At 45.2% G+C, this 71,460-nt stretch overlaps 4 protein-coding genes across 4 annotated transcripts; 1 reads left to right on the top strand and 3 right to left on the bottom strand.

Moving 5' to 3' along the window:
- Window positions 1–35,287: 35,287 nt before the first annotated feature.
- LOC123062879 (lipase) lies at window positions 35,288–41,438 on the bottom strand. Its single transcript, XM_044486563.1, has 8 exons — window positions 40,978–41,438; window positions 40,801–40,895; window positions 40,617–40,720; window positions 40,402–40,502; window positions 37,807–37,910; window positions 36,018–36,452; window positions 35,767–35,898; window positions 35,288–35,554 (listed from the first exon to the last, which is right to left on the bottom strand). The coding sequence occupies exons 1-8, from the start codon at window positions 41,218–41,220 to the stop codon at window positions 35,395–35,397; spliced, it is 1,374 nt and encodes a 457-aa protein (XP_044342498.1). The 5' UTR covers window positions 41,221–41,438; the 3' UTR covers window positions 35,288–35,394.
- Window positions 41,439–46,429: 4,991 nt separating this feature from the next.
- LOC100682428 (calreticulin-3) lies at window positions 46,430–50,563 on the top strand. The gene is made up of 14 exons (XM_044486561.1): window positions 46,430–46,641; window positions 47,215–47,322; window positions 47,463–47,655; window positions 47,975–48,233; window positions 48,321–48,377; window positions 48,469–48,516; window positions 48,844–48,930; window positions 49,015–49,072; window positions 49,179–49,246; window positions 49,358–49,453; window positions 49,532–49,588; window positions 49,704–49,799; window positions 50,157–50,186; window positions 50,279–50,563. The coding sequence occupies exons 1-14, from the start codon at window positions 46,524–46,526 to the stop codon at window positions 50,288–50,290; spliced, it is 1,287 nt and encodes a 428-aa protein (XP_044342496.1). The 5' UTR covers window positions 46,430–46,523; the 3' UTR covers window positions 50,291–50,563.
- Window positions 50,564–51,441: 878 nt separating this feature from the next.
- LOC123062878 (RHOMBOID-like protein 13) lies at window positions 51,442–52,979 on the bottom strand. The gene is made up of 2 exons (XM_044486562.1): window positions 52,881–52,979; window positions 51,442–52,803 (listed from the first exon to the last, which is right to left on the bottom strand). Exon 2 carries the CDS (start codon window positions 52,617–52,619, stop codon window positions 51,804–51,806), a length of 816 nt encoding a protein of 271 aa, XP_044342497.1. The 5' UTR covers window positions 52,620–52,803; window positions 52,881–52,979; the 3' UTR covers window positions 51,442–51,803.
- A 4,405-nt stretch (window positions 52,980–57,384) lies between these two features.
- Window positions 57,385–60,927, bottom strand: LOC123062877 (uncharacterized). Its single transcript, XM_044486560.1, has 4 exons — window positions 60,793–60,927; window positions 59,050–60,067; window positions 58,105–58,962; window positions 57,385–57,734 (listed from the first exon to the last, which is right to left on the bottom strand). Exons 2-3 carry the CDS (start codon window positions 59,584–59,586, stop codon window positions 58,150–58,152), a joined length of 1,350 nt encoding a protein of 449 aa, XP_044342495.1. The 5' UTR covers window positions 59,587–60,067; window positions 60,793–60,927; the 3' UTR covers window positions 57,385–57,734; window positions 58,105–58,149.
- Between the last annotated feature and the right edge of the window lie 10,533 nt (window positions 60,928–71,460).

Below are 71,460 nucleotides of genomic sequence, written 5' to 3'. Positions count from 1 at the left end.
CTGAGTGTGCCCTGAGAACGAGATATGTGCAGCTCCTATCGGGATTTGTCGGCACATTCGGGCGGTGTTGCTGGTCTTGTTTTAACCTGTCGAAGTGTCTTGAATTACCGAGATACCAAGTCTGATCGGAGCGTCTTGGGAGGAGGTCTATTCCTTCGTTGACCGTGAGAGCTTGTCATGGGCTAAGTTGGGACTCCCCTGCAGGGAATTGAACTTTCGAAAGCCGTTCCCGCGGTTATGGGCAGATGGGAATTTGTTAATGTCCGGTTGTAGATAACTTGAACCTTAATTTAATTAAAATGAATCAACTGAGTGTGTTACCGTGATAGCCTCTTCTCGGCGGAGTCCGGGAAGTGGACACGGTGTTGGAGTAATGTTTGCGCAGGTCGCTCTCTAGTTTCTCGCTCGCGCTTTGCCTCCTCTTCTCGCACTCTTTTGCGAATAAGTTAGCCACCATACTTGCAAGTCGCTTGCTGCAGCTCCACTTATATTTACCTTGCCATACCTATAAGCTTAAATAGTCTTGATCGCGAGAGTGCGAGATTGCTGAGTCCCTGTGGCTCACAGATTACTATTGCACCAGATGCAGGGCCTGATGATTCCGCTCCAGGAGACGCGTTTGAGCTCAAGTGGGAGTTCGATGAAGACTCTCAACGTTACTACGTTTCCTTTCCCGATGATCAGTAGTGGTGCCCAGTTGGGGGTGAAAGGGACCGTTGTCGCATGTTGGGTTCTCTTTTATTTTGGCGCCGTAGTCGGGCCATGAGTGTTGGATGATGTAATGTTATTTATGTACTTGTTTGACATGGCGAGTGTAAGCCAACTATGTTATCTCCCCTTTGTTATTCATATTACATGGGATGTTGTGAAGATTGCCTAACTTGCGACATATGCCTTCAATGCGATTATGCCTCTAAGTCGTGCCTCGACACGTGGGAGATATAGTCGCATCGAGGGTGTTACACTAGGGTTACACAAGGTCGGTTACAAAGGAGGAGATATACATATTTGTATTTCTTAGCTTGCCTTCCACGCCAAGTAGAGTCCCATCCGGACACGGGACGAAGTCTTCAATCTTGTATCTTCATAGTCCAACAGTCCGGCCGAAGGATATAATCCGGTTGTCCGGATACCCCCTAATCTAGGACTCCCTCAGTAAGCATCACTGGAACTGATTTCAGTGATGAACTACTTTCTAATTCGGGAGAAGGTACAATTACCTTATCAAGTTCTACTTTCCTCCCACTCACTTCTTTCGAGAGAAACTCCTTCTCTAGAAAGGATCCATTTTTAGCAACGAATATCTTGCCTTCGGATCTGTGATAGAAGGTGTACCCAACTGTCTCCTTTGGGTGTCCTATGGATACACATTTTTCCGATTTGGGTTTGAGCTTATCAGGATGAAACTTTTTCACATAAGCATCGCAACCCCAAACTTTAAGAAATGACAACATTGGTTTCTTGCCAAACCACAGTTCATATGGTGTTGTCTCAACGGATTTAGATGGTGCCCTTTTTAACGTGCATGCATCTGTCTCTAATGCATAACCCCAAAACTATAGTGGTAAATTGGTAAGAAACATCATAGATTGCACTATATCCAATAAAGTACGATTATGATGTTCGGACACACCATTATGCTATGGTGTTCCAGGTGGCACGAATTTGTGAAACTATTCCACATTGTTTTAATTGAAGACCAAACTCGTAACTCAAATATTTGTCTCCGCGATCAGATCATAGAAACTTTTTTTGTCACGATGATTTTCTACTTCACTCTGAAATTCTTTGAACTTTTTAAAAATGTTTCAGACTTATGTTTCATCAAGTAGATATACCCATATCTTCTCAAATCATCTGTGAAGGTCAGAAAACAATGATACCCGCAGTGAGCCTCAACACTCATTGGACCGCATACATCGGTATGTATTATTTCCAACAAGTCAGTGGCTCGCTCCATTGTTCTGGAGAACGGAGTCTTAGTCATCTTGCCCATGAGGCATGGTTGGCAAGCATCAAGTGATTCCAAAAGCCCATCAACATGGAGTTTCTTCATGCGCTTTACACCAATATGACCTAAATGGCAGTGCCACATACTAGTTGCACTATCATTATTAACTTTGCATCTTTTGGCTTCAATATTATGAATATGTCTATCACTACGATCGAGATCCAACAAACAATTTTCATTGGGTGTATAACCATTGAAGGTTTTATTCATGTAAACAGAACAACAATTATTCTCTGACTTTAAATGAATAACCGTATTGCAATAAACATGATCAAATCATATTCATGCTCAACGCAAACACCAAATAACACTTATTTAGGTTCAACACTAATCTCGAAAGTATAGTGTGACGCCCCAAGACCGATGCTCGAGAAGACTTCCATAGGTTCCGGATTTCTCCATGTGTTTCATTTTTGCTTGCTCCTTTTATTTTTGCATTACATCATGTCATCATGCCATCATGTCATAAATCTTTTGCATCTCAACTAAATAAATTGTGTGGATCTTCGATCCATTTAAATCGAGGGAAGAGTGACTTCTCTTTATAACATATCCTCCTAATATTTAGGGAGCTATTATAAATATTCCATTAATTTGGAATCACCAAAACACACTTGCAAGTAATTCCCCAGGCCTTTGTTATCTCACATCTTGACCTCAAACTTTGCCCATATTTTTTGTTTCATCGCTTTCCCGATCTCCACAAAAATTCTGAACATTTTTGGACTCTCCAAAAATGTTTTGTTAATTCAATCTTATTTGAATCACATTCAAAAGTGTTTGAATGCAATCCTTCCAAGCGGTGCCAAATGCATTTTCTCAGAATGAACTCATTTTTATGAGTCCGGGAGATTTAACCGCATGCCCAAATGTTTTCTCTAACCCCTCTTTTTCCATTTTTCTCCTCTCTTTACTTTCTGTTAAAGGAAATTGAGGGAGGTTAAGAGAGGAGCCTGCCCAGCCGGCCTTTAGACCATCCGCAGCCAGGCCCTTTAGGCCCAGCCGATCTAACCCCTAAGGCCATCCAACGCATAGGCCATTTGCCTCCTATGCCCAAGGCCCATCCAGCCAGCAGCGCGAGGCCTAACCCTAGCACTCCCTCCCACGATCCCATCGCTCTCCCTCCGCCGCCAGGAGACCCTCGCTCGACCTCCTTCCTCTCTCGATCTCACTCTGGTGCCCGACCCCATCTCTCCCTCGTAGGCGTGACCCCCTTCTTCTCCCGAATCTTCCTCTCGGTCCCTCCCTCGCTCGAGCCCTCCAGGCTCCTCCCTCCGCCCGCGCCACGACCAAGCTGGGCCCCTGCTCTGACGCGGTTGCGCCTCAGCGCCACCGTCCTCCATGGCTGCTGCCGACGAGCCCCTGCTCTGCTTCACCTGCCTCGACCTCCTCTGCTAGGGCAAGCAGCGCCGCCCCGTCGACCCACCTCGTCCTCGTGTCTTCGGCCTCATCCCCGACCCCCAGCCGCCGGATCCGGCCGGATCGAGTCGGCCCGCGTCGAGCACCTCCACCACCTTGCTCCGTCGAGCTCTGTCCCGCTGCACCTCGCCTTGGGCCACCTGCACCACCTCGGGAACCCCTGCCCGACGCCATGGCCTCCCCTACTTCGTGCCAAGGCCGATGTCGGCCCCTTCATCCTTCATCGTCCTCCTTCCCGTGCCTTTCCTTTCGCCCCTGTTTTTGTTGTGCGAGAACGTGAGGCTGACGACAGGCGCCAAGTCCTGCTCGAGCACCCGCCTGCGTTGCTGTGTCGGTGCACCGTGTCGCTGCTCGTTGCCTGCCAAGACCGTCTCCGTGGAATTTCACCAAGTACACCACCTACAATACCACACGGATGCCGAACGAGTACCCAACAAAATGCCAAGACCTACGAGAACGACTTTGTGGACCGACGAGTACCACGACGACCGTTGTTCGCCAAGTACACCTTCGGATGGTCAAGTTCCTCTTCAAATGTACGACTACACGGTGTTGCACCAAGTACCCCGATGGCCGGAGCCCTCGGATCCGTCAAGTTCGTCTACGAACCGTGAACAACTACCGTCAACGTAAAACGTGTACCACTACCGCCGCCCGAACGTCTACAGAACATGTGCCATCGACCCTCGAAGAACCATGGACGTCGAGTTCCTTGTTCTGACCCCGAACACCTATGGAGTGTGAACATCTACGAAACAAGAACGTCTACTTCCACTACTTCCACTACGCCGACTCGAACCACTCCGATAATGCACGCTTCAGAGGTATAACGTCGAGACGACCGCCGTGGACAATTGCCCGTGTTGTTTGAGATGCACCCTTTGTCTGCACCGTGTCCGTAGTGTCTCCCGCTTCCATGCCATCGACTCGTGGGAACCCGGTTACCGGGATCACCCCACCCTCTTGCATGTCACGCTGACATCATTTTTTTCATTTTTCGTCGGTATCTACGTGAGCTACCGGAACCAATATGTTGCCGCGGCATCACTTTCGGATTCGTCGCCGTGGCATCCTTTCTTTCCACCACGGTGACAAATGCTTCATAATGCTCTTATCAACTTTTTCATAAAACCTTGCATAAACCTTGCACATGTCATCCGCATCATGATAATAACATTTAAAATGTTAAAATTGTTGTTTGCTTTAAATTACTAATGCATATGGGGATTTACTAGATTTGTTGTTTGCTATTCCGGCCCCATTTAAATTGTTTAGATAGATAATTCCTTTATGTTTCACCTCTTGACATGCTTAACAACATTTAGTATTGTTGGCTACATAAACGAGATCGAACTAAATAATTGATGTGGTGTTCTGTCAATATGCAACTCGTTGCATATTGAGATACACTTAACTTGTAGTTTTGCTTGTGCCCTTTGCCATGCCATGCTTCATTAAACCGGACATGCATTATACTTGATTGTGCATCATGCCATGTTTATGTGATGGTTGTTTACTATGTTGTTTGCTTCTTTCCGGTGTTGCTTCTTCGGGTTAGTTTTGATAACATCGCGTTGTGAGGATTCGTTCGACTACATCTGTTTGTCTTCTTCATGGACTCGTTCTTCTTCCTTGCGGGATCTTAGGCAAGATGATCATACCCTCGAAATCACTTCTATCTTTGCTTGCTAGTTGCTCGCTCTTTTGCTATGCCTATGCTGCGATACCTATCACTTGCTTATCATGCCTCCCATATTGTTAAGCCAAGCCTCTAACCCACCTTGTCCTAGCAAACCGTTGTTTGGCTATGTTACCGCTTTGCTCAGCCCTTCTTATAGCGTTGTTAGTTGCAGGTGAAGATTGGAGTTTGTTCCTTGTTGGAACATGGATATTTTGTTGGGATATCACAATATCTCTTATTTAATTAATGCATCTATATAGTTGGTAAAGGGTGGAAGGCTCGGCCTTATGCCTGGTGTTTTGTTCCACTCTTGCCGCCCTAGTTTCCATCATATCGGTGTTATGTTCCCGGATTTTGCGTTCCTTACATGGTTGGGTTATAATGGGAACCCCTTGACAGTTTGCTTTGAACAAAACTCCTCCATCAAGGCCCAACCTTGGTTTTACCATTCGCCACCTAGCCTCTTTTTCCCTTGGGTTAGGCCAGCCCAAGGGTCATCTTTATTTTAACCCCCCCGGGCTCGTGCTTGTCTAAGTGTTGGTCCGAAACAGAGCCACTTGCGGCGCCACCTCGGGGAAACTTGAGGGCTGGTTTTAGCTGTACGTAGTGTTCATCCGGTGTTGCCCTAAGAACGAGATATGTGCAGCTCCTATCAGGATGTCGACACATCGGACGGTCTTGCTGGACTTGTTTGATCATTGTCAAGGATGTCTTGTAACCGGGATGTCGAGTCTGATCGGATTGTCTTGGGAGAAGGAATATCCTTCGTTGACCGTGAGAGCTTGTGATGGGCTAAGTTGGGACACCCCTGCAGGGTTATGAACTTTCGAAAGCCGTGCCCGCAGTTATGGGCAGATGGGAATTTGTTAATGTCCGGTTGCAGAAAACCTGAAACTTACCTTAATTAAAATGCATCAACCGCGTGTGTAACCGTGATGGTCTCTTCTCGGTGGAGTCCGGGAAGTGAACACGGTGTTGGAGTTATGCTTGACGTAGGTTGTTCTAGGATCACTTCTTGATCATAGTTTCTCGACCGTGCCTTGCCTTCTCTTCTCGCTCTCTTTTGCGTATGTTAGCCACCATATATGCTAGTGCTTGCTGCAGCTCCACCTCACATACCTTTTACCCTTCCTATAAGCTTAAATAGTCTTGATCGCGAGGGTGTGAGATTGCTGAGTCCCCATGACTCATAGTTACTTCCAAAACCAGTTTGCAGGTGCCGATGATACCGTGCAGGTGACGCAACCGAGCTCAAGGAGGAGCTCGATGAAGTTCGTGTTCGTTATGTTGTTCCGTTTCAGTTGATCAGTAGTGGAGCCCAGTTGGGGCGGTCGGGGATCTGTGTAGCATTTGGGGTAGTCTTCTTTTATTTTGGGTCCCGTAGTCGGACCTTGATTGTATCTGGTGATGTAATGCTTTATTCATGTAATTGTGTGAAGTGGCGATTGTAAGCCAACTATGTATCTTTTTCCCCTATGTATTACATGGGTTGTGTGAAGATTACCTCACTTGCGACATTGCTTTCAATGCGTTTATGCCTCTAAGTCGTGCTTCGACACGTGGGAGATATAGCCGCATCGAGGGTGTTACAAGTTGGTATTCAGAGCCTGATGTCTACTACACAACCTTCTTCTTGTAGACGTTGTTGGGCCTCCAAGTGCAGAGGTTTGTAGGACAGTAGCAAATTTCCCTCAAGTGGATGACCTAAGGTTTATCAATCCGTAGGAGGCGTAGTATGAAGATGGTCTCTGTCAAGCAACCCTGCAACCAAATAACAAAGAGTCTCTTGTGTCCCCAACACACCCAATACAATGGTAAATTGTATAGGTGCACTAGTTCGGCGAAGAGATGGTGATACAAGTGCAATATGGATAGTAGATAATAGTTTTTGTAATCTGAAATAATAAAAACAGCAAGGTAACTAATGATAAAAGTGAGCGTAAACGGTATTGCAATGCGTTGAAACAAGGCCTAGGGTTCATACTTTCGCTAGTGTAAGTTCCCTCAACAATACTAACATAATTGGATCACACAACTATCCCTCAACATGCAACAAAGAGTCACTCCAAAGTCACTAATAGCGCAGAACGAACGAAGAGATTATGGAAGGGTACGAAACCACCTCAAAGTTATTCTTTCCAATCAATCCATTGGGCTATTCCTATAAGTGTCACAAACAGCCCTAGAGTTCGTACTATAATAACACCTTAAGATACAAATCAACCAAAACCCTAATGTCACCTAGATACTCCAATGTCACCTCAAGTATCCGTGGGTATGATTATACGATATGCATCACACAATCTCAGATTCATCTATTCAACCAACACAAAGGACCTCATAGAGTGCCCCAAAGTTCCTACCGAAGAATCACGACGAAAACGTGTGCCAACCCCTATGCATAGGTTCCTAATGTCACGAAACCCGCAAGTTGATCACCTTAACATACATCAAGTGGCACGTGGTATCCCATTGTCACCACAGATATCCACGGCAAGACATACATCAAGTGTTCTCAAGTCTTTAAAGACTCAATCCGATAAGATTACTTCAAAGGGGAAACTCAATTCATTACAAGAGAGAAGAGGGGGAGGAGAAACATAAGATCCAACTATAATAGCAAAGCTCGCGATACATCAAGATCGTGCAAATCAAGAACACGAGAGAGAGAGAGATCAAACACATAGCTACTGGTACATACCCTCAGCCCCGAGGGAGAACTACTCCCTCCTCGTCATGGAGACAACCGGGATGATGAAGATGGCCACCGGAGAAGGATTGCCCCCTCCGGCAGGGTGCCGGAATGGGTCTAGATTGGTTTTCGGTGGCTACGGAGGCTTCTGGCTGCGGAACTCCCGATCTATTGTGCTCACCGATGTTTTTCGGGTATATGGACATATATAGGCGGAAGAAGTACGTCCGGGGGGGGCACGAGGGGCCCACGAGTGTGGAGGGCGCCCCCCTTGCCTCGTGACCTCCTCGTAGAGCCCCCGACGTGCACTCCAAGTCTTCTGGGCTTCTTTCCTTCCAAAAATGAGTTTCGTGAAGTTTCAGGTCAATTGGACTCCGTTTGATTTTCCTTTTCTTCGAAACCCTAAAACAAGGTAAAAACATAAACTGGCACTGGGCTCTGGGTTAATAGGTTAGTCCCAAAAATGATATAAAAGTGTACAATAAAGCCCATAAACATTCAAAATAGTAGATAATATAGCATGGAGCAATCAAAAATTATAGATACGTTGGAGACGTATCAAGCATCCCCAAGCTTAATTCCTGCTCGTCCTCGAGTAGGTAAATGATAAAAAGATAATTTTTGATCTGGTATGCTAGTTGGCATAATTTCAATGTAATTCTTCTTACTCGTGATATGAATATTCAGATCCGAAAGATTCAAGACAAAAGTTCATATTGACATAAAAATAATAATACTTCAAGCATACTAACTAAGCAATTATGTCTTCTCAAAATAACATGGCCAAAGAAAGTTATCCCTACAAAATCATATAGTCTGGCTATGCTCCATCTTCACCACACAAAATATTTAAATCATGCACAATCCCGATGACAAGCCAAGCAATTGTTTCATACTTTTGATGTTCTCAAACTTTTTCAATCTCCACGCAATACATGAGCGTGATCCATGGGCATAGCACTATAGGTGGAATAGAATGGTGGTTGTGGAGAAGACAAAAAAGGAGAAGATAGTCTCACATCAACTAGGCGTATCAATGGGCTATGGAGATGCCCATCAATAGATATCAATGTGAGTGAGTAGGGATTGCCATGCAACGGATGCACTAGAGCTATAAGTGTATGAAAGCTCAAAAAGAAACTAAGTGGGTGTGCATCCAACTAGCTTGCTCATGAAGACCTAGGGCATTTTGAGGAAGCCCATCATTGGAATATACAAGCCAAGTTCTATAATGAAAGATTCCCACTAGTATATGAAAGTGACAACATACGAGACTCCCTATCATGAAGATCATGGTGCTACTTTGAAGCACAAGTGTGGTAAAAGGATAGTAGCATTGCCCCTTCTCTCTTTTTCTCTCATTTTTTGGGCCTTCTCTTTTTTTGGGCCTTCTCTTTTTTATGGCCTTTCTCTTTTTTTGTATTCCTCACTTGGAACAATGCTCTAATAATGATGATCATCACACTTTTATTTTCTTACAACTCAAGAATTACAACTCGATACTTAGAACCAAGATATGACTCTATATGAATGCCTCTGGCGGTGTACCGGGATGTGCAATGATGCATGACTTACATGTATGAAAGAATTATGAACGGTGGTTTTGCCACAAATACGATGTCAACTACATGATCATGCTAGCAATATGACAATGATGAATGTGTCATAATAAACTGGAATGGTGGAAAGTTGCATGGCAATATACCTCGGAATGGCTATGGAAATGCCATAATAGGTAGGTATGGTGGTTGTTTTGAGGAAGGTATATGGTGGGTGTATGATACCAGCGAAAGTTGCGCGGTATTAGAGAGGCTAGCAAAGGTGGAAGGGTGAAAGTGCGTATAATCCATGGACTCAACATTAGTCATAAAGAACTCACATACTTATTGCGAAAATCTACAAGTTATCCAAGCAAAGTACTACGTGCATGCTCCTAGGGGGATAGATTGGTAGGAAAAGACCATCGCTCGTCCCCGACCCCACTCATAAGGAAGACAATCAATAAATAAATCATGCTCCGACTTCATCACATAACGGTTCACCATACGTGCATGCTACGGGAATCACAAACTTCAACACAAGTATTTCTCAAATTCACAACTACTCAACTAGCATGACTCTAATATCACCATCTCCATATCTCAAAACAATTATCAAGTATCAAACTTCTCATAGTATTCAACACATTCATAAGAGAATTTTATTATTCTTGAATACCTAGCATATTAGGATTTTAAGCAAATTACCATGCTATTTAAGACTCTCAAAATAATCTAAGTGAAGCATGAGAGTTCATCTATTTCTTCAAAATAAAACTACCACCGTGCTCTAAAAGATATAAGTGAAGCACTAGAGCAAATGACAAACTACTCCGAAGATATAAGTGAAGATCAATGAGTAGTCGAATAATTATGCAACTATGTGAAGACTCTCTAACATTTAATAATTTCAGATCTTGGTATTCTATTCAAACAGCAAGCAAAGCAAAATAAAATGACATCTAAGAATAGCAAACATCATGTGAAGAAGCAAAAACTTAGGATCAACCGATACTAACCGATAGTTGTTGAAGAAGAAAGGTGGGATGCCAACCGGGGCATCCCCAAGCTTAGACGCTTGAGACTTCTTGAAATATTATCTTGGGGTGCCTTGGGCATCCCCAAGCTTGAGCTTTTGTGTCTCCTTAATTCCTCTCATATCACGGTCTCCCTAAATCTCAAAAGCTTCATCCACACAAAACTCAACAAGGACTTGTGAGATAAGTTAGTATAAACCATTGCAAAAACCTTATCATACTCTACTGTAGCAAACCACTAAAATTATTATTCAACATTGCATACTAAATTCCTATGCATATTTAATATACCTATCCTCAAATATAATCATTAAAGAAGCAAACTTATGCAAACAATGCAAACATAATAGCAATCTGCCTAAACAGGATAGTCTGTAAAGAATGCTGCAACATCCATACTTCCCTAGCTCCAAAAATTATGAAATAAAATTCCACTGTAGTAAATTTATCAGATCTTAATATTCAAAATGTTTCAACATTTTATCACATTCTGACTTTTCTAGGGAATTATTGCAACAGCGGTAAACTTTCTGTTTTCAAACAGCAACATGTATACTTGTAACATAGGCATAGTAAAGGCTATCAATGCCACTTTTATTGAAATAAAAGATGCAAAACATTGTTCTAAATAACAGCAAGAAAATCCTAACAAAATAAATTGACTCTCCAAGCAAAACACATATCATGTGGCGAATAAAAATATAGCTCCAAGTAAAGTTACCGATGAACGAAGACGAAAGAGGGGATGCCTTCCGGGGCATCCCCAAGCTTAGGCTCTTGGTTGTCCTTGAATATTACCTTGGGGTGCCTTGGGCATCCCCAAGCTTAGGCTCTTGCCACTCCTTATTCCATAGTCCATCGAATCCTTACCCAAAACTTGAAAACTTCACAACACAAACTTAACAGAAAACTCGTAAGCTCCGTTAGTATAAGAAAATAAATCACCACTTCAAGGTACTGTAATGAACTCATTCTTTATTTATATTGGTGTTAAACCTACTGTATTCCAACTTCTCTATGGTTTATAAACTATTTTACTAGCCATAGATTCATCAAAATAAGCAAACAACACATCGAAAAACAGAATCTGTCAAAAACAGAACAGTCTGTAGTAATCTGGATCAAACATATACTTCTGGAACTCATAAAATTCTCAAATAAATTTATGGACCTGAGGAATTTATCTATTAATCATCTTCAAAAAGAATTAACTAAATAGCACTCTCCAAATAAAAATGGCAGCAATTCTCGTGAGCGCTAAAGTTTCTGTTTTTACAGCATGATCAACAAGACTTTCCCAAAGTCTTCCCAAAGGTTCTACTTGGCACAAACACTAATTAAAGCATAAAACCACATCTAAACAGAGTCTAGATGAATTATTTATTACTAAACTTAACAAAAAGCAAGGAACAAAAATAAAGTTGGGTTGCCTCGCAACAAGCGCTATCGTTTAATGCCCCTAGCTAGGCATGATGATTTCAATGATGCTCATATAAAAGATAAGAATTGTAACATAAAGAGAGCATCATGAAAATATTACTAACACATTTAAGTCAACATACTTCATATGCATAGGGATTTTGTGAAAAAACAACTTATGGGAGCAATATTCAACTTGCATAGGAAGGTAAAACAAGCATAACTTCAAAACTTTAAGCACATAGAGAGGAAACTTGATATTATTGCAATTCCTACAAGCATATGTTCCTCCCTCATAATAATTTTCAGTAGCATCATGAATGAATTCAACAATATAACTATGACATAAAGCATTATTTCCATGATCTACAAAGCATAGAAAATTTACTACTCTCCACACAAGCAAAATTCTTCTCATGAATAATAGTGGGAGCAAACTCAACAAAATAACTATCATGTGATTGAAAATTAAGATCAAGATGACAAGTTTCATGGTTATAATTATTCTTTAAAGCATACGTGTCATCAAAATAATCATCATAGATAGGAGGCATGCTTTCATCATAATAAATTTTCTCATCAAAACATGGGGGACAAAAAATATCATCTTCATCAAACATAGCTTCCCCAAGCTTGTGGCTTTGCATATCATTAGCATCATGGATATTCAAGGAATTCATACTAACAACATTGCAATCATGCTCATCATTCAAATATTTAGTGCCAAACATTTTATAGGTTTCTTCTTCTAGCACTTGAGCACAATTTTCCTTTCCATCATACTCACGAAAGATATTAAAACGATGAAGCGTATGAGGCAAACTCAATTCCATTTTTTTATAGTTTTCTTTTATAAACTAAAGTAGTGATAAAACAAGAAACTAAAAGACTCGATTGCAAGATCTAAAGATATACCTTCAAGCGCTAACCTCCCCGGCAACGGCGCCAGAAAAGAGCTTGATGTCTACTACACAACCTTCTTCTTGTAGACGTTGTTGGGCCTCCAAGTGCAGAGGTTTGTAGGACAGTAGCAAATTTCCCTCAAGTGGATGACCTAAGGTTTATCAATCCGTAGGAGGCGTAGGATGAAGATGGTCTCTCTCAAGCAACCCTGCAACCAAATAACAAAGAGTCTCTTGTGTCCCCAACACACCCAATACAATGGTAAATTGTATAGGTGCACTAGTTCGGCGAAGAGATGGTGATACAAGTGGTATATGGATAGTAGATAAAGGTATTTGTAATCTGAAATATAAAAACAGCAAGGTAACAAATGATAAAAGTGAGCGTAAACGGTATTGCAATGATGGAAACAAGGCCTAGGGTTCATACTTTCGCTAGTGTAAGTTCCCTCAACAATACTAACATAATTGGATCACATAACTATCCCTCAACATGCAACAAAGAGTCACTCCAAAGTCACTAATAGCGGAGAACGAACGAAGAGATTATGGTAGGGTACGAAACCACCTCAAAGTTATTCTTTCCAATCAATCCGTTGGGCTATTCCTATAAGTGTCACAAACAGCCCTAGAGTTCGTACTAGAATAACACCTTAAGACACAAATCAACCAAAACCCTAATGTCACCTAGATACTCCAATGTCACCTCAAGTATCCGTGGGTATGATTATACGATATGCATCACACAATCTCAGATTCATCTATTCAACCAACACAAAGGACCTCAAAGAGTGCCCCAAAGTTCTACCGGAGAATCACGACGAAAACGTGTGCCAACCCCTATGCATAGGTTCCATGGGCGAAACCCGCAAGTTGATCACCAAAACATACATCAAGTGGCACGTGGTATCCCATTGTCACCACAGATATCCACGGCAAGACATACATCAAGTGTTCTCAAATCTTTAAAGACTCAATCCGATAAGATAACTTCAAAGGGAAAACTCAATTCCATTACAAGAGAGAAGAGGGGGAGGAGAAACATAGGATCCAACTATAATAGCAAAGCTCATGATACATCAAGATCGTATCACCTCAAGAACACGAGAGAGAGAGAGATCAAACACATAGCTACTAGTACATACCTCAGCCCCGAGGGAGAACTACTCCCTCCTCGTCATGGAGAGCACCGGGATGATGAAGATGGCCACCGGAGAAGGATTTCCCCCTTCGGCAGGGTGCCGGAACGGGTCTAGATTGGTTTTCGGTGGCTACGGAGGCTTCTGGCGGCGGAACTCCCGATCTATTATGCTCACCGATGTTTTAGGGTATATGGAGATATATAGGCGGAAGAAGTACGTCAGGGTGGCCATGAGGGGCCCACGAGGGTGGAGGGCGCGCCCAGGGGGGTGGGCGCGCCCCCTGCCTCGTGACCTCCTCATTCCTTCCTTGACGTGGGGTCCAAGTCCATCGGGTGGCTTTCGTTCCAAAATAACTTCTCTAGTTGATTTCGTTCCGTTTCGACTCTGTCTGATATTCCTTTTCTTCAAAACACTGAAATAGGCATAAAACAGCAAATCTGGGCTGGGCCTCCGGTTAATAGGTTAGTCCCAAAAGTAATATAAAAGTGGATAATAAAGCCCAATATTTCCCAAAATAGTAGATAATATAGCATGGAGCAATCAAAAATTATAGATACGTTGGAGACGTATCAGAGCCTTCCCCGACCTTAGGAGCCCCTTGCTTGATCAAATCGTTGGCGTTGTTGAGTCTAGAAAAATGTTTTGAGTCTTTTAGGATTATATATATCAGAGAGTAGGATTCTTTTTACTCCTCAGTCCCTTCGTCGCTCTGGTGAGGCATACTGACGTAGAGTTTTGACTCTTCTCTTCTCAAATTTCACTAAAAAATTTAGGATCACGCGGGTATCTTGGAATCATTCCGATGGTTTTGTGACGAGAACATTGTTCTTGGTGCCTCCTGACATTTAGGGGTTGTGGTAGTGTCCCGGGGAGTTGAGCTCCGAGGTGTTGTCATCACAATTTTATCGTTGCAGTTCTGGAATACCTGAGTTTCACCGACATAAAAAATCTCTTTTATGCAGTTGTTGGTGAGATAACCTCGACACCACCCAGTACTGCGGCGGGAGTTCGGGAGTATTGCCATAACTCGTATAACGGATGCTTTTCGAAGGTTGAGGTAAATGATTTCCGAAGGTTTCTTGGTTATGTGTTGAAGGATGGATACAGCTGGATGTAGGATTTGCTAGTTTTGGGTGAGATATTATGCTTCCCCTGTATCCCCAACACCTGATTGCATAACCGGAAAATTTCGGGAGTTTATAAGTGGGAATTCAAGTAGCTCTTAGGATATCTTTCCGACAGATGTATGAGATGAAATTGGGATTCGACGTCTAGTGGTCCGCCTATCCATGATTGGTTTTACAGTGCTCTCGTTGTGTCTTAAAGAGTCCTTGGCTATGCTGACTCGGGGACGCTTCGTATGTCATGTGCACTGCCTTGTACATGATGGTGCTGTACGATCGAGCCTGTGTAGGCCGCACCATGAAAACTTCGGACGAAATCTCTATCATATGTTCGTTCCGGCTTATTCTGCAAGCCAATCCTTTGTTTTGTTTTCAGTTGTGGTATTCGAGTTGCTTCAGTGTCAAGTGTTGATTCCATACCTTTCCTAAACGATGCTCTCATACTCCTATGTGAATACAATCCTTCTTGATCTTCGAGTTTGCCATCTCAATTTCTTCTGAACCGGTGTGTCTCTCTTCAAGTGGATCCAACCATTTCGACATCAGCAAGATCAACTCCAAGTCTTCTCAACGTTGTTTGTTTCATCCATCACAAGTTGTCTCTGTTTTCCCATCCTCCCACCCTTTTTCTTCAAGGAATCAGATTTCTTATTCAAGTATCCTTTTATTGATGGGAAGCCTCTCCATTCCTTTTCCCGTCAATGTTCTTATCCGGTGATTCTCATGAAGATTCTAATGGAGCTTCAAGTTCTTCATTCTTCATTCTTTTCATCTCCGGTGGTTTCAAGTCAAGCTTTGTTGATCATATCCTTTCCTCGTTTCAATACTTTCTCATGCCGGTTGTCGGTGTCAAACCCGGCGGATCTCGGGTAGGGGGTCCCAAACTGTGCGTCTAGGTCGGATGGTAACAGGAGGCAGGGGACATGATGTTTTACCCAGGTTCGGGCCCTCTTGATGGAGGTAAAACCCTACGTCCTGCTTGATTAATATTGATGATATGGGTAGTACAAGAGTAGATCTACCACGAGATCAGAGAGGCTAAACCCTAGAAGCTAGCCTATGGTATGATTGTTGTTCGTCCTACGGACTAAAACTCTCCGGTTTATATAGACACCGGAGAGGGATAGGGTTACACAGAGTCGGTTACAATGGTAGGAGATCTACATATCCGTATCGCCAAGCTTGCCTTCCACGCCAAGGAAAGTCCCTTCCGGACACAGGACGAAGTCTTCAATCTTGTATCTTCATAGTCCAGGAGTCCGGCCGAAGGTATAGTCCGGCCATCCGGACACCCCCTAATCCAGGACTCCCTCAGTAGCCCCTGAACCAGGCTTCAATGACGACGAGTCCGGCGCGCAGATTGTCTTCGGCATTGCAAGGCGGGTTCCTCCTCCAAGTACTTCATAGAAGATTTTGAACACAAAGGTAGTGTCCGGCTCTGCAAAATAAGTTTCCACATATTGCCATAGAGAGAATAATATTTACACAAATCTAATCTGCTGACGTATTCCGTAGCGTGACATCACACCACGGCCAAGTCTTTATTCGAATCGTTTTACTGTTCCCACCTCAGCGCGTTTAGCGAGGCGGTTTCCTTGGCACGTCTTGTTAAAGCAGAGATCGTGTCCCCTTATTCCGGGATTCTCATCAATAGGGTGTGGGTAACCCAACCGCGCCATTGACTACGACGCTTGGGAGATAAGCGAGTTTTACCAGGCTGGTGGGGGCGCATAGTCGCGTCCGCCCATATAAGGGGATAAGGATCCACCTTTTCATCCACGCCTTCTTCCTCCTTTGCCTATCCATTTCCGCGCACTCGAGCTCCAGCGCCCAAGTCCGCACACCCCACCACAACCTTCCCCAGCCATGTCCGGAGCGGGAGGCAAGTGGATGGTCTCCTCTGTCACGGAGGGACACATCAAAAGACTGAGGAAGGCCGGATACTTGTCTAACGACATTGCGCACCAGCTTCCCGAAGAGGGGCAGCTCATCCCCACCCCTAGGCCCCATGAGAGGGTGGTGTTCCTCCCCCATTTCCTCCGCGGACTGGGCTTCCCTCTCCACCCATTTGTCCAGGGGCTCATGTTCTACTATGGCCTGGATTTCCACGATCTGGCCCCGAATTTTGTCCTCAACATCTTGGCGTTTATCGTCATGTGCGAGGCTTTCTTCCGCATCAGCCCCCATTTCGGCCTATGGCTCAAGACTTTCAATGTCAAGCCGAAGGTGGTGCGCGGCACCCAAGCAAAGTGCGGAGGCGCCATGGTGGGCAAGATGCCCAACGTCCTATGGTTCGAGGGCTCCTTCATGGAGTCCCTAAAGGGGTGGCAGTCGGGGTGGTTTTACATCACCGAGCCGCGCGACCCTGAATGGGTCGCAGCCTCCGAGTTCCGATCTGGACCCCCTACGCGGCTCGCCTCCTGGAAAGAGACGGGCCTGTCATGGGGTAAAAAAGGAGAGCCGACCAGACTCCAAACATGCGTCCAAACCCTGGTGGACAGGAATCTCAAACTTGTCAACGTAGTCCAGGTTATGCTCATCCGTCGGATCCTCCCGTGTCAACAACGGGCTTTGAACCTGTGGGAGTTCGACCCGGCGCGGCACCGAGCTCTGAGCAGGCTCTTTGACACGACGTACGAAGATGCCTGGAAGGTGCTTTTTAAAGGAGTCGAGGCCCCCGCATCCACTACCGAGGATCGCGGATTCAGCACGCAGCGTCACGCTCATGCGGTAAGCTGTTTTCACCTTTTACAGGGTATTAGTTTTTCATAGTTTGACTCCATGCGGGATCTAAGTTCCCTTACCTTTGACATGATTGGCAGGAGATGTCCGGACAGATCAACTGTCCAGCTCCTTTGCCCGAAGGCCCAGCGGACACTCGCTTGGTGAAGCTGCTGGTTCCGGCACCTTACGTGGTGCCGGAGAAGAAGGCCAAGAAGAAGGCCACGGGGAATCGAAAGAGTGCCCGGCGCCAGGAGGTGTCGGATTCACCATCCGACGACTCCAAGGCGCGCTCCTCCCATGAAGACGAGAAGGAGGAAGAAGAGAGGGGAGGGAAGAAAAGGAAGGTCGCCCCAACCGGGGAGGCCGAAGGGTCCAAGAGGGGGAAGACCCCTCCTCCGAACTACTCCACCAACGCCAACGATGGTGAAGAGGAGTGGTCGCACAGGGCCAAGCCCCTAGCAAAATCGTAAGTATCCGGATACCAGAGTGATTCATAGTATTCCCCCATTGCACATCTTTTCCTTACGTCAAACATGATTGTGCAGTCCGCCCAAGGCCAGGCTCGACGAGTCGTCGAGTGGCTCCCTGGACTCGTCGGATGTGAATTCGCTTCCGACGGCTTCCTCCCCCCATCCTACGGACGGCGCCGAGGTGGCGTCCCAACAGGTTCCAAGCCAGGAGGAGGTGGTCCTGGAGGCGCCGCAAGGCAACCTCCCGGACTCCAGGCGTAAAGGGGATAGAACCCCCAAGGGCTCCAAGTCCGGCCTTGAGCCGGACACCGCGCCGGAACCTTCAACGGTTCCGGACTCCGGTAGGCGGCCTCCTTCCAAGAGGAGCAAGCCTACCGAGCCGGTGACCTCCGTCCAACCGGAGGCATCGGACAATGTGCCGGAGACGCTTAACAGCGCCTCCATCAACGAGGAGCACCGCACTGTTATGAGTGTGGTGATCCAGAAGGTTCGGTCCGCCAAGAGCGGACTGACTGAAGCCTGTGCCAGCCTTCTAACAGGCTTTGAGGTAAGTAAAGAATATGTAAAAATATTACCGCATAGACAGTAGCCCCTGATGCTCTGTTCGGCGTTCGGAAAGAAAAGCCGAATAGAGGATCTAATAATCGCAGGAGTCTAACATAATCAAGTCAATATGCGTATGCAGGCTTCGCTGCTGGCCTCCGCCGCACTGACTGCGGAGGTGGATACGCTGAAGCAGAACCTCGAGCGGTCCGAGCAAGAGCTCGGCCTAGCCAAGCAGCAGCTCGAGGAGAAGGAAGGTAAGAAATACCTTATTGAAATATGTGAAAGGTGCAATTGCAAAAAGTGACAGGATTAACGCGGCTATTGTAGGGGCCACAACTGAGGTGGCGACCCTTAAGCAAGCGCTGTCCAAGGCCGAAAAGAGGGCGGCCACGGAGCGCACCGAGCGGGAGAAGCATGAGACGCAGGTTGGCGAGGTGCGGCAAGAGCTCCAGGCTCTCATGAAAAAACATGAGAGTTTGGAGCTTGACTCGAAGACGCGAGAGTCTGAGCTCACGGCGGCCATTGAAGATGCCAAGTCTGCCAAGGCCGAAGGCCAGAAGGCCCTCTAGGAGGTTGAGGCAATAAAAAAGATAGCGATGGGTAAGGCATTCTTTATGCAAAGTAAGCACGTAAAAGTGAATTACTTGTCACTTACCCGAATCTGGAGCTCTCCAGGAGCATTCGCAGACTTGCCCCGTAGCATGTCGGATGCCGCCGCCTTCTACCGCGCCGAGGAGGGAAGCTCGACGGAGAAGGTGTTCTGGTCTCAGTATGCTGAGGCCGAACACCCGGTGCCCTTAAGCGACCAGCTGAAACAGCTGGTCGAGCTCCATAAGGTGGCCGAACAGGCCATGAAGGGCCTCATAGTCCGGCTGTGGCCTGGAGAGGCCATGCCTGGGAGCTACTTCGGGCTGGTGAGGCGGCTGGTGGAGGCCTGTCCAAGGCTCGAAGTCATCAAGCGCTCCGTATGCATCGAGGGTGCCCGTAGGGCGCTTGCCCGTGCGAAGGTGCACTGGGGCAAGCTGGATGCTGAGAAGCTTGTGAAGGACGGGCCACCGCCGGGCAAGGAGCATCGCAAGCCCGAGATGTATTATGAGGGCGTTCTGAAGGGTGCCCGCCTTGTGGCGGATGAATGTTCCATGAATGTAATTTTTCAGTGAACTCGCTCGTTTTGTCCTGTGCGCTGAAAACTTGTTCATGTGCGCTAAGCAATGCTTTTTGAATTTAAAATATTACCTTCTGTGCGGCTGTTTATCAAATTTGAGAGATGGCGAGTCGTCGGCTTCTGCCCCCATGGCACGAGTGCTGGGGTGTTCGGGATAAACATGAGCGCTCTTTTTCCCATTCTTGGGTCCTTCGAGGGAGGCGCTCAACACAACGAACAAGGCAATCGGACTATAGTGCTTGAACACTCTCACTTAGCCATAGAATTCTATAATTTTAAATTTCGGCGAAGCCCCTAGTGTTCGGAAGACCGAGTTCGGGGCGCTATCCACGCCTAGGCCGGACAAAGCCGACTCCTCGCTCTAAGCGGCATAAGTCTTTAGGGACTCGAAAACCTCTCGAACAGCGACCAGCTCTCGCCTCATCATGACGGTCAGTTTTAGCTTTCTCTACTGAGGTGCTTAGCCCAGCTCAACTGGGGCACAATCGCAGTAGTTCTCCTAGTGCTACCTTAGCCGATATAACGGAACGTAAGGTACCAAAACATAGGAGCCGGGCAAACCCAACTATTGACCCAAGACATGATTCGGAGCCGATGCATATAATGCTATAAGTTCGGGGTGCCGCACTTGTGAAAGTGTTCGGACTTCTCACACCATGTTGTGGGGTACTTAAGCCCCTGGCGTATTGGCCGTACCAAAGTGTACGGGTGCAACATGTCATTAATGAACATATATTCGTAAAAAAGAGGTAATGCAATAATAGATGGAAGCTATGCATTGTTTATTTAAAAAAGCTGCGATCAAAGCAGAATGATACAAATAGTGTGATAAGCAAAAGATGGGACTATCAAATATGTCCTTTCCAGGGGCGAGCTGCGGAATGTTATGCGAAACAGGTATACTGCTCGTTATAGAGACCACCTTAGAGTTCCGTAGTGCGGCGTAGCTTTCTGCTTCCCTGGTTGTATCGTTTGTGCGGCAATTGTACTGCCGGACAAGCCTTCCGAAGAATGGAGTCCTGAAAATAAGAGAAAATTAAGAAATCAGCAGCCCCTAGTGCGGTTTAAGCCGCGTTTCGGGCGTGCCGTGATGGTGCCCCTCCCCCTGTGCCCATGGTATTTCTAGAGCGTAGTTATGTACGCGCAACACTGGTTTCGCAAGTTCGCGAGGGCTGGGGTTGGGGCCGCATTGCTACGCTTGCTCGGAACGTGCCAGGCGGTCTTGTTGTAGGTTACTCCGGGCGCGCTTGACGGTGTCCGGACGTTTAATGGCCGGACTGGACAATTGCCTTGAGAGGCTGCTTTGTATTTCCACTACGATAGCCGCTGTATGCTCCTCCGTTCGGAGAGAGCGTTCGGTGTTTCCATTAACCGTGATGACGCCTCGAGGGCCTGGCATCTTGAGCTTGAGGTATGCGTAGTGCGGCACCGCATTGAACTTGGCAAATGCGGTTCGCCCGAGCAGTGCGTGATAGCCACTGCGGAACGGGACTATGTCGAAGATTAACTCCTCGCTTCGGAAATTATCCGGAGATCCGAAGACCACTTCAAGTGTAACTGAGCCTGTACAGTTGGCTTCTACACCTGGTATGACGCCTTTAAAGGTCGTTCTGGTGGGTTTAATCCTCGAGGGATCGATGCCCATTTTCCGCACTGTATCCTGATAAAGCAGGTTCAGGCTGCTGCCGCCGTCCATAAGGACTCTAGTGAGGTGAAATCCGTCAATAATTGGGTCTAGAACCAATGCGGCGAATCCGCCATGACGGATGCTAGTGGGGTGGTCCCTTCGATCAAAAGTGATCGGGCAGGAAGACCATGGGTTGAACTTTGGGGCGACTGGCTCCATCGCGTATACGTCCCTTAGCACACGCTTCCGCTCCCTCTTGGGGACGTGGGTTGCGTATATCATGTTCACCGTCCGCACTTGTGGGGGAAAACCTTTCTGTCCACTGTTGTTCGGCGGCCGGGGCTCCTCCTCGTCATCGCTATGCAGCCCCTTGTCTCTGCTTTCGGCATTTAACTTGCCTGCCTGCTTGAACACCCAACAATCCCTGTTGGTGTGATTGGCTGGTTTTTCGGGGGTGCCATGTATCTGGCATGAGCGGTCGAGTATTCGGTCCAAACTGGACGGGCCCGGAGTGTTTCTTTTGAATGGCTTTTTCCGCTGACCGGGTTTAGAGCCTTGAATCCGGCATTAACTGCCGTATCCTCAGTATTGTCGCCGTTAATGCGGCGCTTTTGCTTGTTGCGACGCGACCTGCCACTGCTGTCCTTGGTATCCGAATTACCAGGGCTCTTGGTCATGTTATTGCTGCGAGCTAGCCAGCTGTCTTCTCCCGCGCAAAAGCGGGTCATAAGTGTCGTGAGGGCTGCCATAGATTTCGGCTTTTCCTGTCCTAGGTGCCGTGCAAGCCACTCGTCGCGGATGTTATGCTTGAAGGCTGCTAGGGCCTCTGCGTCCGGACAGTCGACGATTTGATTTTTCTTGGTTAGGAACCGTGTCCAGAATTGTCTGGCCGATTCCTCTGGCTGCTGAATTATGTGGCTTAGGTCATCGGCGTCTGGTGGTCGCACATAAGTGCCCTGGAAATTGTCGAGGAATGCGGCTTCCGGGTCCTCCCAACAACCAATTGATTCTGCTGGCAAGTTGTTAAGACAATGCCGAGCTGGTCCTTTAAGCTTGAGTGGGAGGTATTTGATGGCGTGTAGGTCATCACCGCGGGCCATGTGGATATGAAGGAGATAGTCCTTGATCCATACCGCAGGATCTGTTGTGCCATCATATGATTCGATGTTCACGGGTTTGAAACCCTCAGGGATTTGATGATCCATTACTTCATCTGTGAAGCATAGTGGGTGTGCGGCGCCTCTGTACTGGGCTATATCACGACGCAGCTCAAACGAGCTTTGTCTACTGTGTTCGGCCAGGCCGGATTTACTGTATCTGGTGTGACGAGTACCATCTCATGCCGTGGGGCACCCACGTGATCCGTAGATCGATCTTGTTTGCCTTGCCTTGTCCTCCAATATATCTCGCAGGTCTGGCGCATTTTCCCATGCCTTGGTAGTTTTTGAGTGGCGCCGGGGTGCGGCTTGAGTGAAGGGCCGAGAGGCCTCTCTGTCGCGGCCACGGGGTGGCCGGTCGGCTGCATCATGCGTTGGTGATGTAGGTTTAGGTGCTTCCTCCTCTAATTGGGGTAGCAACCTGCGCTTTGGGTAGCTCTTGGAGGGGCGTTCGAGTTCATACTCTTCGGCCGCAAGGACTTCAGTCCATCTGTCGGCTAGCAAATCTTGATCAGCTCTAAGCTATTGCTGTTTTTTCTTGAGGCTGCTCGCCATGGCCATAAGCCTGCGTTTGAAATGCTCTTGTTCGACGGGATCCTCCGGCATGACAAATTCGTCGTCGTCAAGGCTTGCCTCGTCTTCGGAGGGAGGCATATAATTATCGTCCTCGACCTCTCTGTCTGCCGCTCTCTCATGAGGGCTGGCTTCTCTATCCTCCTGTGCTGAATCTTTCTAGAGGTGGTTGTCTTCGGCACTGTCCGGGGTGTTATTACCTCCCGTGCCGGAATCACCATTTTTGTTTTGGCGGGATTTAGAGCGGCGCCGCTGACGCCGGCGCTTAGGCTGCTTCTTGGAGGGGTCATCCTCCGCTGTTCCATCACCTTCTTTTGGGGTGTCCACCATGTATATATCATACGGCGAGGTGGCTTTCCAGTGCCCTATAGGCGCTGGTTCTTGATCGTCTCCTGCATCGGCGTCCATACCGTCGATGTCTTCGGAGTCGAAGTCGAGCATGTCGGTTAAATCATCGACAGTGGCTACGAAGTGGGTGGTGGGTGGGCTTTGAATTTCTTCATCATCCGCATCCCAACCTTGCCGACCATAGTCCGGCCAGGCCTCTCCTGACAAAGAGAGAGACTTTAATGAATTCAGAATATCGCCGAAGGGCGAGTGCTGAAAGATGTCCGCGGCGGTGAACTCCATGATCGGCACCCAATCGGGTTCGATCGGTTGGGGTGCAGAGGGCTCAGAGTCCGGAGAGGAGTCCGGCTCCTTGGAGACACGGGCTTCGCAGAGAATAGGGCTGGTGTTCGGCTCGATCGCCATAGAGATTGAAGCCCCCGAGGCGGTGTCTAACCACCCATCCTCGATTGGTGTGATCGGCTCCGAGCTAGGGGTCGGAGCAGACACAGGTGCGGCCTCCAGGGCAATGTTCGGCGGCAGAGCTAAATCATGCCCATCGTGACAGTGCGGCGCGCTCGGCTGTGGCTCGAATTCGTCGAAGATCAAGTCTCCGCAGATGTCGGTCGTGTAGTTCAAACTTCCAAATCTGACCTGATGGCCAGGGGCGTAGCTTTCGATCTGCTCCAGATGACCAAGCGAATTGGCCCACAGTGCAAAGCCGCCGAATACGAAGATCTGTCTGGGGAGAAAAGTCTCACCCTGGATCGCATCGCTGTTGATGATCGGAGAAGCCATCGGGCCTAAAAGCGACGACACGAAGGAACTCTCAATGAAAGCACCAATGTCGGTGTCAAAACCGGCGGATCTCGGGTAGGGGGTCCCGAACTGTGCGTCTAGGTTGGATGGTAACAGGAGGCAGGGGACACGATGTTTTACCCAGGTTCGGGCCCTCTTGATGGAGGTAAAACCCTACGTCCTGCTTGATTAATATTGATGATATGGGTAGTACAAGAGTAGATCTACCACGAGATCAGAGATGCTAAACCCTAGAAGCTAGCCTATGGTATGATTGTTGTTCGTCCTACGGACTAAAACTCTCCGGTTTATATAGACACCGGAGAGGGCTAGGGTTACACAGAGTCGGTTACAATGGTAGGAGATCTACATATCCGTATCGCCAAGCTTGCCTTCCATGCCAAGGAAAGTCCCTTCCGGACATGGGACGAAGTCTTCAATCTTGTATCTTCATAGTCCAGGAGTCCGGTCGAAGGTATAGTCCGGCCATCCGGACACCCCCTAATCCAGGACTCCCTCACCGATGCACCTCTTAATCATCTACTTCTCGCTATTCAATTGTTCCGGAGTGTTGAAGATATCTCAAAGATTCGTGTTTCCACTCTACATTCGTTCAAGCTCTTTCGAGGATGTTATCTCATTCAAGCCTTTTAATTCAATCGGTGCAATCTCTCTTTTCAGGTAATCTTTTCAACGGTGTATCTTTTGAGTGGGCCCTAACCCACATGTCTTTTCCAGGATCTTACCTGACTCTTCTTATTTTCCAGGAGCTATTCTCAAATCTTTCAAAGTTTGACATAAGAATGAATTTCATCAATCAAATGCGTTTTCTCCAAGATCTGTCAAATTCTTTCATTGTTGGCTCAACCTTTCTATTCTTCATTATTCCGGAGTGACTCAACAATTCACGGTGGTGTTTCTCGTCATCTTTCTCAACATTTGAAGACCAAAGAAGAGTTTCTTTTAAATCTTGCCTCATTCTCTGCCATCCTCTCATAATTGTTTTTGATTGTGAGAATTCTTTTCACCCATCTGGAGCAGTTCAGGAGTCTTTTCAGTTTGATTCTCTGGAACCCATCATCTCAGAATTACCCTTTCTAGCTTTCAGCTCTCCTTCTCTAAATCTTACCGGTGCGTCATCCAAGTATTCTCTTCCCAGCTCGGGATCTCTTCGTTTCACTTGTATCTAAATTATCTCAAGCATCTTCGTTCATTTGCAAATTCTTCCCGGTGTTTCTTTATCTTTTATTCGTTCATTTTCAATCCTTACGATGGTTGGTTTAAGATTTCTCTTCCTTCCTTATCATATGAATTCATTCGTTGTTTCGATTCCACCGGTGGTTCGTTGAAGACCTTCTCAAGTTGGCGCCATATCTATCTTAATTCGTTCTACGAGAATAAGTAGTATGCCAAATCCATTGTTTGTCATCAATTTAAATTGGTGAAGGATAAGCATAATGAAATTCTTATTCTTGTTTCATCGAGTGAACTCAATTCCTTATTCCGGAGGCCCGTCAAATTCTCGGTTTCAATTGTTTCATATTTTCTTCCCAGAATTCCAAGCTCTCTCAATTATAGCATCGCGAAGCTCCGTCTAAATCATCGCAAGGCTTCAACCTTATTCTTTTCATCCTTCTTTTCGTGTGATCATTCTTTTATTGCCGGAGTTCTTCATGGAGGTTCTAGATGATGGTTCATCAAGGATTTATTTCCTTCTTGAAGCGTTCATCAAGATTCTTTTTAGAGGAGCTCAAGTATTCTTCTTCATGCAATCTGGAGTGCAATTCCTTCTACCTTATCTTTTCAGGTGGTGTTATGTCATTTTGACAATTTCTTTCGTGCTTCATGATTCACAAGTTGTCAGGAATGAGATAGTTAAACCCATCAATTTCTTCGAGCATGAGCTCTTCTCAATCCATAATTCTCTTCGTCGGAGTATCTTGGTTTATATTTCACTGAAAGCCTTCCATTGGGAATGTTGCTAATTATGGTGCTTATAAATGACCCAAGCTCTTCATTTATCCTCCCAGTGAAATAAGTTCTCATCTCCTTGTTGATATCAATCCAATCTATCGTTTCCGTTAGTGGCAGAATTTCACCTCATAGTTTTGAGATGTTTTCCATAAGACCACAACAAGTTTACTCTTTTCGTTGTTGGTTTTCCAACAACCCCGTTCGACACTTCTCTTCAAGATGCTTTCAAGCTCATTCGAGGTAGAAGATATTGTTTTCTCCTCCGTTCATTCCATTCCACCCTCTCAGTTCTTCCGGAGGCATTGTGATATTGCTCTCTTCAACCCATCTTCTTGTTTTGTCAGATCATGTTCTTTCCTTTGCTTAGCCATTTAACAGGAGTGTTGTGTCCTCTGCTCAAGTTATTTTCATCTATAAAGTTTCTTATCATTTTTCAACCGAAGTGCTGCCCGGATTTGGTCTTCCTTGATCCCCTTCCCTACCGGAGTGCTTTCAACTTCGTTCTTCTCCGTTGCATTCTTTCTTCAAGATGTTCATCATCTCAAGGTTCTTTGGTTTCACTCGTTTGTCAAAGAAGCAACTTAGTTTTACCGTTTGTCTTCCTCTTCCATTTTTCCCTCTGGTGCCATCCTAGATCTCGGGACGAGATCCTCTCGTAGTGGTGGAGTGTTGTGACGCCCCAAGACCGATGCTCGAGAAGACTTCCATAGGTTCCGAGTTTCTCTGTGTGTTTCATATTTGCTTGCTCCTTTTATTTTTGCATTGCATCATGTCATCATGCCATCATGTCATAAATCTTTTGCATCTCCACTAAATAAATTGTGTGGATCTTTGATCCATTTAAATCGAGGGAAGAGTGACTTCTCTCTATAACATATCCTCCTAATATTTAGGGAGCTATTATAAATATTCCATTAATTTGGAATCACCAAAACACACTGCAAGTAATTCCCCAGGCCTTTGTTATCTCACATCTTGACCTCAAACATTGCCCATATTTTTTTCTTTCATCGCTTTTCCGATCTCCACAAAAATTCCGAACATTTTTGGACTCTCCAAAAATGTTTTGTTAATTCAATCTTATTTGAATCACATTCAAAAGTGTTTGAATGCAATCCTTCCAAGTGGTGCCAAATGCATTTTCTCAGAACGAACTCATTTTTATTAGTCCGGGAGATTTAACCGCATGCCCAAATGTTTTCTCTAACCCCTCCTTTTCCATTTTTCTCCTGTCTTTACTTTCTGTTAAAGGAAATTGAGGGAGGTTAAGAGAGGAGCCTGCCCAGCCGGGCTTTAGACCATCCGCAGCCAGGCCCTTTAGGCCCAGCCGATCTAACCCCTAAGGCCATCCAACGCCTAGGCCGCCTCCTAGGCCCAAGGCCCATCCAGCCAGCAGCACGAGGCCTAACCCTAGCGCTCCCTCCCACGATCCCATCGCTCTCCCTCCGCCGCCAGGAGACCCGCGCTCGACCTCCTTCTTCTCTCGATCTCACTCTGGTGCCCGACCCCATCTCTCCCTCGCAGGCGCGACCCCCTTCTTCTCCCGAATCTCCCTCTCGGTCCCTCCCTCGCTCGAGCCCTCTAGGCTCCTCACTCCGCCCACGCCACGACCAAGCTGGGCCCCTGCTCCGACGCGATTGCGCCTCAGCGCCGCCGTCCTCCATGGCTGCTGCTGGCGAGCCCCTGCTCTGCTGCACCTGCCTCGACCTCCTCCGCTAGGGCAAGCAGCGCCGCCCCGTCGACCCGCCTCGTCCTCGCGTCTCCGGCCTCATCCCCGACCCCAGCCGCCGGATCCGGCCAGATCGAGTCAGCCCGCGTCGAGCACCTCCACCACCTTGCTCCGTCGAGCTCTGTCCCGCTGCACCTCGCCTTGGGCCACCTGCACCACCTTGGGAACCCCTGCCCGACGCCATGGCCTCCCCTGCTTCGCGCCAAGGCCGATGTCGGCCCCTTCATCCTTCACCGTCCTCCTTCCCGTGCCTTTCCTTTCGCCCATGTTTTTGTCGTGCGAGAATGTGAGGACGATGACCGGCGCCAAGTCCTGCTCGAGCACCCGCCTGTGTTGCTGCGTCGGTGCACCGTGTCGCTGCTTGTTGCCTGCCAAGACCGTCTCCGTGGAATTTCGCCAAGTACACCACCGACAAGACCACACGGATGCCCGAACGAGTACCGAACGAAACGCCAAGACCTACGAGAACGACTTCGTGGACCGATGAGTACCACGACGACCGTTGTTCGCCAAGTACACCTTCGGATGGTCAAGTTCCTCTTCAAATGTACGACTACACGGTGTTGCGCCAAGTACCCCGATGGCCGGGGCCCTCGGATCCGTCAAGTTCGTCTACGAACCGTGAACAACTACCGTCGACGTAAAACATGTACCACTACCACCGCCCGAACGTCTACAAAACATGTACCGTCGACCCTCGAAGAATCATGGACGTCGAGTTCCTTGTTCTGACCCCGAACACGTATGGAGTGTGAACATCTACGAAACGAGAACGTCTACTTCCACTACTTCCTCTACGCCGACTCAAACCGCTCCGATAATGCACGCTTCAGAGGTATAACGTCGAGACGACCGCCGTGGACGATTGCACGTGTTGTTTGAGATGCACCCTTTGTCTGCACCGTGTCCGTAGTGTCTTTTGCTTCCATGCCATCGACTCGTGGGAACCCGGTTACCGGGATCACCCCACCCTCTTGCATGTCACGCTCACGTCATTTTTTCCTTTTGCATCGGTATCTATGTGAGCTACCGGAACCGATATGTTGCCGCGGCATCATTTTCGGATTCGTCGCCGTGGCACCCTTTCTTTCCACCACGGTGACAAATGCTTCATAATGCTCTTATCAACTTTTTCATAAAAACTTGCATAAACCTTGCACATGTCATCCGCATCATGATAATAACATTTAAAATGTTAAAATTGTTGTTTGCTTTAAATTATTAACGCATATGGGGATTTACCGAATTTATTGTTTGCTATATCCGTCCCCATTTAAATTGTTTAGATAGATAATTCCTTTGTGTTTCACCTCTTGGCATGCTTCACAACATTTAATATTGTTGGATACATAAACGAGATCGAACTAAATAATTGATGTGGTGTTCCGTCAATATGCAACTCGTTGCATATTGGGATACACTTAACTTGTAGTTTTGTTTGTGCCCTTTGCCATGCCATGCTTCATTAAACCGGACATGCATCATACTTGATTGTGCATCATGCCATGTTTATGTGATGGTTGTTTACTATGTTGTTTGCTTCTTTCCGGTGTTGCTTCTTCGGGTTAGTTTCGATAACGTCGCGTTGTGAGGATTCGTTTGACTACGTTCGTTTGTCTTCTTCATGGACTCGTTCTTCTTCCTTGCGTGATCTCAGGCAAGATGACCATACCCTCGAAATCACTTCTATCTTTGCTTGCTAGTTGCTCGCTCTTTTGCTATGCCTATGCTGTGATACCTATCACTTGCTTATCATGCCTCCCATATTGTTAAGCCAAGCCTCTAACCCACCTTGTCCTAGCAAACCGTTGATTGGCTATGTTACCGCTTTGCTCAACCCTTCTTATAGCATTGTTAGTTGCAGGTGAAGATTGGAGTTTGTTACTTGTTGGAACATGGATATTTTGTTGGGATATCACAATATCTCTTATTTAATTAATGCATCTATATACTTGGTAAAGGGTGGAAGGCTCGGCCTTATGCCTGGTGTTTTGTTCCACTCTTGCAGCCCTAGTTTTCGTCATATCGGTGTTATGTTCCCGGATTTTGCGTTCCTTACATGGTTGGGTTATAATGGGAACCCCTTGACAGTTTGCTTTGAATAAAACTCCTCCAGCAAGGCCCAACCTTGGTTTTACCATTCGCCACCTAGCCTATTTTTCCCTTGGGTTAGGCCAGCCCAAGGGTCATCTTTATTTTAACCCCCCCCCCCCCCCGGGGGCCAGTGCTTGTCTAAGTGTTGGTCCAAAATAGAGCCACTTGCGGCGCCACCTCGGGGAAACTTGAGGGCTGATTTTAGCTGTACGTAGTGTTCATCTGGTGTTGCCCTGAGAACGAGATATGTGCAGCTCCTATTAGGATGTCGGCGCATCGGGCGGTCTTGCTGGACTTGTTTTACCATTGTCGAGGATGTCTTGTAACCGGGATGTCAAGTCTGATCGGATTGTCTTGGGAGAAGGAATATCCTTCATTGACCGTGAGAGCTTGTGATGGACTAAGTTGGGACACCCCTGCAGGGTTATGAACTTTCGAAAGCCGTGCCCACGGTTATGGGCAGATGGGAATTTGTTAATGTCCGATTGTAGAAAACCTGAAACTTACCTTAATTAAAATGCATCAACCGTGTGTGTAACCGTGATGGTCTCTTCTCGGCAGAGTCCGGGAAGTGAACACGGTGTTGGAGTTATGCTTGACGTAGGTTGTTCTAGGATCACTTCTTGATCATAGTTTCTATACCGTGCCTTGCCTTCTCTTCTTGCTCTCTTTTGCGTATGTTAGCCACCATATATGCTAGTGCTTGCTGCAGCTCCACCTCACATACCTTTTACCCTTCCTATAAGCTTAAATAGTCTTGATCGCGAGGGTGTGAGATTGCTGAGTCCCCATGACTCACAGTTACTTCCAAAACCAGTTTGCAGGTGCCGATGATACTGTGCAGGTGACGCAACCGAGCTCAAGGAGGAGCTCGATGAAGTTCGTGTTCATTATGTTGTTCTGTTTCAGTTGATCAGTAGTGGAGCCCAGTTGGGGCGATCGGGGATCTGTGTAGCATTTGGGGTAGTCTTCTTTTACTTTGGGTTCCGTAGTCGGACCTTGATTGTATCTGGTGATGTAATGCTTTATTCATGTAATTGTGTGAAGTGGCAATTGTAAGCCAACTATGTATCTTTTTCCCTTATGTATTACATGGGTTGTGTGAAGATTACCTCACTTGCGACATTGCTTTCAATGCGGTTATGCCTCTAAGTCGTGCTTCGACACGTGGGAGATATAGCCGCATCGAGGGTGTTACATATAGGGAGTGTGCGATGATGATCAAATCAAGCTTGGAACTACTTCCAACACACATCGTCACTTCACCCTTAACTAGTTTATGTTCATTCTGCAACTCCCGTTTCAAGTTACTACTCTTAGCAATTGAACTAGTATCAAATACTGAGGGGTTGCTATAAACACTAGTACAGTACACATCACTACCATGTATATCACATATACCTATGTTCACTTTGCCATCCTTCTTATCCACCAATTACTTGGGGTATTTCCGCTTCCAGTGACCAGTCCCTTTGTAGTAGAAGCACTTAGTTTCAGGCTTAGGTCCAGATTTGGGCTTCTTATCTCGAGCAGAAACTTGCTTGTCGTTCTTCTTGAAGTTCCCCTTCTTCCCTTTGCCCCTTTTCTTGAAACTAGTGGTCTTGTCAACCATCAACACTTGATGTTTTTCTTGATTTCTACCGTCATCGATTTCAGCATCACGAAGAGTTTTGGGAATCGTTTCCGTTATCCCTTGCATATTATAGTTCATCACGAAGTTCTAGTAACTTGGTGATAGTGACTAGAGAACTCTGTCAATCACTATCTTATCTGGAAGATTAACTCCCACTTGATTCAAGTGATTGTAGTACTCAGACATTCTGAGAACATGCTCACTAGCTGAGCAATTCTCCTCCATCTTGTAGGCAAAGTACTTGTCAAAGGTCTCATACCTTTTGACATGGGCATGAGTCTGAAATACTAATTTCAACTCTTGAAACATCTCATATGCTCCATGGCGTTCAAAACGTCTTTAAAGACCAGATTCTTAGCCGTAATGGTGCACTAAACTATCAAGTAGTCATCATACCGAGCTTTTGTCAAAACGTTCATAACGTCTGCATCTGCTCCTGCAATAGTTCTGTCACCTAGCGGTGCATCAAGGACATAATACTTCTGTGCAACAATGAGGATAATCCTCAGATCACGGATCCAATCCGCATCATTGCTACTAACATCTTTCAACTTTGTTTTCTCTAAGAACATATCAAAAATAAAACAGGAAGCTAAACGCGAGCTATTGATCTACAACATAGATATGATAATACTACCAGGACTAAGTTCATGATAAATTAAAGTTCAATTAATCATATTACTTAAGAACTCCCACTTAGATAGACATCCCTCTAATCATCTAAGTGATCACGTGATCCAAATACACTAAACCATGTCTGATCATCACGTGAGATGGAATAGTTTTCAATGGAGAACATCACTATGTTGATCATATCTACTATATGATTCATGCTCGACCTTTCGGTCTCCAGTGTTCCGAGGCCATATCTGCATATGCTAGGCTCATCAAGTTTAACCTGAGTATTCCACGTGTGCAACTGTTTTGCACCCGTTGTATTTGAACGTAGAGCTTATCACACCCGATCATCACGTGGTGTCTCAGCACGAAGAACTTTCGCAACGGTGCATACTCAGGGAGAACACTTATACCTTGAAATTTAGTGAGAGATCATCTTGTAATGCTACCGTCGATCTAAGCAAGATAAGATGCATAAAAGATAAACATCACATGCAATCAATATAAGTGATATGATATGGCTATCATCATCTTGTGCTTGTGATCTCCATCTCCGAAGCACCGTCATGATCTCCATCGTCACCGGCATGACACCATGATCTCCATCATCTTGATCTATATCAATGTGTCGTCACATGGTCATCTCGCCAGCTATTGCTTTTGCAACTATTGCTATCGCATAGCGATAAAGTAAAGCAATTACATGGCACTTGCATCTTATGCAATAAAGAGACAACCATAAGGCTTTTGCCAGTTGCCGATAACTTCAACAAAACATGATCTTCTCATACAATAACTTATATCTCATCACGTCTTGACCATATCACATCACAACAAGCCCTGCAAAAATAAGTTAGACGTCCTCTACTTTGTTGTTGCAAGTTTTACGTGGCTGCTACAGGCTGAGCAAGAACCGTTCTTATGTACGCATCAAAACCACAATGATAGTTCGTCAAGTTAGTGATGTTGTAACCTTCTCAAGGACCGGGCGTAGCCACACTTGGTTCAACTAAAGTTGGAGAAACTGACACCCGGCAGCCACCTGTGTGCAAAACACGTCGGTAGAACCAGTCTCGAGTAAGCGTACGCGTAATGTCGGTCCGGGCCGCTTCATCCAACAATACCGCCGAACCAAAGTATGACATGCTGGTAAGAAGTATGACCTATATCGCCCACAACTCACTTGTGTTCTACTCGTGCATATAACATCTACGCATAAAACCAGGCTCGGATGCCACTGTTGGGGAATGTAGTAATTTCAAAAAAATTCCTACACACACAGGATCATGGTGATGCATAGCAACGAGAAGGGAGAGTGTTGTCCACGTACCCTCGTAGACCGAAAGCGAAACCGTTTGCACAACACGGTTGATGTAGTTGTACGTCTTCACGATCCGACCAATCAAGTACCAAACGTACGGCACCTCCGAGTTCAGCACACGTTCAGCTCGATGACGTCCCTCGAACTCCGATCCAGCCGAGCTTTGAGGGAGAGTTCCATCAGCACGACGGCGTGGTGATGATAATGATGTTCTACCGACGCAGGGCTTCGCCTAAGCACCACCACGATATTATCGAGGTGGATTATGGTGGAGGGGGCACCGCACACGGCTAAGAGATCCAAGAGATCAATTGTTGTGTCTAGAGGTGCCCCTGCCCCCGTATATAAAGGAGGGAGGGAGAGGCCGACCCTAGAGGGGGCGCGCCAAGTGTGGGGAGTCCTACTAGGACTCCCAAGTCCTAGTAGGATTCCCTTTCCTTTCCGGAGTAGGAGAGAAGGAAATAGGGGGAGAGGGAAAAGGAAAAGGGGGCTGCACCCCTTGTACAATTCGGACCAGAGAGGGGGCGCGCGCCTCCTTCCATTTGGCCTCTCTCTATTCCCGTATGGCCCAATACTTCTCCCGGTGAATTCCCATAACTCCACGGTACTCCGAAAATACCCGAATCACTCGGAACCTTTCCGATGTCCGAATATAGTCATCCAATATATCGATCTTTACGTCTCGACCATTTCGAGACTCCTCGTCATGTCTCCGATCTCATCTGGGACTCTGAACTACCTTCGGTACATCAAATCACATAAACTCATAATACAATCGTCACCAAAATTTTAAGCGTGCGGACCCTACGGGTTCGAGAACTATGTAGACATGACTGAGACACGTCTCCGGCCAATAACCAATAGCGGAACCTGGATGCTCATATTGGCTCCCACATATTCTACGAAGATCTTTATCGGTCAAACCGCATAACAACATACGTTGTTCCCTTTGTCATCGGTATGTTACCTGCCCGAGATTTGATCGTTGGTATCTCAATACCTAGTTCAATCTCGTTACTGGCAAGTCTCTTTACTCGTTCCGTAATACATCATCCCGTAACTAACTCATTAGTTACAATGCTTGCAAGGCTTATAGTGATGTGCATTACCGAGTGGGCCCAGAGATACCTCTCCGACAATCGGAGTGACAAATCCTAATCTCGAAATACGCCAACCCAACAAGTACCTTTGGGGACACCTGTAGAGCACCTTTATAATCATCCAGTTACGTTGTGACGTTTGGTAGCACACAAAGTGTTCCTCCGGTAAACGGGAGTTGCATAATCTCATAGTCATAGGAACATGTATAAGTCATGAAGAAAGCGATATCAACATACTAAACGATCAAGTGCTAAGCTAACGGAATGGGTCAAGTCAATCACATCATTCTCCTAATGATGTGATTCCGTTAATCAAATGACAACTCATGTCCATGGCTAGGAAACTCAACCATCTTTGATTAACGAGCTAGTCAAGTAGAGGCATACTAGTGACACTTTGTTTGTCTATGTATTCACACATGTATTATGTTTCCGGTTAATACAATTCTAGCATGAATAATAAACATTTATCATGAAATAAGGAAATAAATAATAACTTTATTATTGCCTCTGGGCATATTTCCTTCAGTTACATCGTGTATTTCCGGGAGTATGATAAATGAAGATGTTAACCTAGGTCGATTTTTGATTTGGTAACATAGGTGGAGTCATCCTGTACACATGTTTCCTGCAGTTCTGGAAGATACTATCGTATACGAGATCGAATTGCACGCACCGTCTGGGCCGGTTGATCACAAACGTCATGTGATCCGCCTCCACGATTTTGTAATACCTGAGTTTGCATTAATTGCCACAGTAAAAACACAAGAATGTAAGTGCTCTTATTTTGAGAAAGAGAAATGTCATAAAGCTTTTGCAGAAAGTAGAACAAGGTTTCCACTAAAAAATATTTGCTCATTCTATAGTCCCAAACAAACCGGACTGGAATGAAACAAAAAAAAAATCACATCACACCACATGATTGATTGTGATACTATGCCATACCAGATTCCTGGTTGAAGTCGATGGCGGTTTGAATCATCCTCTACTAAGAGGCTCGGATGTTCTACTGGAATCCGAGGGTGTGTCATCGAGAAGGTGTTCAACGCTCCATCATTATCCTCCCAATCTTCATCCCTACCATCACGTCAAAAGTAAGACTTAGCTAATTGTGACTGAGAAATAGCAAAACCTCACAGAAATGGGGCCAATTTTGAACATATGGAACTCCAAATGTACCATCTAAGATGGCTGACCTGTAATCTTTGCAAGGGGGCTCGGAGGCAAAGTGGCGCCACCGACACAATTGCATGACATGTATGAACACAAGAGGGTGAATGTGCATCACACCGGACGGCACGGTGACGCCACAAAACTTGGTTGTCCGCCTGGTAGCGTAGCTGAAGTAGAACGTGTTAGGGAACGTGCGCACATCGGCGTTCATCCTCGTGGCATTCTGGATGGTGAGGTCTGGTAGAATCCAGTCTCCTGTGGCGAACGGCCCCGACGTGCCAGCAAGTAGGCTGGGTAGGCCTGACACACCGACTGTGTGCCAAGACATGCCAAAGTGGTCGAAACCGAAGTCATAGTAGCGCTTGAGCCAGGGTATGTCGAGCCAGTGGTAGATGGTGGTACCCACTCGGTAGATCTGGGCGAGGCAGACGAAGCTCATAGACCGGTCATCTTCTGGACTGCCACGTTGTAGACGACACTATTTGAGTAGAGGACTAGTGTATAGAAGGTGTCGTGGTGCCACGAGATGAAGGTATGAAATCAAGATGACGATGGATACCTATTACCTGGTTATATGTGTATGCTATTATGCAACAAGTTTGGGTGAGATTAACTACCTATGGGTATGCATATTGGTCACAAGTACCACCTCCATTCCCAAATAATTGAAGTTTGGGTTTGCCACAAGTTAAACTTGTTTAAGTCTGACCAAGCCTATACAAAAAAAAACTATGACATATAGAACACTAAATTAGTCTCATGTGATTTTTTTTATGAAATATATTTGGTGTTGTAGATCTTTGCATATTTTCCAGTAGAGTTGTTCAAACGTAAGAAAATTTGACTTAAGACAAATCTAGAACTTTGATTATTTTGAAATGAAGGGAGTAGTATCCATCGGGGATCACGGAGAATGGTACGTTCCGTCAGTCCCCGTTACCTGTGGGTAACTACACATTAGCACTGATTTGTGGGTCCATAATCATACCACGTCAAATTATTTAGATGTGCTATATGTTATTTAAACTTTTTTTGCGGATATGTTATTTAAACTATGGGTACCTACAAATTATCTGTGGGTCCATAATTGTAGTTACCTATGGTAACTACAAATTAGTCTGACTTGGTATTATATAGTATCATTTAAACTATGATGTATGTGAAGAATTCCCTAAAAAATGATGTATGTGAAGAATGTTGCTGCACCAATACATATTTTCTAAAACTTTAATTTTTGAGCTCTTGTACTGATTTTTGGAACGTGTGTCCACGCACACCCTTATGAACAGTAAGAAATGGTAAAAAAATAAAGTGGTTTTGATTTATTTTTTGGGGGAGGGAGGGGAGGGAGATTTTATTAAACCCATGGAGGAATGTCGTTCTTACAAAGACTCAAGATATGATATGTACTGATCCTAGCCAAACTGCGGTCCACAGGGTGCCTCGCCCATAAGAACGATTTAGATTTATAAGTATTCTTTAACAAACATGCTCGAGTATTCTAGGGAAAAAAGACACAGTCCATGGTATGGAAAATAACATGTCGGAGGAACTTCACATATGAGTAGAACAGTTGACTAGGTTTGTTGACCTAAAATTTTGACTTTTCCAAATTTCATTGACTTTTTAGATTTTAATGTTTATAAGGGGTGGGCGTGGACCCATGTTCACCATTGTATTTTCGACTTTGGTACGTCATTTTTTTTGTTCTTGGAGCTGATGTTGTTTGGTTGTCACCACCTGTTGTTTTGCAGCATGGTCGCGTGTATTGATCAGGGTGACCACTCCCATCCTGAAGCTCAAGGGACTCACCGTATTCCGCCGAGGTAGGCTGTCGTGGAACCATTGAGCACGCCAGAGAGGGAGGTGACGCTCAGCACCCAATTCTCAGAGGTGTTCTCGTAGCCGTCAAATGCCTAGAGAGATGACGCAACTTGTCAGTATTTGTGCGTGTGCGTGCTGGTCAGGTGGACAGAAAACATATACTACTATTCCATATGGTGAATGTGTAGAGCAGATCGAATTTTGGCTATCCAAGTATAAGGCTGGTCATCGTGGGGAGTAACTTATACTAGTGTTATGCATATGACACTAGTCTAAGTTACTAACCTCATAGTGGAAAGTAACATAATAGTAGTATCATAGATGGTCTTATTTATTACCTTGTAGACTCATCTTGTCTTGGGAAGTGCTATGTTACAATAATATATTATGTTACCACTTCTCGTTAACTACTTACCACATAAGCAAAAAAAATTTGAAGTGCATTATGTTACTAGCTATGTTACTCCCATTATGACTAGCCTAAACTTTCAACCTCCAAGTCTTGACGCTTACTCTTAAGCATACACGTCTCATTGCATGCATCGAGAATTCATAATGTCAATAGGCACAATGCACATATTTTGTCTTTAATTAGTTTTGACTTCTGAACATGGCACATATGGCAAACTGGGCATAGTTTAGATGATTAGATTTCTTATGGTGGAACCAGTCCACCAGGTTTCAAGTCCTAGACTTAACACTGATGCTCTCATTTTTCTTGATTTATTTCAGGCTTTCTGACAATGCTTATTTAGTGGGAGGAGATATTTCCATCGACTCCGGAGTCGTCTACGGTGGCTTCGTTAATCTTAGGCCTCCTTTGGTTTATAAGGTAGGAAAATCATAGAAATAAGAAAGTCATAGGAAATAAGATGATATGTATCTCAAATCCTATGAGTAGAAAATAGAAAAGAAAATGTCCTTTGATTCACATCATATGATTTTTTCCATTGAGTCTAGGCTAATGTTTATTTTCCTATGAAATATGGAGGATAGGAAGAATTCCTCCATAGGAATAGGATTTCGTTCCTACAAACCAAAGGGCTCTAAATTTTTTTTTTCTATAGAAATCTTATCCTATGAAATTCCTACAAGATTCCTCTAAATCAAAGAAGGCCTTAAGATGTTAAGCCAGCTGAGTATCTCGGAGATACTCATAAAGGTAATGTGCATGCGTGCATTCATATCAGTGGGATCATGGCGCGTATGGAAAACATGCATGTGGTGTGGCGTGTGCTGCATGCATGCATGATTTTCATGTCCTTGTCTCCCCCAACAACCCTAACAAACCCTCTCCTCTCTTCCGGCAATTCTAACAAACCCTAGCAATGTATGTCACATGGCAACATGTTTATTAGACTACACGTACCGCGGCTCAAAAGAAAATATTGCACGTATCGCTTGGCTTAGCTCCTCTGTTAATCGGTAATTTACGGAACGATGCTATTCGTACGTACGAGTTCTATGATTTTTTTTATGAGAGATGCCACACTTATGTAAAATTAGTTACGGGTTTTGCCTAACAATTGACGTGGAACTTTAGTATTGGATCGACTAAGGGAGAAAGGGCCCCAACCTTGTGAAAATCAGGGGAAAGAGAATTAGTTGGGGAAGGTTATGTGGGATTGAGTAGTTACATTATCTTCTGTATGCCCAAAGCTAAACATAAGATAGGCAGGTGGAGTAGACCAAGGTACGGGTATACTAAATTGAAGGTGGACGCTGGGTTTGATATGAATACACTTGAAGGATCGGTGGGAGCAGTCCTTCGTGATTGCAACGACAAGTTCATTGCTGCTACAAACAAAAAAAATAGACATATGCTTTGATTCATTTATATCAGAGTCTATTGCGGTAAGATTTGGAATGAATCTAGCCCATACTACTGGTTGTAGCAAGACTGAAATCAACTCCGACAATGTAGAGGTGGTTGAAGCTCTAAAGGAGAACAACTCTTCTTCAGTTGCTAGTGCTATATTCGATGATTGTTATTTCATGTCATTAGATTTCAATCATGCCATTTATGAACATTGTAATAGAGAGAGCAATCAAGTAGCTCACGAATTGGCTAGGTTAGCTAAGTTTTCTCCCCCTGGTTGTTGGATGGATACTGCCCCTAGTGCGGTTATTCCCTTTCTTGTAAGTGATGCCTTTATTTTGATCAATGAATAAAGGAGGAGATAGTTGTAAAAAAAGTAATGTGCACCAGTTCATTCCGGTAGCTGTTATTTAAAAGAGGTCTTCGTAGCGGGCACGTAGGTGTAGGATTATCGTAGCTAAAATCAGGGAGGTGGTTGCCGATCTGAACACACCACGTAAAGATTTTTTTTTAGAACCTTCATGTAAGAATAGGATTTTCGGTAATTACCAACTGATCGAATTCCTAAAGAGGTTTTCACTGTGTGATTTTGTAGAACCTTTATGTAAGAATAGGATTTTCGTAATTACCAACCGATTGAATTCCTGAGGTTTTCACTGCATGATTTTGTAGAACCTTTATGTAAGAATAGGATTTTCGGTAATTACCAACTGATCGAATTCCTAAAGAGGTTTTCACTGCGTGTGACTGACTCTATGAAGTACCTTGTCATGGAGCATCTGTTGCAGGAGCCTGATGACCTGCGCGCCGGCCGAGTGGCCCACGAAGTGGGCTGGGTGCTCCTCGTCCCACATTGGGTAGTGCCCTGAAATCCCTCAAAAAAAAAGGGTAGTGCCCTGAAGTTCAGAGGCACAAACAATCCATGTAACCACAGACCAAGGGATAATGGATGATGATCCATCTATCTATCAATTCTCACCGCGGTCGTATGCTCTGCCGAAGCGGGCGTGCCCGTACGCCCTGCTGTGCTCCTCGCCGTAGTCCACCCGGCCTCCTTTCAGGTAGTAGAACAGCTCCCGAGCCCTGAAACCAGACGTCAAATGCATCGATCGCCTGTCGTACCACACGTTTGTGCATGCTTGTGAGCGAGCCCAGGTCGCTACCTGTCGTGCATGCTTGTGAGCGAGCCCAGGTCGGGCACTAGCACCCGGTCGTCCTTCTCCTCCGCGCCGGCGAAGTACGACATCCCGGCCATCCTCTGAGACAATCAGAACGCTTAGCTAGCAAGACGCAAGATTCACAGGCCAGGCAGGCGTTTGAGACTAGAGTAGACCACTTACGCCCTTGCCGAACCCCAAGACGCCGTGGACCAGCACGATCGGCGGCACCGCGCCGTCGAGCACGGCCTCCGCTTGGCCGTCGCCGACGACGGCGTTCTTCGGCGCGCCGGCCAGCCGGGAGAGGTCGCGGCGGACGGCGGTGGTGAAGAGGTAGAACCCGTAGGTCAGGTGGACGACCGCGATGACGAGCAGCTCGGCCAGCCCCAGGGTGCCTAGCAGCCACGCCCTCACGAACTTCATCATATTGCTGGGGTCTCTCTTTCTTGTTGCCAGTCGAGTTCTCTGCTCTGCCCTGCTCTGCTTCGGTTCGTAGGTATCGATCGAGTAGCTCAACAGGCCAGCTTTTTAATTCGCTGAGAAGATGATGTTGCTTCGGTGCTTGGTTTCTTTGGCGTTGCAAATTCTGTCCGATCCAGATGATTCTCCGTAGAGCTGAGCGGGCTGCGACTCCACGCCATTCTTGTGCGCTTCCGTGTGCGCCCAAGCCACGAGAAACACGCTTGGTTCCTTTCCGTGTGGGGTTTGCAAATGGATATCTCTGAAGATACGCTCCCGGCTCCATAGAAATGGAGCTCTTTGGTGCATCGTGGATTGATTGGAAGAGGAATAAAGTTTGTGGGGGTAGAAGAAAACTAGCATGACATCTATGAACGAGATAAACCCTAGTTTCATAGATAACCACGATCGAGCAACCATCGTGTGGTGAAGTTTTCTTACAGCGGGGTTGTTTATGAAGATGGCGGCAGGGAGTCAAGTTAGTACTGTACGAAGAGGAGGGCGCAGAAGAAGGTGAAGCACAAATGTGAGAACTTCTCACCCTGCTGCACGAATGGGAGAGGATCGGCAGACTTGGCGACGGTAAACGCATGAGAGAACATAAGGGTGTTTTAAGCGGTGACTCTCTCGAGAGGAATACCTCGTAGTATCGATAACTTGTAACTCACCAATTCACAGATCTGTGGGACGCACACACCAGACAAGGAACCACACTGGCGCGCACTTTACAACATGGTACTAAGACAAGGTTTACAAAGCCATTCTGGCCTGCTTATTATACCAACGTCACAGATGGGAGTTTAACGGCAATGGAAGACAATAACTAGGGAGAGGATGTTGTTGCCGCTCTCTCTCACGCCGGACGGAGGTGGAAGAAGTGGACTCCCCTTGTCCTTCGTCTACCTTCCATCAGAGAGAGAGAGCTAGCTAGGCCTGCTGCAACAACAATTGAGGACAGACTTGGTGCAAGAGCACTCCACATGAAACTGGCTGGGAAACTCTCCTAGCAAACAAACATTCTCGCTTCACGCTAGTGGAAGATGGCTCCTCAGATGGATCTGGCCAAAGCAACGAGCCAATGAGTACTTTTAAAGTAGATAACCAAATAACATATATCACTAAGCAGAGCAAACCATGGCATAAACATTTCATGAGGATTCAAGTCATGGCATAGGCAAGCTTAGCAAACTTTATCTAGCAGGTATGATAGAGATAAAACATACATATGTAAGTTTATAATAATTCAAGTCAAACTCAAGATCCTTTCAAGGCCATAACCAAATTATCATGATCACCGAGATCAGTATTTCCAACACCTGTATTTTTTAACATCACCATTCATCTTTGTTTCATATGCTCAACGTTTGTCCAAGTTTATTTGTCTACACCTTTATTAAGGGTTAAACATCCAAGTTCGACAAAGACTGAATAATGTGACTTATCCGGACTCGACAGTAGATAAGGCTACTTGAATAGTTTAGACTCTGCAGAGATTGTACACTTTACCCATACGACAGAACACCCTTTGTAGGGATACCCTGCCAAAATCATCACTAGGCCATACGCTAGCAGTAGGTGTTGTTACTTGGCAAATGGCCAATATCAATTCCCCTGGAGCCATGCTTCATTCCTAGGTTGACATTTTGAGCTATTGAATGACGTGTCCAAAACTCGGATGTAATGGAATAGTGGAAAATATACTTGGTTCATGAGATGCCATTTTGGACAGAAAAAGGAAATGGATGCTCTGCTCATTGATTGAACTGCGCAATCTCAAGTCTTTGCAATTTGCGGAATGATTTGATGCATGGGAAAGAAGTCCTGCCAGTTTGGGTGCCTCGAAATTTTCTTTGCGGCTACCTCAGCTCGGTTACTAACGCTAAGTTACTTTCTGTCGAGGGTCTTATGAAAGTAAAACCTCCGGTGATGGACATAGGATGGACTCAGGGTGCAAAGCTTCCAAAGCCGTCCCCTCTTTTCCTCCCCTACCGGCGGACTGGCTGGCACTCACGGTCGACGGTTCTTTCAGTAATAAGGATGGCTCGGCTGGGGTAGGCATGATCTTAAGAGATACGCAGGAGGAGTGATCTTTGTTGCTTGTCAAAGTGCTCTTCTATTGCAACAATGCCCTAGAAGCAGAAATTCAAGCAATTATGCTAGGGATGAACCTTTCTCTCCAATGGTCAAGTCTTCTGATTTTGGTGCGGTTAGATTCTAAGGTAGTGTTGTCTTCTCTATCAGACACTTCACTTCTCAACTCAGAGTTTGGTAATTTAGTCAAGGAGATTAAAACTTTCTTAACTGGTTAGGGAGTGTAAACATTTGAAGCTTTCGAGAGGTTAGAACAAGGTAGCACATTGTTCGGCTAATTATGCTCGCATGGGCCGTAGCATCGCTTGTTGGTTGTGGCGTGGTCCAACTTTTATCTCTGATCTTGTATTGGTCGATTGTAACCCTGTTGACATTGAATAAAACTCCCTTATTACCCGCAGAAAAAAAAACCTAAAGTCTTCGCATATATTGGCAACATATGGTTAGGAGAAGGTCCATGAATTATTTGGGACATCTCAAATTAATGAAATAATAGTCGCCTTGTAATGTGACATAAAAGTGGACGCGATTGTTCTGATCCCAAGCTCATGTGAGCTCGGGTGAACAATAAAATAAAAAAGGGCAAAAAAATCAATTTTTTTTGAATTTTTTGTGTGACAAACATTAACAAATGTTTTGATTGCTTGTAATGTTTCATCACCAAATGACATTCGTGGAAAATGTGGCAAAAAACAAAATTATTGCTCCAGGATATTATTTTCAGAAGCACCATGGAGCATCGATTTTGTTTTTTTGGTCACGTCTTCCACGAATATGATTTCACGATGAAGCTTTGCAAGTAATGAAAAATTTATAAATGTTTGGAACAAAAAAGTCATTTTTTTTATTTTACTGTTCACCCAAGCTCATATGAGCTCGGGATTAGAACAACACTTTCGCAAAAAGTCACTTTTAAAATAGGGAAATAGTATTTTTCATAATTCAAATGGAACCAACCTTTGGAATAGATGCAAATGTGGAGACATATATCATCTCCATAAATTTTCGTGATTTATGGAAGAGGGAAAAAGTATTGGTTTGAATTTATGAGCCACTTATGGCCGCAAAATCAATATTTAATATATGAGAAAATATTTTGCGATAGATGGAGAGCGGCGATTTGGTGCCCGGGCTCAGATGAGCCGAGGCATGAATAGTACCGTGATTTGAAAGGAAAAAAGTTCAAAAAGTTTCAATTTTTTTATGGTGCAAGATGCTTCTGTGCATGAACTTCGTGTAAAAATGTTGTGAAGTTTCGACATTCGAAGTGCTCGTGGCAAAAAAGACAAATTTCGGATGTCTGGGAATCTTTTGAAAATCGCACATTTCACGCCTGATTTTGTCTTTTTTGCCAGGAGCTCCTCGACATCTTGCACCACAAAATATTAACTTTTTTCCTTTTTAAATTGTGTTACTGCTCACCGGGCTCATCTGAGCCCGAGCTCTGGGTTGAATTATCAGCAATGGATGGCATTTTTTTGTAGATCACTTGCTCACTCCCACAAATTACATGGGCCAACCCATTCGTGTTTCTCCAGATTCCTTTCCCTGTTCCGGTTCTTCTCCGGTTCGTACTTTTATTTTTCTTCTCTAGGTTTTATTGCAGTTTTTATTGGATTTTTTTCTTATATTCTGCTTTTTTGCTTTTTTCAATAAAAATATATAAATATTTTTTAGAAATAGATGTTAACATTTATGTAAATAATACAAGTAATTTTAAATTATACAAACATTTAAATAATAAATGTGAACACTTTTTAAATTGCATATATTTTTAAATGCGTGACACTTATAAAATTACATGAAGCTTCTTTTAAAATATTTTATCATTTTTAAAATTACACGAACATTTTTTGAAAATATGTAAACACTTTATGAAATTGCATAAATATTTTTAAATACGTTAACACTATTTAAACTACATGAGCGATCCTTATGTCGATTTATGTTGTAGATGGCACCATCCATTTACCGCTTTCATTTCTGTCCATGTTTTGTTATATACTCTGTTCTGCCAATAAGCAACTGTGCTGTTTATCAGATGTTGCTAAGATGCCCCGATTTGTATGAATCTTGTGGACGCTTTCCAGTGTCTACCTGTTTGAAATACGTAAGAATCACAGTTGTATTTATTTGTCAGATGGTGTAAACTCACATTTTGTAACGTGAAAATGTAACAAAGAAACAGAAAAAACAGTTTTTTTTATCAGAATTATGTAATGGAATTTACAATCGACTTGAGACCGTGAGCTACTGCAGATATTATAGTATTCATTCATCATTTGAAAATAAGCTGTTAGTTATAATAAACTGTTTGAAACCCGTCCTAGTATACAGCTGGCTTATACATACCCAACCTGTATGACAAGTAGTAGCATCCCTCGCAAAAAAAAGACTGTATGACTTACGTAGCCGCCGTCAGTAGCAAATTGCACACGCATAGATGACTAACTGAGCTGCCGCGCTGGTTGCTCGAGCACCGCGGCGCGACCCTTTCCGGGCCTATCGGCTCGGACTCGCCTGCCGGTCGGTCGGCCTCTCGACGGAGCGGTGCGCGCCAAAGACACGGCGGTGGAATTCCACGACCCCACGCGTACCACCAGTCGCGACGACCGGAGACGGCGCCAGCACGGCGCACGACGAGCCTCTCCGGTCCGGCGGAGCAGCAGCACGTCGACAAAAGCGCGAAACACGTCAGTGCGACGACGTGGCGGCGTCTCATTGGCCAGCACCGGGGCTTAAGCGAGCTTCATTTGCTGCCGCATTTAAAAGTGGGGCCGGCGCCCAGGTGGGGACGTCCCACCCTCGCGGTCGCGGGTCCACCACCGTGGACTTTGACGGGTCGTCGCCGGCGTCCGGTGGCTACGACGACGAGGACTCGGGACGGAGAAGGCCGCGCTCCTCCGGTCCACACCCCCACTCGCCCCCGCAAACGGCCCCGGGTCGTCGCGAATTCACGAAAATGCCACCCCGCTCCCCTCGCTGGATCACGACGCCCTGGTCAGCTGGTTGGTCGGGCCGGAGGGCATTACCGTGAATAAGCGCCACATCCGCGGGCTGTTGCGGCGCCCCGCGCGCTACAAATATTCCCTTGGCAATGGAAAGCCCAGCAGAAGCAGCAGCCTGGCTGGCAGCCACCAGCCCACCACCACTTCCTCGTCTCCGGCGAGCCACCGACGATGGGTAGCAGCCGCCGGCGGGGCGACCGCCACCTCAAGCTCCTGCACCGACTCCTCGCCCTCTCGTCGCTGCTCCTGCTCGCCTCCGGGGAGGTCATCTTCGAGGAGCGATTCGAAGGTAGTAGTGCTCCCGGTTCCCAGCTCAGTAGACTTGTTGCTTACTTACCAGTTTGGGAGGTGCCTGCGTGCTCCGTATTGTACCTGCTGCTATTTCCGTGCTGGTCCTCGTGAATCGAACTGGATTCGCTGCTCCCAAATTCCATTTTGGGCGAGTGATTGATGGGCGCCTGAAAAATTTCTGCATCGCCCCCTGGATTGACCAGTATTTTGTTCATGCCCTCGGGAATTCCTGCTTCCCCTGTTCATGGTTTTCCGGTTCACAAAGGATGTTGACTTCCTTTGAAGGACCGAGCAAGGAATTAAGTGGTTGGAGGTGAGTGATGTGGTGAGGTTTCCTGCTGAAATGATTAGTTCCTTCAGTGATGACAGTGGGTAGGAAGTGGGATTGGGAACTAGCGATGTTTAAGTTGAACTGATGTCTGTGTTCATGGGGAGCATCAGTGTGATGGAGTGGCCAGTGAATTGCTGACATGGCCTGGTTTGCTTGACTTAGCTGCGATGCCTTGTCCAATACATGAGTTCGATTAAGTTAGTGCTATTTTCTAGTGTCTCATATGGTTGTATGTTTCAGATGGTTGGGAGACTCGGTGGGTCAAATCCGATTGGAAGAAGAGCGAAGGGAAAGCCGGCATGTTCAAGCACACGGCAGGAAAATATTCTGGAGATCCTGATGACAAAGGTTTGCTTTCTCATCCCTCATACTCTGTTCTTGTTTAATTGATGATGATGATGGTTCGGTCGCAGGTCAAGTAAACTCCTGCTTGCGCTAGCTTAGTTCTGGATACTGTCTGATCCTTGTGTTCTATTTGTGTGCTCTAGGCATTCAAACAACAATAGATGCTAGGCATTTTGCCATCTCAGCCAAGATCCCAGAGTTCAGTAACAAGGGCCGGACATTGGTAGTCCAGTACTCCATAAAGTTTGAGCAGGAAATTGAATGTGGTGGCGGCTATATTAAGCTAATGTCTGGCTACGTCAACCAGAAGAAATATAGCGGAGACACTCCTTACAGGTATGTTATTGCCTACTTCTGCCCCGTTGAATTCCATGTTCTTACAAAGATCCACCATTGCTGTTCGTAAGCTCCTAAGCAGACCCTGTCACTCTTTTGACCATGTGATTGGGATGTCTGTATAGTTGATGAGCAAAAGTCTATCTCACATAATTTGTTATATTGTACTGTATTGTATATAAGTCCACCTAGATGCTATAGCTTGCAAATGTCCATTCATGATTAAGGCGAAATGAATAAATATAAACTGCTTATCTGTTCAGGTTTACTAGTCTACTGCTGAGTTGTGCTGATAACCTTCTCATTTTCTCTTATGCAGCTTGATGTTTGGGCCAGATATATGTGGGACTCAAACAAAGAAGCTGCATCTTATACTCTCTTACCAGGGGCAGAACTACCCTATCAAGAAAGATCTACAATGTGAAACTGACAGGCTGACGCATGTTTACACATTCATTCTTAGGCCCGACGCATCTTATAGTTTACTTGTTGATAACCGTGAAAGAGAATCTGGGAGCATGTACACTGATTGGGACATCTTGCCTCCTCGAAAAATTAAGGATGTTGGTGCAAAAAAGGTAGCTTGCTTTTTTGAAAAATGGAACTGTAATACAACTAGAAACGTTACAATGAGAGAATCATCTAACATATATGCATTTTTGCAGCCTAAGGATTGGGATGACAGAGAGTACATTGAGGATCCAGATGCGGTTAAACCCGAGGTTTGTGTGCCCATACATTATTATGTGAATTTGATTATTTTACAGTGTAGCAAATTCTGTAGTTTTGTAACGGCTCATCTACCTTGGCCAGGGATATGATTCTATTCCAAGAGAGATTCCTGACCCAAAGGATAAAAAGGTATGAAACTTCCTATCTTAATGAAACTCAAGACATCAAACATTAAGTCGTTGCACTTCATATTCCATATTATAAATGGTTTTGACTTATTTGGTAATGCATCATTCAGTTCTAATTTATTAGCGTGAACTTGACCCATTTAACCACTTATCTGGCTCTACATATTTGGTCTTGCTGAAGATGTTTTGCATTTGAAGCATGCTATAGTTACCATCACATAAACTGTGGATGTCCTAGCACATCTAAAGAAACATTCTTACAATGAAGCTCGGTACAACTAAGAACACCGCATGATGACAAATATATGCATGTTGTGTTATTAATCAGCCCGACACATGGGACGATGATGATGATGGCATATGGAAACCTAGAAGGATACCGAATCCAGCATACAAAGGACAATGGAAGCGCAAGGTTTGTCTTGTTGTTTGTTCATCAGTCGTTCATCCTACTTTATTTCTTTGGTAGACTTCATGTTCTAACATTTTCTGCCCACAGAAAATTAAGAACCCTAACTACAAGGGTAAATGGAAGATCCCATGGATTGATAACCCAGGTAAGCAAATAGGAGAAGTGATATTGGACCCGACACTTGATTTTGAAGTGAACCTCTTGTCAAAGTTTGAAAGAATCTTAAACCATGAACTGTCGCACTTCTGCAGAGTTTGAGGATGATCCAGATTTATATGTACTGAAACCTTTGAAGTACATTGGAATTGAAGTTTGGCAGGTACCATATATTACAATATAGTGGTTTTCTGGAGATACATGTTCCATCATAACTATTGGTTGTTCTGAATGAAACACATTTGATATTGACTTAAACCTTACTCATGTGCAGGTAAAAGCCGGTTCGGTTTTTGACAACATTCTCATTTGCGATGACCCGGAGTATGCAAAACAGGTTGCCGATGAAACATGGGGTGCAAATAAGGAGGTAACCTCATATGTTTACTGAATTAACCTATGTTGCTGATATCCTGTAAGCAGTGTCTTACTTTTCTGTATGTTATAGGCTGAAAAGGAGGCTTTTGAAGAAGCTGAAAAGGAGAGGAAAGCTAGAGAAGACAAGGTTAAAATCTTCAATTAGCAATTGTTACTGGTCATTTTTTTTATGCCCTTGAGGCAGAACAGCAAAAGAATAACTGTCATTGGGAAAGAAGCTAAACATAACTGCTTGTGTACAGGAAGCTCAACAAGCAAGGGAGGAAGGAGAGCGACGGAGGAGAGAGAGGGGTGATCGACACCGTGGCAGGGACCATTACAAGGACAGATACAAAAGAGTAAGCTCACATGCCGTTCGCTTTCTTCCTGAAGCCACCCTAGAACTCTTTGAAGTATCAACTTCTGACTACCACCCTAGAACTCTTTGAAGTCTTATTCACTGATTCCCTCTTAACACACCTATTGACTGATGGAATATATCATTGCAAATCCCAAGTGCTTGAGACATTGCTAATATGGTAAACAAGTAGTATAACTGGATATGTTCTAATAATGGTATTCTTGAAGGCCGGGGTGTGTTGCCTTGTGCTGTAGTGTCATATACAAATGTATCATATGGTGAAACTGTGACTGTGTAAGACATCATATATAAATGAATGCATGATTACTGACATCCTTTTTGTCTTGTGTTTCAGCGCAACAGAGATCACTGGGATGACTACCATGTAAGTTGTGAAGCATCTCATTCGTTCATTTAATAATTCCAACTCGTGAATTAGATAGCATGTGGCTTATAACATTCTGGTTTCTTGTTCAGGATGAGCTTTGAAGCCTCCCAAATCATCAATTCTTCCAAGGAGAATAATTGAAGTGTTTCTTGTCTCGTGTGAGGGAAACTGATTGAATTGACCACGAAGATCATTCCTATGTGACAGCAGGACAGACAATTCCACTTATCCTCAAAAGTAAAAAACTTGGCCTTGGCCCTGCAATGTGATGTTGTGCGTGTAGTGTACATGGTCTGGGATGTACTTCCTTTTGTAAACTCAGATTACCTTTGCTGATATAATAAAGAGGTTCCATATTTATTGCATAACACAAATAACTGTTGTTGCCGAGGAGTTCTCACTCGATTTGTATACAAATTTTTATGTTGCTCCTGTAATCAGCATACACAAACACCTCCTAGGATTCAGCCTCTCAGGTAATGAAAAATAAAGCATGCATCCAGTAGAAGCATATATTAGCGTTTCTTTCATGCATAAGTTCATACATATCTATACTTGGAACTTCCTTGATTAATTGATTGGTATACCAGAATAGCATCAGAATCGTCTAAACACATTGATGCAAAAGGGGCAAGGTGACTCTGCATTGTCTGGCAGAACAAGTCTGATGTATGCCTGTGTTGGCAACAATTCACTATGTGTGCTTCAAGACAAATAGAAGGAGCATATCAGTTCTTCATCCAAGCTATATCATCCACATATGAAAAGCAATATCTTGGTTTATAGCTTGAGTCTACACATTAGGATAGAAACAATCTGATATGCACAGCACAAATTCAGTTGTTCTTTTCTACTCCCTCCGTTCCAAAATAGATGACTCAACTTTGTACTAACTTTAGTACAAAGTTGGGTCATCTATTTTGGAACGGAGGGAGTACATGCTTCTCATTCCTTCACATGCTATCCTTCATAAAAAGACTCCCTTTTGTTCAAAATGAACATGCACCTGAAAGTCAAGGTAAAAGAACTCCCTTCACATCTGAGATGACCAAAGAAGCGCATACCACCACATTTCCAAAACTGAAAGTACAGCATTGTGTCAACATGATACAATTTTACATACTTAAACAAAACCTATCCGCACTTCAAAACACAAAATGGCAATGGCTGGCAGAATAATACTGTCATATACTTGTACTGGCCCCGATTCACTATCCGAACTTTGAAACAAATAGAATGAACATACCAATTCTTCATCCAAGCTACATATATCATCCGTATGAAAAACAATATCTTGGGTTATAACTTGAATTTACACATTAGGATAGAAATAATCTGATATGTACAGCACAAATTCAGTTGTTCTTTTCCTACATGATTTCAATTCCTTTACATGCTACTTCACAAAAAGGATTCCTTCCTTTCTGTTCGAAATGAACATGCACCTGGAAGTTGAGATAAAAGAACTTTCACATCTGAGATGACGAAAGAAACCCATAACACCAGATTCTCAAAACTGAAAGTATAGGGTTGTGTCAACATGATACAATTTTACAACCTGAAACAAGACCTATCAAACATTTCAGTGAGCAGCTCTTCCACACTGACTGAAGGTCATACAAAATCCGCAACTCCTCTTCCGGGCAGCATATCCATTTGCAGAGCCCTGCCATTTCTGGAGGCGACCAAACCAACAGACAGCAGCGAGGGATCCGTAACTGGCTCAATCTCGATAAACCTCATCTCCAAAGACCCCGTGCGCTTCAAGCTCAAGACGAAGACCAGCACGATCCACCCGAGCATTGTGATCGCCCAGTAGTTATTCATCCCATGAATCAAACCCCAGGCAATGGAGTAGCCAACGATGATCCCCGACAGGTGGCCGATGAAGCTGGCCTGGGGAACCATGATGGATGTGAATATGAGCGACTCGAAGGGCGCGAAGCTGATGGGCAGCGAGAGGACCCCGAAGAGGTTGAGCTTGGACGACGGCTGCTTGGCGGCCAGGATGGTCATCCACCCGAAGACGACGCACGAGTAGCCCACGGCGGTCACCCTCCGGAAGTAGTCCACCTTGAACCTCCGGATCATCACGTGGTAGATCCCCAGCACGAGCAGCCCGGACAGCACCACCAGCACGAGGGTGTAGTGGAGGTAGTACTGGACGCCCAGCCCGGCGGCCTGCTCCACGGCGCCGAGGCTCCACAGCGCGCTCATGTTGAACACCAGGTGCACCACGCTGACGTGCGAGAAGGCGGCGGTGATGAGCCGCCAGTGCTGCCCGCCCTCCACGGCCGCCTCGTAGCTCAGCCCCACGTCCGCGTACCCGATGCCCCTCTTCTGGATGAGGAACCAGATGAGGGAGCAGAGGGCTATCACGCCGCTGCTCGCCGGCTTCTCCAGTATCTCGTAGATCAGAGGCTTCCCCATGGTGCCTGCCGGACCTAGCTTCTTCACCGAGACTGTGGCCCGAGGTTGACGAAGATCAGGAATGCTCCGCTGGAATTTGTGGATCGGGAGCAGAGGATCTAGCAGCGCCTCCCCTCCAAAAAGAGGCGGATTTGGTGCTCGCTGATCGAAGAGGGGATCAGTGGCTGGCCTGATGAACGGATCTCTGGCGGAAATCTAGGGTTCAGAGGCCCGAATTGAGAAGATTGAGGGGTTTGGAGATAGTAGATCAGTGGCTCTGACCTTGGGATTCTTGGAGGGGATTCGTTCGAGCGGCTTCTGGGGCGTGGGAGTCCAATGCCCTAGACTGTTCGAGTTCGATTCGGGGATACGTATTTCTTTTTCTTTTTTTCGACCCTTCAGAAGGAACAATGTTGTTTCACAACTGGTACAGGCCATCTGGGCCGGCACGGCACGACCCGCTGGAAAACCAGATCGACCCGATCCAGCGCTGGTTTTTTGGGTTTGGAAGTCACGGTTGACCAGTTGACCGGTCGACCGCTAACTTTTAAAAAATCAATTCAATAAACCTCACAGATTTTGGAAAAAAAATCACAAACTTAAAAAATGTTCATCAATTTGGAAAAAAACTTCATTGAATTTGAAAAAATCATTGATTTCGAAAAAAAACATCAAATTGAAAAAAACTTCATTGGTTTTGAAAAAACCTTTATCGAATTTGAAAAAATCATTAAAATTGAAAAGAGTTCATTTATTTTAAAAAATCATCAAATTTGAAAAAACTTCATTGATTTCTGAAAAAGTTGATCGAATTTGAAAAAGTTCATGCATTTAAAAAAAAGAAAAAAAAACTAAAGAAAAGAAACAAAAAAAAGGAAAAAATCATATAAAACGGTCTGGGAAGATACCACAACGAAAAAGAAAAACAACAACTAGAAGCTTCCCAAAACAGGGGGCTTCCACGAACTGGGGGAAGAATAAATAGAAAAAAGAAAGAAGAATCTACACACAAGTGTTGCGATGTCCTAATAGTTAGGTCGCTTCTCTCTGAACGTAGAGATCGCAAGTTCGAACCCGATGCACTCATCCTATGCTCGAAGGGAGGGGGTGTGCGCCGGTTGGCAAAAACGCCTTTAACCGGCGCATAAGGTGCCAAATAGGGTTGGGGCTGTGCCAACACGCCCGGCATGACACACGTGTACCAGCATGTGTGCTATTTGGCCTTTTGGGCAGTTTTGGGCCTATCTAAAAAACGTGTAGCGTTCCCGTTTCGCTCGGAGCGCATTCCCTCACTCTTCATCGAGCCCCTCAGCCTCTCCGTGTCCTTCCGAGTCTCCTGCCCCGCATGAAAACGTCACCTAAAAAACGAGGAAACCAACAAAAGCTTGGTTAGATGAAACTAGAGAGGGTTCCAAGCAAAAGTAGCATGTACCCCTTCGCTCATGAGCACCCTAGACGATTAGGGTTTCCTTTGCCTCCTATCGGGACCGTCGCCGGTCTGCCCCGCCTCTAGTGGCCTTAGGGCCATGGAGGTGCGATGGATCCCGACCTTTGCCGGGAGGAGGGCTTTGTTTTCAGATTTTTTATATATTTCTATTAGGTTTGTGTCCTGCTTAGAATGGTGATGCAACAACGGATCTCCAAAGATGGAACAAAGTTCTCCCCACCTAACCCATGTCCCGATGGTGCGTCTAGCGTCATCGAAGGGCGTGTGAAAGTGTGTCTCCGACAGATTTCATGAGATTCGATTGGTGTTTGTCTTCGTCGAATCCGCTTAGATCCTTTATGTGTTCATGCGTCGATAGATTGGATCATTTTGATCTTTGATTCTCTTCATCGGTGATGGTTGTTGTTCTGGAGTGCTAATCCCGTGGGGCCTTAGCATGACGACTTCCCGACTATCTACTACAACAAGGTTTGACTGGCTCCGGTGAGGGGGGAGGGGGCGATGACGGCGACACGCCTTTAGCTCGCTCTGCTTATAGTCGTTGGTACTTGGTATACTGACCTGAGTGTAATCTTTGTTACATCTGGTATTCTTTGTCTGCTCGTTTTTGTGGATCAAGAGCAGAGGATCTAGCAGCACCTCCCCTCCAAAGGGGGGTGGATTGGGTACTCGTCGCCTGATGGATGGATCTCTGGCGGAAACCTAGGGTTCCGCGGCCCGAATTGAGATGATTGAGGGTTTTCGCGATGGATCAGTGGCTCTGACCTTGGGATTCTTGGAGGGGATTTATTCGAGCGGCTTCTGGGGCGTGGGAGTCCAATGCCCTAAACTGTTCGAGTTCGACTCGAGGATTTCCCTTTTTCTTTTTGCGATGCTTCACAAGGAACAATGTTGTTTCACAAACTAATACATGACTCTTTTTTTCCTTTTAGCAGCATCTCCCAGGCTGGCCATCTGGGCCGGCACGGCTCGGCCCGCCCTTAAACATGTCTGCCATGATACGACCCTCAGTGGAGAGCAACTAGTTGAGGAGCGCTCCTTCAGGAGCCTCCCCAACAATCACATGCGGGGAGGGGGGGGGGGGTGGTGAGAGCGCGCCACCCATCACCATGTGTCACGCTCTTGGCGCTTCCTCCAGATTTTGATTTTATATTTTTTTTGCACGCGTTTTTGGTTTTTAAGACGTTTTTTGAAGAAAAAAAACTACTTTTCAGTCTTCACCGGTCTTTCTTAGCTTTTCGAAAAAAACAATTCAAACAAAATTGCACGAAAAAACGCATTTTATTTTCCGGTGAGAGGCACGGCATGCCTCTCATAAACGAAAAAAAATATGTTTTTTTTCTTTTCTGTGAGAGATATAGTTTTGTTTTTGTAAGAGGTACGATTTTTGTCTCCATGAAAGGGCATGGACGTGTCTCTCGGAAACAAAAAAAAATGCAGTTTTTTTCTTCCGTGAGATGCACGGTTTTGCTCCCCAGGAGGCACGACCGAGCCTCTCGAAAACGAAAAAAACATATTTTCTCTTTTTTTTTTCATTCGTGAGAGGCACAATTTTGCTTCTGTTAGAGGTACAGATTTGCTTCCGCGAGAGGCATCGTGCCTCTCGAAAACGGCTTCTGAAAGGTAAAAAATGTGCTTTCAATCCGGCTTTTTTTATTTTATTCGTGAAAAAAGTCGTTAAAACATGTCAACATGGGAGTTAGTTTTGAAAATATGAACGTAAGAAATCTAATAATGAAAACGGTTCGAGATTTAGACGCACGGTTTAGAAGATAAAATATTTTGAATAAACATATCGACGAAAAAACCGAAAACTAGCAGGTTGTGACCAGTGGGCATCGTGCCACTTATTACAACCTGGGAGGTGGGAGTGATATTTGGAAGGAGTACTTCTCAATTAGTGATTTTTCCCTCGGCGGGACATTTGTAAACAGGTCACCCGCCGCCATGTGTCGCGCTCTAGGCTCCCTCTAGATATAATTTTTATTTTTTTCACACGCGTTTTCGGCTTTTTAGATTTTTTTTTTGACTTTTTGGTTTTTCACCACTCTTTCTTAGCTTTTCGACAAAAAATTGTGTGAAAAAATGCGTTTTGTTTTCTCGTGAGAGGCACGGTTTTGCTCACACAAGAGGAATTTTGTAATGTGTTTGAACTAGGAATTTTGTATGACAATACACATCACCTCATTAACATCTTGTTTTCCTTTTTTTAAATTTTTTTTTCAGAACTTTAAAACATCTTTCCGCATGGTTTTTCATCGGTTTTGATATGACATTCTCCCATGTCCACGTGGCGAGCCTCAAAATGTTGACCGTGCCACGCAGTTTTTTTTTTGAGCATGAGTACAGACACAAGCGCTCATGAAAGCGCATCGCCGGAAATCCTGAAATAAATCCAAAAATAATGCGAGCATCAGGATTTGAACCCTAATAGGTTGGGGATACCACTGTTCACCTAACCAACTCAACCACAGGTTGATTCGCGACCGTGTCACGCGGCTGATCCGTAGAGTAGTGTACCGTCAAGAGACTTGTTTCCTCGCTTCGGTGAGGTGGTCGAGAGGAGACGAGGCCGAGGTGGTGTTGTCCACAAGAAAGAAACCCCAAATCCCCCTGCCTCCCTGCAGGTGCAGACACCTCTCGGCTAGGCAAGGCGATAGACGCAACCTTGGATCGCTATGGGGATCTCCATCATCAGCTTTCTGCCTCGGCACGCTCCGGCCGATTCCATTCCGCTACAGAGATCGGTGGGTGCCGCTACTTTCTTCTTTCCTTGCACTCAGGTCGGAATATAGCTAGACTAGAAACTACTCCCCCGTCCGCGAATAAGTGTACATCTAAGTTTTGTCCTAAGTCAAAGTTCTAATATTTTGACCAACTTTATAGGGAAAAATAGTAGCATTTATGGCACAAAATTACTATCAATAGGTTAATTTTGAAATGTAGTTTCATAATATACCAATTTGATGTCGTATATGCTACTATTCTTTTCTATAAAGTTGGTCAAAATTTTAAAACTTTGACTCACGATAAAACGTAGAAGTACACTTATTCACAGACGGAGGGAGTATCAAACTAGTACTCCAGATTGGGCAGTGCCAGTAGTTTTTGGAATTGGATTGGATCTGTTAGATCCGTGGACGACCAGGGAGGGATTCAGATTTGCCTGCTCCACGGCTTCTTGGGCTTTTTTCAGATCAAAATAGGCTTATGCCCTGCTGCTTCTGTATGTAGATGTAGAGTAGAAACTAGAAAGCAAATATGTCTGCTGCTTTACAGAAAACGCACCAACGCATTTTTTGCAAATTCAAAGCAACAGTATCTCAACTCCCCTCTAACCAATACAGCCAAGCAAGTTTCCTTTCTACTACTACTACTACAGTGGATTGATGGATTACACTACAGGCGCACAAGGCCAAAAGATACGATAAATGCACAGCTCCCATCAGAGCTCCTCATCCTTCCTTTGAGTTCGAGCTAGGCTCAGGGAAGCCATCCCAAACTTCTCCCACGGAAACAAACATTGTCTGTCAATGGATGCAAGTCACTGTGATTTCACAGCCATAAGACAGAGAGACTAAGAAAAAAGGTCCACTACTAGTCGTCGACCCCGGTGCAGCTGAAAATGCCTGCATCGAGCTTCCCCAATAAGCTTCGCCAGGAGTTCCTGCGTCAGAATATCTCCATTGCTGCAAGAAAAGGTAATGCACGAAAACAACATCAGCCGGGATCTTTGATGATCTTGCGCTAAAAAAACAAGACCATTACTAGTAATACACAACGCCCGCCAGGCCACCACATAGCTAGAATCCCAAACCAAACAAGGATCAGTTAATAGTTTGACTCGAAGGAAATGTACGCTAAGTTAATTGTTTATTAGGACTGCACTATTATACATGATAGGAGGGCATTGCACTTGGGTTTGTTGCTTGTTCCTAATTTTATTGTTCATTCACATTGGTTCTAAATTCTGGTGCTCCCATCTCTATTGTTTCTCTTTTGTTTGCAGGACCAACGGTCACATGATGCGAACTCATGAGTGGAGATTAATGAACTTACCATTTGTTGCTTATTACACAGGAGTAGCTTTGTTGTTCAATTCCATCATGGAAGACCATTCTTCCCCTGCCCATCAACTCCGTCTCCACTGAAGAAGCACACAGAGTTCAGCTCTTCCACAGTCATCTGTCCTTCCAGAAATTCAGGGAGCAAATTCCTCATCTGAGCGACGACATTCTGGTCTATATCCCTCGCAAGTGTATTCACCCAATCTTGCTGCAGCTGCTGACCTTGATGACCCTTGCTTAGTCGCCAACGTCCAATGGAATTGGCAATTGCCATCACGAAAACTGCGCAATCGGCGTTGTTATCCTGGAGTGGAGTGCTCGCGTGCTCGACGACCGATTCTTGGAAGGGAGGTAGCACTCTGCGGATTGAGCGGGCGAGGCGCTCCGCGGCTTCGTTGTTGATGCGACCTTCGGTGCTGTCATGGTGCACCAGTCGAGGCGCGCCATTGATGGGTCTGTACAGAACCATGACGGACCAGTGAGATCCCATGTCCGGCTCATCACTAGTGCTGTTGTTGACGGGAAGAATGTTGATCTCTGAGGAAGCAAGAAGTGCCACATCCATTGCATATGGATCATGGGCGAAAGCCAGCGAGCTTGCCGGTGGCACCAGATTGACTTGGTTATGCAGTATTGGAGTGAGGCCTTCGAAGTACTGCGTGATAACTCCATCGGTGATGAAACCACCACCTCTGATGTCTTCAACATCACTACGTTGGCTACCTGCATTCTTCAGCTCAAGACTTTGTATCTTCTTCTCGAAGGTTTGCTTCAAATGAAGAACCGGAGCATCCACGAACGTAAGGCCAAGCTCTTTCTTTGCAGTGGTAATTAGGCGATTCAGTAGCTTCTGCAGGCATATAGCATATTGCAGTATGAGATGAGAATAAACCAAAAGGACACAAATTGAAATACTGAGGGGAATGTCAAAATTTACCTCATTGTCGACATCTTGACGCCATTCAAGGAACCAAGGGGGCACTTCAGCCAAGCCACCAACTCCGCCTCCTCTAAGCCCTGTGCACTCTCTTCTTGGCCGTTTGCCATCTTTGTCCTCGACTTGAATTGAGCCACGCTTCTGCCCTCCTCTTGCTTTGGTGTATGTGACATGCCGCGGTCGAAGTGGTGCTCTTGGCAGTGGAGCTGCAACGTCCGGATTATATATGTCACCGTCCCCATCACCCTCGTCGATAGGTGCCCAGATTTCCTCCCTTGGCTTGGAAGGCAAGGAAGGATGACAAAACAGTTTTCCTTCAGCCCAAGCATCAACATGATATATTAGTATGCTCCCCATCAGTTCATATGCTTTCTCTAGGACTTTTTGGTTTTCAAAACCCTCCTCAATTCCTTGCATAACGACTCCACAGCGGGACTGCCATTGCACCACTAAATCTCGTGCGCGGGACCCAAGCCTATCAAAATGATCCATGGAATTGCAACATTTATGCAGGATCTCCAGAAATTTTGTTTCCATGATGTATACAATATATGTACCCCAAGCTTGGCGGAATCCCTCTGGTTCTGGACGGTTGGGCCCCTCGTAACTGGATAATGCAACATGCCCATCCTAAGAGACCAAACACTCAGCTTTGTGTTTTCAACACCACCATCTCCAACTTCTTTGTGATTAAGTCCAAATCCTGTAGAGAGTGTCTTACTACTGTCCATGTAGAACTCCCTGTTGTCTTTCCAAATCGACTGGAAGAATCCATGTGCATTCCAAATGCCAACAAGCCAGTATTGCCTCGCAACCAAGATAAACACAACAAATCTCCCTGGTACCTCACCACGTAGTAAAAGGTCCCATCGAGAGGGCAGGTGTATATCATCTTACCGCCTGTCTTCACCCTGTACTGCGCTCTGCAGAAGAACCAATACCGGAAGTAGGTCTGTGAAGCCTCGAAGCTTGCCCGAACCTCATGAGGCTCCCCGTCCAGTCACCATGATACAGTATTCTGAAAAAACCAAAATTTGAAGGAACCGGTCATACAGTGCAATAATCAGGGAACAGTCAACAACAACTTGTAATCGTGCTTTATGATGAAGACAACAAAAAATGATCTGTTCATGGTGTTCTGAAAATATAAAATTGCAGCAACAGGACAGGTTATAGAGTGCATTCAATTTAGGAACAGCCTGAGCACGGTGTGCATGATTTCCACGGCAACAAAGTAGAGCTGCTTCCCTGATCGCTGCGTTATGCAGGAAGCAGAGAAAAAAAACACAGATTTTCTATGACTAGGCTCAAGTAAAGAGCCAATAAACTGCAGCAGTATACATAGAAGGGAATAACTTGAGCGCAACCCGACCGCACTGCGCTGGATTCCCCCGGTAGCTCACTAATCGACCGCCCTTCTAATCGCTGCATTGTGGTGAAAGCAAAAAAAAAAAAAAAACAGGAAACATAAGAAAAGGTGCGCCCATTTTTTGTCCAAGAAAAACGGGAAGAACCAGCGCAGGCGGATCATCTCTAGGACGGTGGGGGAAAGAAACCGCTATGATCAGCTAGTCGACGAAGGGAGTGTCATTGGGGGTGATTTCCGACCGCCACGAACAACCAAAAGTGAATCGAAGAAATTATTAGAACAGGAGAAATTAGACCCGCCCCACTCCCCTCCCAAATTAGAGATTTGATGAGAAGCATCGTACGGTACATGAGAGGGTCAAGGTGAGCACATACCCTTGGAAGCGAACGCCGAGGGCTTGCTTCCTCCTCCTCCTCCTCCTTTTTTGTCCCTTTGGCCATTTCGGCTTGATTTTGGGAGGGGGAGCGGGCTCGCTGGGGAAGAAGGAAAGAGAGAACTTTAGCTGTGCTGTGCGTGCGTGGGAGGGTGGGGGATTGCAGGGGTTTAGCTAACGGAATTGCTCCACACACGACACACTCTGGCCGATCTATGCACGACCAGCAATCCAGCGGACGTTGCATGGCTATGGACGAGATTCGCTGGCTGGATTTCATCGTCGTGCGCTGGTCGTCCATCGTTTGTCGTCCGCCTAGCATTGCTCTTTAGCTAACCCTCCTCGTCTCCGATGCCTGGTAGGCCTGCCTGCCTTGTCAGAGGGAAGGATGGCACCGAATTGCCCAGTGGTGAGCCCAGTGTACTACCGGTACATCAATGAGCCCTCGCCTCACCCCCCTGCTTCTCCAACCTTTTCTCTCTCTTTTTGACTTGCTTTTCTCTTGTATTTGCACATCTACATATTATGGCAGTTTGACACTGTAATAAACCAGAGCAATATGTTAATAATGCATATGCATAGAATTCAGCCGCTTCCGAGTTCACAATTTCAAACCTGACCATTCAAATTTTCTAACTATTTTTTCAACACATAAATCACAAACCCTACCACCAAATGGTCAGGACACTACACCACATGGTTCATCCAAAATAATTCACACACTTCGAACAAGGCGCAAGGAAACAAAATGCTATACATAGAGCCATAATGCACCCACAAATGCTCAGCAATATCATCTCCAAGTTGTTGATTGCGTATGTGCCCAAGTTATTTGAAAGGATGATTAAAAGCAACGTGAAAAGAACTTATTATTTCCGTAGGAACTAATTGTGTGAACATTAAAGTAAATGTGAGAAACATTTATTATTTATGTTTTGAGAAAAGACACCCAAATGGTATCTTATACTTATATGATAATTATTGAGAAAAAAGACAACATTACATAAAGCGATTGACAAAAAATAAAATTACATTGACGACCATACTGACCACCTTTTTCCTTCGACTGTTCGCCGCCTAAGGGCATCTCCAACATTGACCCTCAAGCCACCCGTATCCATCTGGACCAAGTTGTCCAGACGTATTTTGCCATCCAACTCGGTATCCCATCCTTCCGCAGACTGGTCCAGACGTCCATTCTCCCGCAAACTGGAGGCAAACTCGAGGCAGGGGGGCTTTGCAGGAGTCCGGACACCAACCACGTGGACTTTGACACCCCGACCCACCCAAAAACCCCTCCGGTCCCTTTTTCTCCCACTTCGCGCATGCTCCCACTTCGCGCCTGCTCCTCCTTCCTGTCATCCACACCCTTATGGTCCGCCACTACCGTTGTACCACTCCGGCCGCCGCCCAGGTATCCTTGGACGTCCGCAGACTCTACCCATGCGCATGCTCGCCCAAATATTCACTTTTCACATTGTTGGATGAAATTGAATGGGATACCCAAGTGGCAGACCGTCCTTAAGGATATTGAAAATGACCCGAAGAAGATGAAGAAAAATGATGGGTCTAGCTCCACTTAATCAATTGGATTGAATGTGAAAGAAGAAGTAAGGCCACCTCCACCGCGCGACCTCATCCTGTCCGACCCCGTCCGTTTGGGGTAAAACGGACAAACCGAGCGACCCAGCGCGCGGGAGCAAACAGACTTTTGTCCGTTTTGTGTCCGCTTTCGACCCATCCGCGGCCCAAGTTTGCGCCTCTTTTGGGGTGAAACGGACACCACGCGGACACGCCGGCCGTCTGCGTGTGTCCTCCCCTAGCCCGCCCGTCGGTGGCACAGGACGAGCCTTTTTCTATCCGCCCCTCCCTCCCTCCGGCCGCACCCACTCCACTCTTCTCCACTCTTCCCCACTCTTCCCCTTGTCGCCGCTGCTGCCATTGCAGCCGTGCAGCTCCGACGCGCGCTCGCCCAGCCCATTCCCCTCGTCGCCGCCGAGCTACCCAACCACGGCCACCTGGTTTGCGCACCCGCCGGCCGGATTTGGGGCGGATCGGTCGGTCTTGAGCTCGCCCAGCTGTGGGAGGCCGGGCTGCGCCATGGACTGGCCGGGCACCTCGCCAGAAGGCCCTGGCAGGGCCGCAAGGCCACATGCAGGCAATGGCTCATCCTCTAGCCGCTTAGATCTGCATCGTCGGTGATCCGCCGGCAGATACACGAATGACGGCCGGCCGGGCTCGGTGCTTGCCCAAAAGCTCGTCGGCGCGCCGTTGCCCCTCATCAAGTGCGACCACTGCCCAAGGATGGTCGTGCGCCGCATGTCTACAACGCCGGAACATCCCGGATGGGTGTTCATCAAGTGCTTAAACGATGGGGTATGTGCTCTTTTTAGCTTTGGTTTGTGCTCTCGGATTAGACTAGTTGTGCTAACTTTAAATTTTATTGTGTAGAATGAATGCAAGTTTTGGTATTGGGAAGAAGAGTACATCGATATATTGATAGAGCGAAATTTAGTACATGTTCGTGCACTTTTATCTAGCCTAGAGGCTGTAGATGAGACAAGTGCACTTGTTGCTAGATTAGAGGCTAGGCACGATACTACGTGTGAGGAAGCAACATCGACTTCTGGCTTGAAGAAGAAAGGAGGGTGCAATGTCGAGCCTCCTCCACAGATCAACAATGAGTGCATCGAGAAGGTCCTAAACCAACTCAAGGGAGCAGTTATGAAAGTTGGGTATCTTCTCAAATATATTCTTGTGGTTCTTGTTTTCTTTGGCCTTGCTTTACTAGTCAAAATGTGATGATGTATTGTCATGTACCAAAAATGAATGATGAAAAAAAATTAAGGACTTGCAAAGAAATGTGCACGCGGACAAGATGCGGCCGGGATGCGTCCGCGTGCTGGGCGCACGGCCACCGCATCCCGGAAACTGCCCGGACACGACCCCATTGCCCTACCCAAACGGACAGAATCCGGACAAAACGAACGTCCGTTTGGGGTCGCGCGGTGGAGTTGGCCTAAATGATGGGGCGGACATGCAAGCAACCGTGCCAAAGAGAAACCGACAGGTGATGGGGAACAAGCGGGAGAAGGACAGGGTGGCGTGCGAAGACAAGCAGAATGTCAGCCACTTGGATAGGCATTTTTGCTGGAATTTAGTCTATTTTGGGACAACCCAATAGCAATGTCAGAAATTCCTAATAAATCCTAGAGGCCCACTTGCCCATTCGTGCAAGGCAAGGGCACTACTGAACTTTAGTCCCACATTGCTAGTTTGGCAGGAGTTGGATCTCCTTATAAGGGAGGTTATTTCCCCACATGTATGAGCATGAGAACAAGAGGGACATGCACGTGCGCTCCTCCTCCACTGCCCGCCTCGCCTTGCTGTGGGTTGCGGGAATGAGCTGAGCCAATGTCTAAAATTTTGCCACGCACAACTGGTATATGAAAGGTCACACAGACGCTGGAAAGTTTTTGCGATAGTGGAGTTTGAATGCAAATGGTGCAGCCCTTCGGCTGCTGGTTGTTCGCTTCATCTCCATCTCTTCGTTTCACCTTCCGTCGCTGCACTCTCGCCTCTTTCTCCTATGCCTATAAAAGGGAGGCCGCTCCTCTCCAGAGATGCACATCAGAATATCATCTTCCTCTCGCCACCGTTCCTGAGCACTGAGCTACTGCTATGATATTCCTCATCTTGGCTTGCGGCGTGCACCGCAGGTCGGGACAGTAGGCCTCCGAAACCCCACCGCTTTGAGTCCTGTATGGGAGAAGGGTGATAAAGTTTTGGGGGAGCGCTCCGCAAGACTACTGACTTCTTCATCATGGATTCCCCGGACTCCGACGATTACTTCCCCAACGACAACTTCTTCCCCGATGTCGACAACCTCTTCGATGACATGGCTGACGAGGACACCGACCCCAAGACCAGTGCTTCTGTCGATGTTCCGTATGTCTTCGTGTTCTCTTTGTTTAAGATCTTGCCTCAGTTTCTTGCTCCAGCCTTTATTGTTCTAGCCTCTGTTCTACATATGTTCTCATCTAGTTCATATGTGCACATGCCATTTGCTTTCTCACCTATAGATTACATGACTTGTTTCATCTCTACTATAATAGTCATTTTTTATCTACTATTTCTGTTAATAATATCATATGATAAATTGCTCATATTTCCAACAATCCAAAAACCTTATTATAGGCAATTACCCCGGGTGTTTTTGTTGCTTCCATGATGCCTCCTATGTTTGAGGGTATCCACTATAAGAGGTGGCGTGTGAGAGCCGTTCTTTGGTTTCAAACCATGAGCTGCTATGATGCCACTCTTGGCAAATCCGAAGGAGATTTTGATGCTCAACAGGAGCAAGCTTTTCAGAAAATGGATACCTTGTTTAAGGCTGCTCTCTTGAGGGTTCTCGGTGAGAACATAGTTGATGCTTATGCGTCAATTGATAATGGAAAAGATATGTGGGATGCACTGAGGCCAAGTTTGGGGTCTCGAATGCTGGCATTGAGCTGTACATCATGGAACAATTCTATGACTACAGGATGACTGAAGAGCACTCCGTGGTTGAGCAAGCTCACAAGATACATTCATTTGCTAGAGAACTTGAGCACTTCAATTGTATTCTACCGGACAAGTTTGTTGCTGGAGGCATCATCACTAAGCTTCCTCCTTTGTGGAGGAATTTTGCTACCTTACTGAAGCATAAGAGGCAGGAGTTTTCTGTTCCGGATCTCATTGGTACTCTTGATGTGGAAGAAAAGGCGAGAGCAAAATGCACACGTGCTCGAGGTATTGAGGGAGGATCTAGTGCCAAACCGGTACAGAAGAAAAACTTCCAGTCCCGTAAGTTCAAGATAAAGAGCAAGTTTGATGGTAAAGCAAAGTTTGATGGGAAGAACAAGGTTGTACAACACACCAACTTCAAGAAGAAATGTGTTTGTCATGTGTGCGGAGATCCTGATCATTGGGCTCCTAGTTGCCCTAATCATTATGACAAGCATCATCTTGGGAAAGGCGGAAAGACCGCTAATGTGATCATTGGTGACATTGACATGAAGAATGCTGGGTATGGTATATTTCCCACTATTCTTTCAGTATGCCATTCCCCTGACTGGTTGATTGACATGGGTGCTAATGTGCATGTATGCAGTGATTTTCAATGTTTTCGTCTTATCAAACCGCGGGGACTTCAACCATGCTGATGGGCAACAGTTCAGGTGGTTCTGTTTGTGGTGTTGGCACAGTCGATCTGAAGTTTACTTCGGGGAAGATCGTGTGGCTGAAGAACGTACATTATGTCCCCTCCGTCAATAAAAATCTTGTTAGCGGATCTCTTCTGTGTAGAGATGACTACAAGCTTGTCTTTGAGTCGAATAAATTTGTAATATCCAAGTATGGAACTTTTTTTTGGTAAAGGCTATGAGTCAGGAGGCCTATTTCGTTTATCCTTGTCAGATGTTTGCAATAAAGTTGTTAATCATGTTTGCAAAATACTCAATCAAATGTGTGGCATTCACGTCCCTGTCATGTTAACTTTGGTTGCATGTCGCGACTAGCCAAATTGAACTTAATCTCTAGTTTCACCACTGTCGAGGGATCTAAGTGTCAAGTTTGTGTGCAAGCTAAGCAACCTCGTAAGTCTCACACGACTGCGAAAGCGAGAGATCTTGCACCACTAGAGCTCATACATTCAGATCTATGTGAAATGAATGGTGTTTTGACAAAAGGTGGAAAGAAATATTTCATGACGTTCGGGAGGGCTGATCTCTCTCCTTGTTTTGGACTCTAACTTGCATGATTTGAATGTAACTAACCCGGTCTGGCGCTGTTTTCAGTAGAATTGCCATGGTGTTATTTTTGTGCAGAAATAAAAGTTCTCGGAATGACCTGAAACTCCACGGAGAATATTTTTGGAACTAATAAAAATATTGGCGAAAGAATCAAGGCCAGGGAGCCCACACCTTGTCCATGAGGGTGGGGGGCGCGCCTACCCCCCTGGGCGCGCCCCCCTGCCTCGTGGGCCCCCTGGTGCTCCACCGACCTCAACTCCAACTCCATATATTCACGTTCGGGGAGAAAAAAAATCAGAGAGAAGGATTCATTGCGTTTTACGATATGGAGCCACCGCCAAGCCCTAATCTCTCTCGGGAGGGCTGATCTAGAGGCCGTTCGGGGCTCCGAAGAGGGGAATCCGTCGCCGTCGTCATCATCAACCATCCTCCATCACCAATTTCATGATGCTCACCGCCGTGCGTGAGTAATTCCATCGTAGGCTTGCCCGACGGTGATGGGTTGGATGAGATTTACCATGTAATCGAGTTAGTTTTGTTAGGGTTTGATCCCTAGTATCCACTATGTTCTGAGATTGATGTTGCTATGACTTTGCTATGCTTAATGCTTGTCACTAGGGCCCGAGTGCCATGATTTCAGATCTGAACCTATTGTGTTTTCATGAATATATGTGAGTTCTTGATCCTATCTAGCAAGTCTATAGTCACCTATTATGTGTTATGATCCGGCAACCCCGAAGTGACAATAATCGGGACCACTCCCGGTGATGACCGTAGTTTGAGGAGTTCATGTATTCACTAAGTGTTAATGCTTTGGTTCGATACTCTATTAAAAGGAGGCCTTAATATCCCTTAGTTTCCAATAGGACCCCGCTGCCACGGGAGGGTAGGACAAAAGATGTCATGCAAGTTCTTTTCCATAAGCACGTATGACTATATTCGGAATACATGCCTACATTACATTGATGAACTGGAGCTAGTTCTGTGTCACCCTATGTTATAACTGTTGCATGAGGAATCGCATCCGACATACTTATCCATCACTGATCCAATGCCTACAAGCTTTTCACATATTGATCTTTGCTTAGTTACTTTACCGTTGCCACTGTTACGATTACTACAAAACTGCTACTGTTACCGTTACTTCCATACTACTTTGCTACTAAATACTTTGCTGCAGATATTAAGTTATCCAGGTGTGGTTGAATTCACAACTCTACTGCTAATACTTGAGAATATTCTTTGGCTCCCCTTGTGTCGAATCAATAAATTTGGGTTGAATACTCTACCCTCGCAAACTGTTGCGGCCCCCTATACTTGTGGGTTATCAACACTATTTTCTGGCGCCGTTGCTGGGGAGCATAGCTCTATTCTTTGAGTCACTTGGGATTTATATATGCTGATCACTATGACGAACTTGAAAGACGAGAAAACCAAGATTTATCCCTCAACTACGAGGGGAGGTAAAGAACTGCCATCTAGCTCTGCACTTGATTCACCTTCTATTTTGAGTAAACTTGCGACACCTAAACCTACTTCTGCTATTAATTCTGATATGTCGCATGTTATTGATGATGCCACTTCTGCTATGCATGATACTTATGATGAAACTACTTCTATGCTTGATACTATTGTACCATTAGGTGAATTGCTTGATGAACAACTTGCTAGGGCTAGAGAGAATGAAATTATTGAAACTAATAATACTGATGAAAGTGATGATGAAGATTCTCCCCTAGATATGAATTGCCTGTTGTGCCTGAGGGTTATGTTATGGATGAAGAAACTGCTAGAAATTTTCTTTCTTGCAATGATAGATCTGGTCTTATGAAATTATTAGCTAAACTGAAAGAAAAGTCTCTGAATGCTAGAATGAAATATGACCCTGCTTTTGCTACTTCACCTATCTATGTTACTGATAAGGATTATGATTTCTCTGTCGATCCTGAGATAATTACTTTGGTTGAATCTGATCCTTTTTATGGCTATGAATCCGAAACTGTTGTGGCACATCTTACTAAGTTAAATGATATAGCCAACCTATTCACTAATGATGAGAAAACTCGTTACTACTATATCCTTAAATTATTTCTGTGATGCTAAAGTATGGTTTAATTCTCTTGATCCTGGTTGTGTGCGTAGTCCCTAGGATATGATTTATTACTTTTCTGCTAAATATTTCCCCGCTCATAAAAAACAAGCTGCCTTAAGGGAAATATATAATTTTGTGCAAATTGAAGAAGAGAGTCTCCCACAAGCTTGGGGGAGGCTTCTCCGATTACTTAATGCTTTGCCTGATCATCCTCTCAAGAAAAATGAAATACTTGATATCTTTTATAATGGACTAACCGATGCTTCCAGAGACCACCTGGATAGTTGTGTTGGTTGTGTTTTTAGGGAAAGAACTATTGATCAAGCTGAATTGTTATTGAATAATATGTTGACTAATGAAAATAATTGGCACTTCCTGAACCAACTCGTAAGTCAACTCCAAAGAAAAGAGGTGTTTTATTTCTTAGTCCTAAAGATATGCAAGAGGCAAAGAAATCTATGAAAGAAAAGGGTATTAAAGCTGAAGATGTTAAGAATTTACCTCCTGTTGAAGAAATACATGGCCTTAATATACCACCTATTGAAGAAATACATGGTCTTGATAACCCGACACATGTAGTAAAGGTAAATTCTTTCTATAGATTTGATGAAGGTGATATTCCTCGTTATAAGTCTGCTAGCCAATGCTTGGACGAGTTTGATAATTTTACTGTTAACGAAGAAAACTTCAATGCTTATGTTGGTAGACAATTGAAACGAAATGCTTATATGATTGAACACTTGAGTGATTATATGTCTAGAGTTAAAGGTGAACTTAAACTCATTATTAAACATGCTTCTATGGTTACCACTCAAGTAGAACAAGTGCTTAAAGCTCAAAATGATTTGCTCAATGAATTAAATAATAAGAAAAATTATAATGTTGTTAGAGTTATGACTAGAGGGGGTAAAATGACCCAGGAACCTTTGTATCCTGAGGGCCACCCTAAGAGAATTGAGCAAGATTCTCAGAAAAATAATGCCGATGCACCTAGTCCTTCTAAAAAGAAGAAGAAGAAAAATGATAGGACTTTGCATGCTTCTAGTGAACCTGTTGTTGGCACACCTGAGAATCCCAATGATATTTCTATTTCTGATGCTGAAACACAATCTGGTGATGAACATGAACCTAGTGATTATGTTAATGATAATGTTCATGTTGATGCTCAACCTAGCAATAATAATGATGTAGAGGTTGAACCTGCTGTTGATCTTGATAAGCCACAATCAAAGACTCAACGTTATGATAAGAGAGACTTCATTGCTAGGAAGCACAGTAAAGAAAGAGAACCATGGGTTCAGAAACCCATGCCTTTTTCTCCTAAACCATCCAAGAAAAAGGATGATGAGGATTTTGAGCGCTTTGCTGAAATGATTAGACCTATCTTTTTGCGTATGCGTTTGACTGATATGCTTAAAATGAATCCTTATGCTAAGTACATGAAAGATATTGTTACAAATAAAAGAAAGATACCGGAAGCTGAAATTTCCACCATGCTTGCTAATTATACTTTTAAGGGTGGAATACCTAAGAAACTAGGAGACCCAGGAGTACCAACTATACCATGCTCCATTAAAAGAAACTATGTTAAAACTGCTTTATGTGATCTTGGAGTTGGTGTTAGTGTTATGCCTCTCTCTTTATATCGTAGACTTGAATTGAATAAGTTGACACCTACTAAAATATCTTTGCAAATGGCCGATAAATCAACCGCTATGTCGGTATTTGTGAGGATGTGCCTATTGTAGTTGCAAATGTTACTATCTTAACGGACTTTGTTATTCTTGATATTCCCGAGGACGATATTATGTCGATTATCCTTGGTAGACCCTTTTTGAATACTTCAGGGGCTGTTATTGATTGCAACAAAGGCAATGTCACTTTTCATGTTAATGGTAATGAGCACACGGTACACTTTCCGAGGAAACAACCTCAAGTCCACAGTATAAATTATATTGGAAAAATTCCATCGATTATTATTGGAGGTTTTGAATTTCCTCTTCCTACTGTCAAGAAGAAATATGATATTCTTATTATTGGGGATGTGCATATCCCCGTTGCAGTAACCTAGTGTTATTTGAAATTTCTCCGGTTCCATGTTATTCGGGATGAGTTTGTTAACAAGACTTGATCAACCTTGTTAGTGGATTCCTTTTGATGAGCATGAGATGGATGAAGTTAGAAAGCACAACATTTTGTACCCTCCTTTTACTTTCTGTTATAGAGATTAAATAAAGCAAAAATAGTATTTTCTGTCTGTTTTCTGAATTATCCTTGCAATAAAAAATACCCTGAAAATAAAAGTTCTCAAATGCCCTGAAAATGAAATATGATTTTTTCTAGAATATTTGAGAATATTTGGCACTGAGAACACATCAGAGGGGGCAACCACCTGGCCACGAGGGTCCAGGCCGCGCCCACCCCCCTGGGGCGTGCTCCCTACCTCGTGGGCCCCTGGTGCCCCCCTCCACTTATTCCTGCACCCACACACTTCTTCTTCCTCCCAAAAAAATCACCAACTAGCTCAAGCACGAGTTCTAGCTCATCTTGCTGCCATTTTCAATCTCCTTGATCAAAGCTCCATACACGAAACTGTTTTGGGGGATTGTTCTTCGGTATGTGACTCCTCTAATGGTCCAATTAGTTTTTGTTCTAGTGCTTTATTCATTGAAATTTTTTACTGCCTAGGTGACCCTGTTCTTGAGCTTGCGTGTCAAATTTATATGCACTACAAAAAAAAATACACTTCCGTGATGATACGTGTTTGTCACAGTAGGTCAAGTTT

Source organism: Triticum aestivum, chromosome 3A, assembly GCF_018294505.1.
Source record: "Triticum aestivum cultivar Chinese Spring chromosome 3A, IWGSC CS RefSeq v2.1, whole genome shotgun sequence".
Lineage (NCBI taxonomy): Eukaryota > Viridiplantae > Streptophyta > Magnoliopsida > Poales > Poaceae > Triticum > Triticum aestivum.
The sequence above is the reverse complement of the archived record's forward strand: the minus strand, read 5'-3'. Positions and strand labels throughout refer to the sequence as shown.

Bases quoted from the DNA above. Each gene is read 5' to 3' on its own strand.
- LOC123062878 (XM_044486562.1), bottom strand. From the start codon at position 52,619: ATGGGGAAGCCTCTGATCTACGAGATACTGGAGAAGCCGGCGAGCAGC.
- LOC123062879 (XM_044486563.1), bottom strand. From the start codon at position 41,220: ATGATGAAGTTCGTGAGGGCGTGGCTGCTAGGCACCCTGGGGCTGGCC. The intron at 37,911-40,401 runs GTACTTCATAGA...TCATCTCTCTAG, and splicing joins AACAGATGCTCCATGACAAG to GCATTTGACGGCTACGAGAA. The intron at 35,899-36,017 runs GTCAGCCATCTT...ACGTGATGGTAG, and splicing joins CCCCCTTGCAAAGATTACAG to GGATGAAGATTGGGAGGATA.
- LOC100682428 (XM_044486561.1), top strand. From the start codon at position 46,524: ATGGGTAGCAGCCGCCGGCGGGGCGACCGCCACCTCAAGCTCCTGCAC. The intron at 48,234-48,320 runs GTAGCTTGCTTT...GCATTTTTGCAG, and splicing joins AGGATGTTGGTGCAAAAAAG to CCTAAGGATTGGGATGACAG. The intron at 49,073-49,178 runs GTAAGCAAATAG...GCACTTCTGCAG, and splicing joins CCCATGGATTGATAACCCAG to AGTTTGAGGATGATCCAGAT.
- LOC123062877 (XM_044486560.1), bottom strand. From the start codon at position 59,586: ATGGAAACAAAATTTCTGGAGATCCTGCATAAATGTTGCAATTCCATG. The intron at 58,963-59,049 runs GTAAATTTTGAC...ATATGCCTGCAG, and splicing joins GTCAAGATGTCGACAATGAG to AAGCTACTGAATCGCCTAAT.